A 71590-nucleotide genomic window follows, 5' to 3' on the forward strand; every position below is an offset into this window, starting at 1 on the left:
AGGTTCACATTGCTTGAGTCTGTCTGTGGCCAGAGGCTAATCTGACTGGTCTGCACGTACAATTGTCTTAATGGTCATCAGCCTGACAGGCGGACTGCTAATGGGGGCTGCATCCCTCGTCCAGATACCTGATTGACCTTACATGCACTGCACTACATGCCTGAGGCAATTAAAGGGCCGTATTATTTTTTTTATGTATATGGAAGCATTTATCCGCCTCAGGGGGACACACTATAGTCACATATGGGTTTAGATCAGCATGAGTCATCACCAGAAACATCTTCATTGATCTAATTGCCAAGAGCATAATGAAGTTCAGGAAAGCAACACCATTCCTTTAATTAACTTTAGTGTGCCGATGTGTTTCAGAGAGCTGTGTCAATCCTAAGGGCACATGGAAAAATTTTAGATTTTCAACCACCAGCAGCCCAACAGGGGCCAGAAGATGCTGTGTGACTGAGGTGCCGGCATCTCCATGATATTCATTAACCTTTTGGATCCACTCCAGTAATAACAAATGTCTTCCAGTGATTTAAAAAACACTTTTACGTTGGGCAAAGTGAGGCAGGAAGGAAGGATTCAAACACAGAGGCGGCAGAAGGCAGGTAAAAAAGGCTTAAATGCTTTGCCTCCATTTGGATTGGCTCCAAAAAGTTACTGAGAACACCATCAATCACTGTGGACCATGAAAGCTTTAGCAACAAATAAGGGCTAATAACTTACATTTTATTCAGTGGACAATCAGTGAGCGCAGCCTGTTTTAAGTCGCCTCCAGTCTGACTGTCTGCCCCGCAGAATCACCACCACTCTGGCTTCAGTGCAGAGGAGGATTTGTTTGTTTTATTATCTCCACCTACAACATCTCCTGCACAATAAGTGGTGGGTTGATGGCCTCTCTCTGCACACTAACCTGTACAAAGCATATATTAAGTCCCTGGGGCATTTGTGTAAACTCAATTTCAGATTTTGAGAGGCAGCTAAACAGCATTTACATGTGTTTGCTCTTCTCCAAACCCCATAATGTGTTTCCCAACCAATATGCCACCCAGCCTGCAGCTAAAGTGTCAATCCTGTGTGTTGTAACTCACATAATGTCAGTGCTGAATAATCAAGTTATGTTCCCTTCACAGACAGTAAAACAATCCCGACACTGTCTTTTCTCATTGTTTCTTGCCACTTTCAGTTGATTTATTTGTGAGACATGCTACCACACAAAGCTGTAGGTTATCTGAGAGTTTATCAGACCAACAGAGGAACAGCAGAGACAAACATAATCACATCATTTGCTCATTTAATGACAAAGATCTGAAAAATCGATAGCCGCAAAGAAAAACTAAGGTTTGCAAACTAAAAATAAGTAGTGCAGACAAAACATAAGGCCATACAGACACACTGAAGCTACGATCTCAGGTACAAATCACATTTCTCTGCATTTTCTTAAAAGAAGATTAGAAAATTTCCCCACAAATTGGGCAGAATTATGCCGTGTGTTGTGTTTGTACCTTTCTTTGAATATATATTCATATATACTCAGTGTATATCCCCGTCGTGGGACTAATAAAGGAATATCTTATATAGTTTGTTGCTACGAGCCATCTGGTCCCCGTATAACCAAAGTGAGAGCTGTGCCCACATTCTCGGCACAAAGTCAAGCACGTTCTTAGGTGGTGTTGGTCCTTTGTCACCAATCCTCTTTGTGATGTTCATTAACAGGATCTGAAGACACAGCCAAGGTGAGGAGAAAGTCCAGACCTCAGAATTGCATCTCTGCTTTTTGCAGACGATGTGGTTCTGTTGGCCTCCTCGGACCGTGACCTTCAGCATGTGCTGGGCCGGAGTGTGAAACAGTCGGGATTAGAGTCAGCACCTCTAACTCTGAGGCCATGGTTCTCTGCCGGAAAACGGTGGATTGTTTGGAGCGAGTTGTTGTACCAAGTGGACGAGTATAAGTATCTTGGGGTTTTGTTCACGAGTGAGGGTAAAATGGAATGCAAGATGGACAGATTGATTGGTGCAGCGTCAGCAGTAATACTGCACTGTACTGGTCTGTTGCGGTGAAGAGGGAGCTGAGCTGTACGGTGAAGCTCTTGATTTACCAGTCGATCTATGTTCCATGTAGTCATGAACTCTGGGTGATGACCTAAAGAACGAGATTGCAGATTGAAGCGGCCGAAATGAGTTTCCTCCGTAGGGTGTCTTGGCTCATTGTTAGAGTGAGGAGCTCTGACATCCGGGAGGGGCTCGGCGTAAAGCTGCTGCTCCCTCACATCAAAAGGAGCCAGTTGAGGTGGTTCGGGCATCTGGTCAGGAAGCCTGCTGGGCGCCTCCCTTTGGAGATTTACCGGGCACATCCCACTGGGAGGACACCCCTGGGGCAGACCCAGAACTCTGGAGGGATTACATATCTCATCTCGCCTGGGAACGCCTCGGGATTCCCCAGGAGGAGCTGGAAAGCGTTGCTTGGAAGAAGGACGGCTGGAGTGCCCTGCTTGACCTGTTGCCACTGCAACCTGACCCTGGATTAGCGGAAAATAATGGATGGATAGATGGATCGTTATATTTACATAGTAGAAACTAAAATATATAGTGTAATTACAAGTTTGTCATGCAACATGTTTTAATGTAGTGATGTGTAAATAGATAAGTACTGTTTAATTCAAATACTTTGTACATGTTCAGGGTGGAGAATTTTCCTCAGATAGCTGCTCCCCCTCAGTTCTTTCAATCAAATTGCTAACGTCAAGCATAGCCAGTGCAAAATAGGAAAGCCTCATTATTCTAATATATTTCTAAAAGGGAATTATTCCAAGCCTTGCTGATTCTATCCCTGCTGGTCTGATTGTAAATGAATTCACCAGACAAATATCTCAATCAAGAGCTGATTATTTACTGGTTTCTGACAAGAAATTCATCGGATGTTAATGAACCGATGGCTGATTTACTTTAACAGTGAAAATTGCATTTTATTCAACACTACCTCGACACTGTGCTTTCATCTTAGCTGCCCCACAGGTTATGGACGTCATACAGAAGAATCCTATTTACTGTTTACCTTTTCCCATTGAACCGTGTAATCCCCATAGGCCAGAGCATGCTCTGACGGGAGAACCAGCTCTTCACCGGCTAAGTGGTTTCTCTCTTTCAGGAAGCAGCAAGGGACAAACATTCAGAATCTACCTGGGAAATCTCCTTGCAAAGTAAAATATGTTGTTCCACAGCACAAACAGCAAAAATCGTTTATTTAGATCAATAAACTGTGCTGGCTTTGTCTTTCTGTTGTTTTATTTATGCCATGTCCATCCTGCCCTGCCTTGGGCTCCAATGCGATCACAGTCAACTGCTGTCAGTCATGTTAGCTCATTGGAAGTGATTGAAGCGGACATCCTTGGTGTGCTGGACCAACTACCCTTTCACTTTCACTGGGGGAAATCAAACGGCTGCCACAATGCAGGAGAAGAGACGTTTTTCAAACAGATCAGATAACTACACTTATCAACGAGCAGGCTGGGGTCCCTTCAAAAGACCTTATCTCTCAAGGGACATCAGGAGTGGTTTGACAAAGGTTAATTAGAAGCTTTTTGTCTTAATTGTCTTTTAAAGAGGATGCTTTGATGATTATCACATAATCTTGCAGCCTTTGATGGCAGCCGCTCCTTTTAAAAAATAAAACTAAGCTAATTAAGCACAAGATGTACAGTTAACATTGCAAAAACAAAAACACTCTTATAGAGGAAAAGTACAACTGAAAGACAAGAATTCAAAAATGTAAAGTACCAAAACTACCAGACAGTGTTGTTGAATGATAAATCTGTTGCAAGTTCCATAATGGAAATATAGTTTCCATAATGGAAGTGTTTGAGTAAAGCTTCTGCTGCTTCAGACTAAAAAGAAGCTCTTCATGAGACAAAAAGTCCTCCCCTACAGATTTAAGAGGAAACTCATAAAAATGCTAACGTGTGTTAATCACTTTTTCTTCAAGCTGTAAAGCCAACATATATATATCATCATCATCACACCACTAATATTCACTTTATTTTTGCTCTGCTTTGGTCTCCACCAGCTCCAGAGTGAGATACCTGTCTCATTAGCTGCAAAATGCTCAAAAATGTTAATCAGCTAGCGACTAACTTTGCTTTTTGGTGCTCCAACACGGCAAGGTGAAACAGTACGCTCTGCAGAGTCTGGTTTAACTGTTGAGGCATGTGATCATTTCTATGGGTTTGACTACAAGTGACACCACCTCACCCATTGTTTGTGATGAAATTATCAATGAATGCACCTTTAAAGTAAAATTACTTGTTTAATTCTTATGTCAAAAAAACATTAAGGTGTAATACTTTTTGAAAACCACTAAAGTTCATCATATCATTTGAGTAACATAATACAGGTCCACCACACAGAGAGCAAGCAGGAGGCAACCAGGAAGTGTTTTTGTTGTGCTAACCAGGCGAGAAGCTATCATTGGAATTAATGGCCCAGAAAGTTTGGATTTCTCTTCTAGTGTTCAATAAATCGGTAAAACAAGCTCAATTGGACTAAAGGTAAAGCAGTTAATAGAGACAGCTAACAGATAATCAGATTGTAGAACACAACAATTAGATTTTTTTAATGTGTTTCATATAACAGGAATTGGTTGTCCAGCTCTAATGAAAATTACTTTGGGACACTTTAGCTGTGTGATCACAAACCTAATTAATTACACTTAAGATACAACTTCAGACTAAATCAATTGGTAGACTGTATTTTGAGGCATAAAGGTTCTCCGCCTTATAGCTCACACTCCTCCTCCGCTCTGTCTCCCCTCCTTCGCTTCAGCCAGGCGAATGTGTGTGAAGTCTGGTATTCGCCAATTCATACGTCTCCCAAAAGTCCTTTCTTCACCAGTGCCTACTCTCCCACGCACAACCACGGATCAGATGTATCGGAGCTCAGGCACACTGGGATACATCCACGTCCATGAGCTCACAATACCACTAATGCCACACTTTCAAAATACTAGAAAATACTAGCATGTTATTTCTATAAATACTATTACATTACATTTATAAATATTACACAAGCAGGATTTTACTGTTAGTTGCTGAGGGGGAGCTTGTTTTGTACTATTTTTTGTTCTATTTCTTGTATTTTGTTCTGTTTTTTTATAGGACTGAAATTAATGATTATTTTCATTCTTGATTAATTTACTGATCATTTCCTCCATTAATGAGAAATTACCCAGAATGAATTACCCGCTCTTGCCCAGAGGCCAAAGGAACATCTCCACAAGGCTTGTAAGGTTTTGTAAAGCTGGAAGCATGAAATATTTTTACATGAAAAATGACTTGATTTTCAAGACGGTTGCCAATTAATTTTCTGTCGATGGATTAATGAATTAATTTTTTCAACTGAACTTGTACATTTTGATAAAGTAAATTAAAGCTGTCAAATCAATGTAGTGGAGTTAAAAATACAACCTATAGTAAAGTATATGTAGAAAGTGGAATAAGTAGAAAATACTGAAGTACTTGAGTTTATGATTGCAGTCCACCACTGCCAGCAATGTACATAGATTACAAGGCAGATTTTTTGATTTGATATACATTTTCAGTTTCATCCAGGGTGGTTTAATGTGGTAAATCGGCCAGCAAACAACTGGCAGCCAAAACAGTGGAGTGAAAAAAAACGCTGACCTCGGGGTCAAGGAAATTCCCGTTTTCGGAGCCGACACCAAACTGCCTCTTTTTTGCCTGATCCACCTCCAGACCCGTTGGAAAACAGATATTGATCACTTTTAATGTGGTAAATCGGCCAGCAAACAACTGGCAGCCAAAACAGTGGAGTGAAAAAAACGCTGACCCCGGGGTCAAGGAAATTCCCGTTTTCGGAGCCGACACCAAACTGCCTCTTTTTTGCCTGATCCACCTCCAGACCCGTTGGAAAACAGATATTGATCACTTTTAATGTGGTAAATCGGCCAGCAAACAACTGGCAGCCAAAACAGTGGAGTGAGAAAAAAACGCTGACCCCGGGGTCAAGGAAATTCCCGTTTTCGGAGCCGACACCAAACTGCCTCTTTTTTGCCTGATCCACCTCCAGACCCGTTGGAAAACAGATATTGATCACTTTTAATGTGGTAAATCGGCCAGCAAACAACTGGCAGCCAAAACAGTGGAGGAGGGGAGTGAAAAAAAACGCTGACCCCGGGGTCAAGGAAATTCCCGTTTTCGGAGCCGACACCAAACTGCCTCTTTTTTGCCTGATCCACCTCCAGACCCGTTGGAAAACAGATATTGATCACTTTTAATGTGGTAAATCGGCCAGCAAACAACTGGCAGCCAAAACAGTGGAGTGAAAAAAAACGCTGACCCCGGGGTCAAGGAAATTCCTGTTTTCGGAGCCGACACCAAACTGCCTCTTTTTTGCCTGATCCACCTCCAGACCCGTTGGAAAACAGATATTGATCACTTTTAATGTGGTAAATCGGCCAGCAAACAACTGGCAGCCAAAACAGTGGAGGAGGGGAGTGAAAAAAAACGCTGACCCCGGGGTCAAGGAAATTCCCGTTTTCGGAGCCGACACCAAACTGCCTCTTTTTTGCCTGATCCACCTCCAGACCCGTTGGAAAACAGATATTGATCACTTTTAATGTGGTAAATCGGCCAGCAAACAACTGGCAGCCAAAACAGTGGAGTGAAAAAAAACGCTGACCCCGGGGTCAAGGAAATTCCCGTTTTCGGAGCCGACACCAAACTGCCTCTTTTTTGCCTGATCCACCTCCAGACCCGTTGGAAAACAGATATTGATCACTTTTAATGTGGTAAATCGGCCAGCAAACAACTGGCAGCCAAAACAGTGGAGGAGGGGAGTGAAAAAAAACGCTGACCCCGGGGTCAAGGAAATTCCCGTTTTCGGAGCCGACACCAAACTGCCTCTTTTTTGCCTGATCCACCTCCAGACCCGTTGGAAAACAGATATTGATCACTTTTAATGTGGTAAATCGGCCAGCAAACAACTGGCAGCCAAAACAGTGGAGTGAAAAAAAACGCTGACCCCGGGGTCAAGGAAATTCCCGTTTTCGGAGCCGACACCAAACTGCCTCATTTTTGCCTGATCCACCTCCAGACCCGTTGGAAAACAGATATTGATCACTTTTAATGTGGTAAATCGGCCAGCAAACAACTGGCAGCCAAAACAGTGGAGGAGGGGAGTGAAAAAAAACGCTGACCCCGGGGTCAAGGAAATTCCCATTTTCGGAGCCGACACCAAACTGCCTCATTTTTGCCTGATCCACCTCCAGACCCGTTGGAAAACAGATATTGATCACTTTTAATGTGGTAAATCGGCCAGCAAACAACTGGCAGCCAAAACAGTGGAGGAGGGGAGTGAAAAAAAACGCTGACCCCGGGGTCAAGGAAATTCCCGTTTTCGGAGCCGACACCAAACTGCCTCTTTTTTGCCTGATCCACCTCCAGACCCGTTGGAAAACAGATATTGATCACTTTTAATGTGGTAAATCGGCCAGCAAACAACTGGCAGCCAAAACAGTGGAGTGAAAAAAAACGCTGACCCCGGGGTCAAGGAAATTCCCGTTTTCGGAGCCGACACCAAACTGCCTCTTTTTTGCCTGATCCACCTCCAGACCCGTTGGAAAACAGATATTGATCACTTTTAATGTGGTAAATCGGCCAGCAAACAACTGGCAGCCAAAACAGTGGAGGAGGGGAGTGAAAAAAAACGCTGACCCCGGGGTCAAGGAAATTCCCGTTTTCGGAGCCGACACCAAACTGCCTCTTTTTTGCCTGATCCACCTCCAGACCCGTTGGAAAACAGATATTGATCACTTTTAATGTGGTAAATCGGCCAGCAAACAACTGGCAGCCAAAACAGTGGAGGAGGGGAGTGAAAAAAAACGCTGACCCCGGGGTCAAGGAAATTCCCGTTTTCGGAGCCGACACCAAACTGCCTCATTTTTGCCTGATCCACCTCCAGACCCGTTGGAAAACAGATATTGATCACTTTTAATGTGGTAAATCGGCCAGCAAACAACTGGCAGCCAAAACAGTGGAGGAGGGGAGTGAAAAAAAACGCTGACCCCGGGGTCAAGGAAATTCCCGTTTTCGGAGCCGACACCAAACTGCCTCATTTTTGCCTGATCCACCTCCAGACCCGTTGGAAAACAGATATTGATCACTTTTAATGTGGTAAATCGGCCAGCAAACAACTGGCAGCCAAAACAGTGGAGTGAAAAAAAACGCTGACCCCGGGGTCAAGGAAATTCCCGTTTTCGGAGCCGACACCAAACTGCCTCTTTTTTGCCTGATCCACCTCCAGACCCGTTGGAAAACAGATATTGATCACTTTTAATGTGGTAAATCGGCCAGCAAACAACTGGCAGCCAAAACAGTGGAGTGAAAAAAAACGCTGACCCCGGGGTCAAGGAAATTCCCGTTTTCGGAGCCGACACCAAACTGCCTCATTTTTGCCTGATCCACCTCCAGACCCGTTGGAAAACAGATATTGATCACTTTTAATGTGGTAAATCGGCCAGCAAACAACTGGCAGCCAAAACAGTGGAGGAGGGGAGTGAAAAAAAACGCTGACCCCGGGGTCAAGGAAATTCCCGTTTTCGGAGCCGACACCAAACTGCCTCTTTTTTGCCTGATCCACCTCCAGACCCGTTGGAAAACAGATATTGATCACTTTTAATGTGGTAAATCGGCCAGCAAACAACTGGCAGCCAAAACAGTGGAGTGAGAAAAAAACGCTGACCCCGGGGTCAAGGAAATTCCCGTTTTCGGAGCCGACACCAAACTGCCTCTTTTTTGCCTGATCCACCTCCAGACCCGTTGGAAAACAGATATTGATCACTTTTAATGTGGTAAATCGGCCAGCAAACAACTGGCAGCCAAAACAGTGGAGGAGGGGAGTGAAAAAAAACGCTGACCCTGGGGTCAAGGAAATTCCCGTTTTCGGAGCCGACACCAAACTGCCTCTTTTTTGCCTGATCCACCTCCAGACCCGTTGGAAAACAGATATTGATCACTTTTAATGTGGTAAATCGGCCAGCAAACAACTGGCAGCCAAAACAGTGGAGTGAAAAAAAACGCTGACCCCGGGGTCAAGGAAATTCCTGTTTTCGGAGCAGACACCAAACTGCCTCTTTTTTGCCTGATCCACCTCCAGACCCGTTGGAAAACAGATATTGATCACTTTTAATGTGGTAAATCGGCCAGCAAACAACTGGCAGCCAAAACAGTGGAGGAGGGGAGTGAAAAAAAACGCTGACCCCGGGGTCAAGGAAATTCCCGTTTTCGGAGCCGACACCAAACTGCCTCTTTTTTGCCTGATCCACCTCCAGACCCGTTGGAAAACAGATATTGATCACTTTTAATGTGGTAAATCGGCCAGCAAACAACTGGCAGCCAAAACAGTGGAGGAGGGGAGTGAAAAAAAACGCTGACCCCGGGGTCAAGGAAATTCCCGTTTTCGGAGCCGACACCAAACTGCCTCTTTTTTGCCTGATCCACCTCCAGACCCGTTGGAAAACAGATATTGATCACTTTTAATGTGGTAAATCGGCCAGCAAACAACTGGCAGCCAAAACAGTGGAGTGAAAAAAAACGCTGACCCCGGGGTCAAGGAAATTCCTGTTTTCGGAGCCGACACCAAACTGCCTCTTTTTTGCCTGATCCACCTCCAGACCCGTTGGAAAACAGATATTGATCACTTTTAATGTGGTAAATCGGCCAGCAAACAACTGGCAGCCAAAACAGTGGAGGAGGGGAGTGAAAAAAAACGCTGACCCCGGGGTCAAGGAAATTCCCGTTTTCGGAGCCGACACCAAACTGCCTCTTTTTTGCCTGATCCACCTCCAGACCCGTTGGAAAACAGATATTGATCACTTTTAATGTGGTAAATCGGCCAGCAAACAACTGGCAGCCAAAACAGTGGAGTGAAAAAAAACGCTGACCCCGGGGTCAAGGAAATTCCCGTTTTCGGAGCCGACACCAAACTGCCTCTTTTTTGCCTGATCCACCTCCAGACCCGTTGGAAAACAGATATTGATCACTTTTAATGTGGTAAATCGGCCAGCAAACAACTGGCAGCCAAAACAGTGGAGGAGGGGAGTGAAAAAAAACGCTGACCCCGGGGTCAAGGAAATTCCCGTTTTCGGAGCCCACACCAAACTGCCTCTTTTTTGCCTGATCCACCTCCAGACCCGTTGGAAAACAGATATTGATCACTTTTAATGTGGTAAATCGGCCAGCAAACAACTGGCAGCCAAAACAGTGGAGTGAGAAAAAAACGCTGACCCCGGGGTCAAGGAAATTCCCGTTTTCGGAGCCGACACCAAACTGCCTCTTTTTTGCCTGATCCACCTCCAGACCCGTTGGAAAACAGATATTGATCACTTTTAATGTGGTAAATCGGCCAGCAAACAACTGGCAGCCAAAACAGTGGAGGAGGGGAGTGAAAAAAAACGCTGACCCTGGGGTCAAGGAAATTCCCGTTTTCGGAGCCGACACCAAACTGCCTCTTTTTTGCCTGATCCACCTCCAGACCCGTTGGAAAACAGATATTGATCACTTTTAATGTGGTAAATCGGCCAGCAAACAACTGGCAGCCAAAACAGTGGAGTGAAAAAAAACGCTGACCCCGGGGTCAAGGAAATTCCTGTTTTCGGAGCCGACACCAAACTGCCTCTTTTTTGCCTGATCCACCTCCAGACCCGTTGGAAAACAGATATTGATCACTTTTAATGTGGTAAATCGGCCAGCAAACAACTGGCAGCCAAAACAGTGGAGGAGGGGAGTGAAAAAAAACGCTGACCCCGGGGTCAAGGAAATTCCCGTTTTCGGAGCCGACACCAAACTGCCTCTTTTTTGCCTGATCCACCTCCAGACCCGTTGGAAAACAGATATTGATCACTTTTAATGTGGTAAATCGGCCAGCAAACAACTGGCAGCCAAAACAGTGGAGGAGGGGAGTGAAAAAAACGCTGACCCCGGGGTCAAGGAAATTCCCGTTTTCGGAGCCGACACCAAACTGCCTCTTTTTTGCCTGATCCACCTCCAGACCCGTTGGAAAACAGATATTGATCACTTTTAATGTGGTAAATCGGCCAGCAAACAACTGGCAGCCAAAACAGTGGAGTGAAAAAAAACGCTGACCCCGGGGTCAAGGAAATTCCCGTTTTCGGAGCCGACACCAAACTGCCTCTTTTTTGCCTGATCCACCTCCAGACCCGTTGGAAAACAGATATTGATCACTTTTAATGTGGTAAATCGGCCAGCAAACAACTGGCAGCCAAAACAGTGGAGGAGGGGAGTGAAAAAAACGCTGACCCCGGGGTCAAGGAAATTTCCGTTTTCGGAGCCGACACCAAACTGCCTCTTTTTTGCCTGATCCACCTCCAGACCCGTTGGAAAACAGATATTGATCACTTTTAATGTGGTAAATCGGCCAGCAAACAACTGGCAGCCAAAACAGTGGAGGAGGGGAGTGAAAAAAACGCTGACCCCGGGGTCAAGGAAATTCCCGTTTTCGGAGCCGACACCAAACTGCCTCTTTTTTGCCTGATCCACCTCCAGACCCGTTGGAAAACAGATATTGATCACTTTTAATGTGGTAAATCGGCCAGCAAACAACTGGCAGCCAAAACAGTGGAGTGAAAAAAAACGCTGACCCCGGGGTCAAGGAAATTCCCGTTTTCGGAGCCGACACCAAACTGCCTCTTTTTTGCCTGATCCACCTCCAGACCCGTTGGAAAACAGATATTGATCACTTTTAATGTGGTAAATCGGCCAGCAAACAACTGGCAGCCAAAACAGTGGAGGAGGGGAGTGAAAAAAACGCTGACCCCGGGGTCAAGGAAATTCCCGTTTTCGGAGCCGACACCAAACTGCCTCTTTTTTGCCTGATCCACCTCCAGACCCGTTGGAAAACAGATATTGATCACTTTTAATGTGGTAAATCGGCCAGCAAACAACTGGCAGCCAAAACAGTGGAGTGAAAAAAAACGCTGACCCCGGGGTCAAGGAAATTCCCGTTTTCGGAGCCGACACCAAACTGCCTCTTTTTTGCCTGATCCACCTCCAGACCCGTTGGAAAACAGATATTGATCACTTTTAATGTGGTAAATCGGCCAGCAAACAACTGGCAGCCAAAACAGTGGAGTGAAAAAAAACGCTGACCCCGGGGTCAAGGAAATTCCTGTTTTCGGAGCAGACACCAAACTGCCTCTTTTTTGCCTGATCCACCTCCAGACCCGTTGGAAAACAGATATTGATCACTTTTAATGTGGTAAATCGGCCAGCAAACAACTGGCAGCCAAAACAGTGGAGGAGGGGAGTGAAAAAAACGCTGACCCCGGGGTCAAGGAAATTCCTGTTTTCGGAGCCGACACCAAACTGCCTCTTTTTTGCCTGATCCACCTCCAGACCCGTTGGAAAACAGATATTGATCACTTTTAATGTGGTAAATCGGCCAGCAAACAACTGGCAGCCAAAACAGTGGAGTGAAAAAAAACGCTGACCCCGGGGTCAAGGAAATTCCCGTTTTCGGAGCCGACACCAAACTGCCTCTTTTTTGCCTGATCCACCTCCAGACCCGTTGGAAAACAGATATTGATCACTTTTAATGTGGTAAATCGGCCAGCAAACAACTGGCAGCCAAAACAGTGGAGGAGGGGAGTGAAAAAAACGCTGACCCCGGGGTCAAGGAAATTCCCGTTTTCGGAGCCGACACCAAACTGCCTCTTTTTTGCCTGATCCACCTCCAGACCCGTTGGAAAACAGATATTGATCACTTTTAATGTGGTAAATCGGCCAGCAAACAACTGGCAGCCAAAACAGTGGAGGAGGGGAGTGAAAAAAACGCTGACCCCGGGGTCAAGGAAATTCCCGTTTTCGGAGCCGACACCAAACTGCCTCTTTTTTGCCTGATCCACCTCCAGACCCGTTGGAAAACAGATATTGATCACTTTTAATGTGGTAAATCGGCCAGCAAACAACTGGCAGCCAAAACAGTGGAGTGAAAAAAAACGCTGACCCCGGGGTCAAGGAAATTCCCGTTTTCGGAGCCGACACCAAACTGCCTCTTTTTTGCCTGATCCACCTCCAGACCCGTTGGAAAACAGATATTGATCACTTTTAATGTGGTAAATCGGCCAGCAAACAACTGGCAGCCAAAACAGTGGAGTGAAAAAAAACGCTGACCCCGGGGTCAAGGAAATTCCCGTTTTCGGAGCCGACACCAAACTGCCTCTTTTTTGCCTGATCCACCTCCAGACCCGTTGGAAAACAGATATTGATCACTTTTAATGTGGTAAATCGGCCAGCAAACAACTGGCAGCCAAAACAGTGGAGTGAAAAAAAACGCTGACCCCGGGGTCAAGGAAATTCCCGTTTTCGGAGCCGACACCAAACTGCCTCTTTTTTGCCTGATCCACCTCCAGACCCGTTGGAAAACAGATATTGATCACTTTTAATGTGGTAAATCGGCCAGCAAACAACTGGCAGCCAAAACAGTGGAGTGAAAAAAAACGCTGACCCCGGGGTCAAGGAAATTCCCGTTTTCGGAGCCGACACCAAACTGCCTCTTTTTTGCCTGATCCACCTCCAGACCCGTTGGAAAACAGATATTGATCACTTTTAATGTGGTAAATCGGCCAGCAAACAACTGGCAGCCAAAACAGTGGAGGAGGGGAGTGAAAAAAACGCTGACCCCGGGGTCAAGGAAATTCCCGTTTTCGGAGCCGACACCAAACTGCCTCTTTTTTGCCTGATCCACCTCCAGACCCGTTGGAAAACAGATATTGATCACTTTTAATGTGGTAAATCGGCCAGCAAACAACTGGCAGCCAAAACAGTGGAGGAGGGGAGTGAAAAAAACGCTGACCCCGGGGTCAAGGAAATTCCCGTTTTCGGAGCCGACACCAAACTGCCTCTTTTTTGCCTGATCCACCTCCAGACCCGTTGGAAAACAGATATTGATCACTTTTAATGTGGTAAATCGGCCAGCAAACAACTGGCAGCCAAAACAGTGGAGGAGGGGAGTGAAAAAAAACGCTGACCCCGGGGTCAAGGAAATTCCCGTTTTCGGAGCCGACACCAAACTGCCTCTTTTTTGCCTGATCCACCTCCAGACCCGTTGGAAAACAGATATTGATCACTTTTAATGTGGTAAATCGGCCAGCAAACAACTGGCAGCCAAAACAGTGGAGTGAAAAAAAAACGCTGACCCCGGGGTCAAGGAAATTCCCGTTTTCGGAGCCGACACCAAACTGCCTCTTTTTTGCCTGATCCACCTCCAGACCCGTTGGAAAACAGATATTGATCACTTTTAATGTGGTAAATCGGCCAGCAAACAACTGGCAGCCAAAACAGTGGAGGAGGGGAGTGAAAAAAAACGCTGACCCCGGGGTCAAGGAAATTCCCGTTTTCGGAGCCGACACCAAACTGCCTCTTTTTTGCCTGATCCACCTCCAGACCCGTTGGAAAACAGATATTGATCACTTTTAATGTGGTAAATCGGCCAGCAAACAACTGGCAGCCAAAACAGTGGAGTGAAAAAAAACGCTGACCCCGGGGTCAAGGAAATTCCCGTTTTCGGAGCCGACACCAAACTGCCTCTTTTTTGCCTGATCCACCTCCAGACCCGTTGGAAAACAGATATTGATCACTTTTAATGTGGTAAATCGGCCAGCAAACAACTGGCAGCCAAAACAGTGGAGGAGGGGAGTGAAAAAAAACGCTGACCCCGGGGTCAAGGAAATTCCCGTTTTCGGAGCCGACACCAAACTGCCTCTTTTTTGCCTGATCCACCTCCAGACCCGTTGGAAAACAGATATTGATCACTTTTAATGTGGTAAATCGGCCAGCAAACAACTGGCAGCCAAAACAGTGGAGTGAAAAAAAACGCTGACCCCGGGGTCAAGGAAATTCCCGTTTTCGGAGCCGACACCAAACTGCCTCTTTTTTGCCTGATCCACCTCCAGACCCGTTGGAAAACAGATATTGATCACTTTTAATGTGGTAAATCGGCCAGCAAACAACTGGCAGCCAAAACAGTGGAGGAGGGGAGTGAAAAAAAACGCTGACCCCGGGGTCAAGGAAATTCCCGTTTTCGGAGCCGACACCAAACTGCCTCTTTTTTGCCTGATCCACCTCCAGACCCGTTGGAAAACAGATATTGATCACTTTTAATGTGGTAAATCGGCCAGCAAACAACTGGCAGCCAAAACAGTGGAGTGAAAAAAAACGCTGACCCCGGGGTCAAGGAAATTCCCGTTTTCGGAGCCGACACCAAACTGCCTCTTTTTTGCCTGATCCACCTCCAGACCCGTTGGAAAACAGATATTGATCACTTTTAATGTGGTAAATCGGCCAGCAAACAACTGGCAGCCAAAACAGTGGAGGAGGGGAGTGAAAAAAAACGCTGACCCCGGGGTCAAGGAAATTCCCGTTTTCGGAGCCGACACCAAACTGCCTCTTTTTTGCCTGATCCACCTCCAGACCCGTTGGAAAACAGATATTGATCACTTTTAATGTGGTAAATCGGCCAGCAAACAACTGGCAGCCAAAACAGTGGAGTGAAAAAAAACGCTGACCCCGGGGTCAAGGAAATTCCCGTTTTCGGAGCCGACACCAAACTGCCTCTTTTTTGCCTGATCCACCTCCAGACCCGTTGGAAAACAGATATTGATCACTTTTAATGTGGTAAATCGGCCAGCAAACAACTGGCAGCCAAAACAGTGGAGGAGGGGAGTGAAAAAAAACGCTGACCCCGGGGTCAAGGAAATTCCCGTTTTCGGAGCCGACACCAAACTGCCTCTTTTTTGCCTGATCCACCTCCAGACCCGTTGGAAAACAGATATTGATCACTTTTAATGTGGTAAATCGGCCAGCAAACAACTGGCAGCCAAAACAGTGGAGGAGGGGAGTGAAAAAAAACGCTGACCCCGGGGTCAAGGAAATTCCCGTTTTCAGAGCCGACACCAAACTGCCTCTTTTTTGCCTGATCCACCTCCAGACCCGTTGGAAAACAGATATTGATCACTTTTAATGTGGTAAATCGGCCAGCAAACAACTGGCAGCCAAAACAGTGGAGGAGGGGAGTGAAAAAAAAACGCTGACCCCGGGGTCAAGGAAATTCCCGTTTTCGGAGCCGACACCAAACTGCCTCTTTTTTGCCTGATCCACCTCCAGACCCGTTGGAAAACAGATATTGATCACTTTTAATGTGGTAAATCGGCCAGCAAACAACTGGCAGCCAAAACAGTGGAGTGAAAAAAAACGCTGACCCGGGGTCAAAGAAATTCCCGTTTTCGGAGCCGACACCAAACTGCCTCTTTTTTGCCTGATCCACCTCCAGACCCGTTGGAAAACAGATATTGATCACTTTTAATGTGGTAAATCGGCCAGCAAACAACTGGCAGCCAAAACAGTGGAGTGAAAAAAAACGCTGACCCCGGGGTCAAGGAAATTCCCGTTTTCGGAGCCGACACCAAACTGCCTCTTTTTTGCCTGATCCACCTCCAGACCCGTTGGAAAACAGATATTGATCACTTTTAATGTGGTAAATCGGCCAGCAAACAACTGGCAGCCAAAACAGTGGAGGAGGGGAGTGAAAAAAAACGCTGACCCCGGGGTCAAGGAAATTCCCGTTTTCGGAGCCGACACCAAACTGCCTCTTTTTTGCCTGATCCACCTCCAGACCCGTTGGAAAACAGATATTGATCACTTTTAATGTGGTAAATCGGCCAGCAAACAACTGGCAGCCAAAACAGTGGAGGAGGGGAGTGAAAAAAGACGCTGACCCCGGGGTCAAGGAAATTCCCGTTTTCGGAGCCGACACCAAACTGCCTCTTTTTTGCCTGATCCACCTCCAGACCCGTTGGAAAACAGATATTGATCACTTTTAATGTGGTAAATCGGCCAGCAAACAACTGGCAGCCAAAACAGTGGAGGGAAAAAAAACGCTGACCCCGGGGTCAAGGAAATTCCCGTTTTCGGAGCCGACACCAAACTGCCTCTTTTTTGCCTGATCCACCTCCAGACCCGTTGGAAAACAGATATTGATCACTTTTAATGTGGTAAATCGGCCAGCAAACAACTGGCAGCCAAAACAGTGGAGGAGGGGAGTGAAAAAAAACGCTGACCCCGGGGTCAAGGAAATTCCCGTTTTCAGAGCCGACACCAAACTGCCTCTTTTTTGCCTGATCCACCTCCAGACCCGTTGGAAAACAGATATTGATCACTTTTAATGTGGTAAATCGGCCAGCAAACAACTGGCAGCCAAAACAGTGGAGTGAAAAAAAACGCTGACCCCGGGGTCAAGGAAATTCCTGTTTTCGGAGCCGACACCAAACTGCCTCTTTTTTGCCTGATCCACCTCCAGACCCGTTGGAAAACAGATATTGATCACTTTTAATGTGGTAAATCGGCCAGCAAACAACTGGCAGCCAAAACAGTGGAGGGAAAAAAAACGCTGACCCCGGGGTCAAGGAAATTCCCGTTTTCGGAGCCGACACCAAACTGCCTCTTTTTTGCCTGATCCACCTCCAGACCCGTTGGAAAACAGATATTGATCACTTTTAATGTGGTAAATCGGCCAGCAAACAACTGGCAGCCAAAACAGTGGAGGAGGGGAGTGAAAAAAAACGCTGACCCCGGGGTCAAGGAAATTCCCGTTTTCAGAGCCGACACCAAACTGCCTCTTTTTTGCCTGATCCACCTCCAGACCCGTTGGAAAACAGATATTGATCACTTTTAATGTGGTAAATCGGCCAGCAAACAACTGGCAGCCAAAACAGTGGAGGAGGGGAGTGAAAAAAGACGCTGACCCCGGGGTCAAGGAAATTCCCGTTTTCGGAGCCGACACCAAACTGCCTCTTTTTTGCCTGATCCACCTCCAGACCCGTTGGAAAACAGATATTGATCACTTTTAATGTGGTAAATCGGCCAGCAAACAACTGGCAGCCAAAACAGTGGAGGGAAAAAAAACGCTGACCCCGGGGTCAAGGAAATTCCCGTTTTCGGAGCCGACACCAAACTGCCTCTTTTTTGCCTGATCCACCTCCAGACCCGTTGGAAAACAGATATTGATCACTTTTAATGTGGTAAATCGGCCAGCAAACAACTGGCAGCCAAAACAGTGGAGGAGGGGAGTGAAAAAAAACGCTGACCCCGGGGTCAAGGAAATTCCCGTTTTCAGAGCCGACACCAAACTGCCTCTTTTTTGCCTGATCCACCTCCAGACCCGTTGGAAAACAGATATTGATCACTTTTAATGTGGTAAATCGGCCAGCAAACAACTGGCAGCCAAAACAGTGGAGGAGGGGAGTGAAAAAAAACGCTGACCCCGGGGTCAAGGAAATTCCCGTTTTCGGAGCCGACACCAAACTGCCTCTTTTTTGCCTGATCCACCTCCAGACCCGTTGGAAAACAGATATTGATCACTTTTAATGTGGTAAATCGGCCAGCAAACAACTGGCAGCCAAAACAGTGGAGGAGGGGAGTGAAAAAAAACGCTGACCCCGGGGTCAAGGAAATTCCCGTTTTCGGAGCCGACACCAAACTGCCTCTTTTTTGCCTGATCCACCTCCAGACCCGTTGGAAAACAGATATTGATCACTTTTAAAATCTGTTAGAATGACAGAGGTCTCTTGCCCATTTAATCTTTAATTAATTTTTACATTACATTATATAACATTACCATACGTGAGGCTACAAGGTCGTCATAGAGCAACGGTGACATGGTCTTTTGTACTCAGCTCATACATCTTGACATTACTATCCTGTGTTATTACTTTCAAAGATGTAATCCTAACACGGCAGCAATTATTTTTCTACTTTGATGTAAATCGTCCCAGAAAGCCCTGTTTGCCTTCCTGCCTGCCCATGTTTGACTTGATTGAAAGAGAGATTTCAATGACAAACAGTTCATGCATAGGTAGAGACTGAAGGATGGGATAGATCGTTTTGATGTGACTCACCGCCTGGAAATGATGTGGGACAAAACTCAACCGATCACAGTTGAGAGAGATTCAGCTCATCAAAGCACAGCTCATCAAATGGATTCAACTGACTGACAAAGAAAACGAGAGATCAAAGACACCCTTTTCACAGGTTTAAAATATCAGAGATTGGAATTAGAGAACTATTGGAGATATTTCCATGCTGATAAAAAAAAACTGTTACATAATAGACTAAAAATGGACTTCGCTCAGGCAAGCCAACTTTTCTGGAGTCACAAGCTAGTCTCAAGTCTTGAGTCCACGATTCATGTAACATAAAGAACACCAAAATGTAACCTTTAATAGTAACTTAGTTTAGCTTAGCTTAGCATAAAAACTGAAGCAGGGGGACACAGCTGGCCTGTTTTCGTCCACAGGCAACAAAACCCACCTGCCAGCACCTCTGAAGCAAACAAATGAACACATCTTATGTTGCTTGTTTAATCATTACAAAAAATATAACTAAAATAAAGTCCATTTGTGGTTTAATAGTGGATAATGTGCCACACTGTTTGTTGTTATTAAGAGCAGAGCAGCGCCTTCCTATAGAGCAAGGCTCTTTGTTTCAGTCTTTATGCTAAGCTAAGGTAACAAGCTGCTAGCTGTAGCATAACATTTAGTGGAGAATTATTAGAGTGGCATCGATCTTATCACCTTACTGTATTACTATTATGGCTTATTTGTCATTTTATCTTTGTGCTCCTCTTCACTTTGGTCTCTTGATGTTTTCATATTGTGTTTCACACACGGAGGTGGTCCAAATGGGATTTTAACCACTAAATGATCAAATCCAATATTATTCTGCTCTGCTCCTTTTGCATCATGCTCTTGTGGGATTTTATGACTGAGACTGAGATGAAAAGGCTGTTTAAAGTGACACACTGTCAATATGAATGATAAATGTTGCTTTATTATGCAGCTTTGACTTTTCATTTGTCACCTTTTTCACATTTTTCCAATTTACCTCCATGACTGAACAGTGAATAAACTTCAGAAAATGCAACCAATCACAATCACAACCACCACCTATGCACTTTACACTGTGCAATAATTCACATCCCATTCCACCTCACCCTGTTGTTGTTTTTCTGTAATTATTGTGTATATAATTGTTTCTTTGTGTATATAGGTTTTTCCTCTGTATATATTATATTATTGTTATTTCATTTTCTATTTCTTTAACTGTGTGCTTTTGTCTGTCCTCTTGAGCTGCTGTAACAGCAAACTTTCCCCACTGAGGGATCAATAAACAATATCTAATCTAACCCAGTGGTTTTCGCTCTGGTAAATCTCTTGAGGTTTTTAACCACACACACACAGATTTGATAATGGTTAATAGATTTCCCCTGAGATGATGCATAAACCCAGCATGGAGCCTTATAACTGTGAGAATCTCATTAAATTAGATTATTATCTTCTTATTTTATAGCTCACACTAAACTAAGAGCAGTAAAATCAGTGAATGGATACGATAATCTGCACAGTCCAACATTAACGTCCCCACCGGCTGTGCAGTATTTTTAGACAGTGTGCACTGGCTCCTAAAAGGTTAAGTTAAACCGTTTTGGCAGTCATCAGATCAGATCCGCTCAGCTTCTAAGAGTTTCCCAGGTGTGCTGAATTTATTACATGAAGAAATGGCTCTTCACTCATATTTGTTACTGTGTTAAGAGAATTGCTGACAGTTATGAGGGTACATCAGCAGAGACATTCATTTTTGATGATGAACTTTCCAGATACAATCGCTGCATGTCTGTTCATTTCAAGCTTAATCTAGAATCATGTTAATTGAAATGAAAATACTGAAATGTTGCTGTTTAGTTTGTTTGTATAAGGCCTGAGGTACGGAGCCAAGCATGAATAATATAAAGTGGGCTCATTCTTTCAATGCCCTGTTTCTCTGATTATGTTAAACAGTAGTCCATGTTAAACAAAGCTTTACAGCCATGCTAACGGCTCTGTTAGTCTACTCTGGTGCATTGGTGTTTTCAGCTAAATGACAATAACATGCTGAAAGAGAAAGAGAAATTTAACCATAAAACTGACTTCTCTCCTGGGTAAACCAAAAAAAAAAAAAAAAAATCAGCTTTCCAGTGCACACCAGGATTGACACTATCTCAGTATCCTAATGCGCACTGGAATATCTATTTTTTAGAAATCAAACTATATAAGGCTACTGCTGGATGCTGTATTACTACCACAACACATTTCATCAGCATTTGTTACTTTTTAGTCCCCCATGAAAATATCAGCCATTCCCCAAAAGTCATTAATCACATTCAAATAAATCAGATAAATCATCACTACAACAAGAAATAATAAACTTCGACCACAATAAATTCTCATGCATGTAAATCATGATACCAACTCTGTCCAATATCATGCACGTCACCCATTAAACACCACAGTAAATGCATATGAGGTACATTCACGTTGTCCAGGCAGGGAGGAAACATCTAATTACACAAGGTAATTGTAGGACCGAGGACAGGAACTGTTTAAGGAAAACTGCTTTTAATGCAGGAACATTAAACATTAATGGTGTTACTTTGTTGTTGTTGTTGTTTGGCAATGATAGCAATGCTGTTGGACTTTAAAGTCTGTGTGAACGTTTTGGCAGGGGCATATTTTGATTTCTGGAATCAGGTTGTTTTACTGGCCGTTGAGCTGGTTTTCTCACACAGACCAGGCAAACCTCACACACAGATAAGATAATGATACCATACCATAATAAAATAATTCATGGGCTGTGAAACAAAGCGAAGCTGCCACACATAAAAATAGTATGAATTAGCTATAGGTAATTTGTGCACCGCTATAATTCTTAAACATTTCATAATCAGAGTCTCTACTGCAGGTAGTTATGGGTAGTTGACTTGAACTCAATGAATGTCTTTACAAAGTTTTATGTCAATTCATCCAACAGTAGTTGAGACCGACCGATCAAACTAAAATGAAACCTGGAAAATATTTTTTCAGCAGCACAATAATGGCTATCTTCTCTGTAGAAGATTTAGTCTGGCCTTCATGAAAGACATTTACAAAATATCAGAATGATAGAAGTTTCTGAAATCTTAGAAAGGAATGTAATCGTTCACTTCATGGAAATCACTACAAAAGTGGTGAAATGCTACAAAAGATGCAAAAGCTGTAAAAGCAATGTGATGTACTGTGCTGTTGTTCTTTGTCTGGCATTGCAGGGGAAACTTAATGTGCCTGCTATTTTCAATGGTTGGGCCACAGCAGGGACATATTTTTAAACATGATTGTGGTGTTTCCTTGGACAAAATGTCTCAGCTAGCTTTAGTCACACTGTGCACATTGTAAACACAAGAAGAAGAAGACTTTGAAACATGGACTTTATAGGCATAAATCTTTGCTGCTTTGATATAGAAAATATCCACCTCTTCTGTTTCACAATGAGCTTACTTTTTCTTTATATATCTCCTTTGTTATTCTGCTTCCTGCTAATTAAACATCACATAACTTTACTTGTTGTGTTGTGCAGCAACAAGGTGACCTCTACCATCCATGTCCACAGCTGTGCATTGTGTTTGAAAATAAACATCTTGTCTAATAGCAAAATTGTGTAATTATCTTTCTTCTTTAACACCTTTTATAATAGATAGGCAGGCTCCCACAGGGGTTTCTGTATTGATGCACCTCATAGATATAAATAATGGGTCAAATTGCATTTCTTATTCATTTTACTGCTTTGAATAGAGCTGATTGAAAGGCCAATCATCAAGACAGGATTAGTAACCCTCTTATCCAACTTTCAAAAAGGAAAATAGCATCTACTTCAACACATTCAATTGATGTCCCTCTCCATTTATTTCTTGAGCTGATCTTCAGCTTGGACTCATCTCCAGGCTATTAATTCCCTTTAAATGACTTCACAATACATAAGGCTCAAGCCCTCACTCTCAGTCGGGAGTACTAAAAATGCTGCCAGCATATGAAGTCAGTGTGATTTGTCATTAACCTCTGCAAATAATGTTAACTAAAGGTTAATCTGAAATTCTCAAAGCCAACCTTTGAACCACAAGATGAGCACTTTTTTCCAAATCTGGTATCCACAACACAGAAAACAGGTGACTCTTGTGACCTAAACAACCATAAGTATACATCTAAGGTCTTTCTAAAATCCTAGAATGACTAAATGCTTCTCTATTCACCTGTTTTCTTAAAATTTGCTGTTGCATAAAAAAAAACAGCAATGTTTTTACATTTGGCTGAGGTGGGAAAAGTTGTGGAAGCAAAACAAAATGCAGTAAAGTGTAATGGAAACAGATTTAGTGAATAAATCATGACGCAAATGAAGCGTGTGACTCAAATGTTCACTGAGCAAAAAGACAAAAGAAATAACTGCAGATGCCTCCATGTGGAATGTCCATCCATTCATCCATCCATCATCTGTACTGCTTGTCTTTAGAGGGTCACAGGGTGGCTACAGTCAACTTTGTCTCCATTGTTTGAGGTTTGACAGGCACTCTTTTAATTACATCATTTCAAGGAGCTTTTTTCTTAGCAATGATTTAATGGCACTCAAGAAAAAGCCAGCAGCTGTTTATCTCAAAGCATTCCAACTTGAAATATTCACATAACAGAGGCTGATGGAAACACACATTAATTTTGCATTTTGTTTTACAGATTTGCTGGAAATGTATTAAAAATTTGCTCTAAATTTGAACTGAAACTTGCCTTCTGGTCAACTCACCATAGAGCAATAAGTGCTGCAACTTCTGTTGTGGATGACATCACTTCTTAATAAGCATCATTATGCTGCACTGGTGGCAGATTTGTCAAAGACAAAGAGCTGCTTTCCACTGGCTTTGATGAACGGCTGGGTGTCAGCATCCAATACCTTTTAATAACCAAGTATCAAGTAGTATTGAAATGTCTCTAGTCAGGAAATACCTTTGCTCAATCCTTTTGGTACCCAGATCAAGAAAAAACTATTTGTATGTTTTCGCTTGCAGCCAATCACTGAAAGTATTCTTCATTTTAATGAGACATGTGATCGGACCGGTACCACAGCAGCTACAACCCATAAAGGCTGTGGTGGTGAAGCATGTGACATAGCTGGCAGTTCAGCGTGCTGAGATGCCACCACATTATTCAAAAGTATAGCTGTACTTCTCTGATGAAAATAAATCATGAAGGATTGTCTTCTGGGAATATGAGTATCTTGATAAAGCACCTCATCAAACACAGAAAAGGTATCAAATGAAGTACTCTTTTGGGATCGGTATCACTTTAAAGGTACTGGTATTTGTATTGGCACCATATATTTTTTTTAAATGATAATCAGCCATATTCTGCTTACACCTGGTTCAAATCACATCTTTCTTGGAGTTCAATTGATGAAGGTGTCCCACATTGATCAGTATTAGACCCTGCACCACTTATTTTAGGTATAAATTCTATTTTTCAACTCTGCATTGCAATGTCTGCTTTTATGCTGATGATATCATTTTGTGTGCCTGACCTTCCCCAGGATAAAAGCTGCTTTTGATCATATTCAGGCCTTTTTCATGAATTTAATGCTTGTCCAAAAACACCAAATATATGCATTTCACAAGGCCACAGAGATTTAATGTTCTATTCCAATCCATTCTCTTTATGGAAATCTACAAGTTACAGTACAGCACTTTGAATATCCGAATTGCACTGAACAAACTTAAAATTTTAATTTAATCTTTAAATGAGAACAGAACGTGTTTCACCTTCAAAACAGAAAAAAAATATTATACAATCCACGGAATTATGGATATACCTTGTATGCACATAATACTTGTGCATACAATACCACTGGGTCCTATTAACCACAGTGTTACTTGATTCATTACTCAGCTATCGCACTCACCACTGTCAATTATGTAAGTCACTAAAATATAGTAATTAGCCACACAATGGTTAGCAAAGGCCTTAGATGACATTTAACTCTTAAAGTCCTCGAGCGAATGCATCCAAAAAAGTTAAATCATGCCTCAAGACATAAAGGGCCTATTATAGCAATTAGAATCAAGAATTAAAAGAAATCGTTTATTTACACTGAATATGAATCACCATGACTCAGTGTGGAGGATTAAAAGCTTAACAAACAACTGAAGAATCATGACATTGGACTTCTGGATGCAAAAAAGTACTGAAGCAGATTTTAAACAGATAAGTAACACACAGAATAAAGTTATACAGTAAGCCACATCACTGGCTCATAACATAAAACACTTGCAGCACAACAACTTCTAGTACCTTTAAGAATAGTTAATTTAGCTAGAGATAATGGAGGAAACTCGATTCAAATAACAGCAGAGAGCTAACTCGTCTTTGGGAAGCTTTAGAGCTTTAAATAATTTTGTGCCATTTTAGAGCAAAACTATAAGCTGCAATTCAGATGGATTTGCACATTCAGCACTGAACTAAAGAGGGAATGAAAAATAATACTTTTAAGTAAATTATATGTTTATAAAAGCTGCATTTCTGTCATTGAAGCCATTTGTTGCTGCTGTGATGTAGACGTGTTGGGCTGTCAAAGAGTCAATGATCCGCTGCATGTGTGTGGGCATATATCTACCACCCAGAGGACTCCTGCTCCTTTTGTCATAAACAAACTGCTGAAAATAAAAAGAAAATGCCAATGGTGTTAGCTGTGAATTACCTGCTGTGCTGTGGGCGCTCGTGATGATGCAACTCCCCAGGCGTAAGAGTGAAGGATCACGGAGCGATTGAGAGTAGGAAGAACTGTCTTTGCCTCCAGCATCAAGGAGAAGGACACTCCAGTGTCCTGTGAAGCCAAAGCACATTAACTACATATTAGGTAAGACTGGAATCTGATTTTTTTTACATCAGTTTAACATATAGTTAAAATATTATGCCACAAAAATGAACTATTTTCTTTAATTTTCTGGTTTGGTGATTTGGCTGTAGCAAGCCTTTGATTATAATCTAATTCAGGTAATCTAGTGTTTTTAACTGTTAAACCACATATGATTAATCATGATAAAGTATATTTTTATGCAAACAAACAGACTGTAAAGGTGGAAGAATACATTTCGTTAACAGATATTCTCTTTCTCCTTCATCATGTGCAGATTATCCAAAACTAGAGTAGAGCGTGTACATTTTTAAGCCTTTTTTCAGGTTCAATGGGGATGATTGGTTTGGTAAAATAACCATCCTTCATACAATGAAGATATTACAAAGCATTAACATTAATCCATATGGCTGCTCTTTTGTGGTTTCTACACAACCAGCAAAATGTCAACAGGCAGAACATATTCACTGAGAGGTTTATGGCAGAGCCTTAGGATATGTTGTAGATACAGGTTACCCCAGGCCATGATCCTGCTGCTAGCCGAGCAACTGTGACCAGCTTTGGAGAGGCCGACTTGGTGACAAGGGTCTCTCCCACTTGTTGTTTTGCGAATGGAGATCCAGTTTTTGTATGTTTGAATATATTTCAATGAGTAAAACCAACAGTTTGTGGAGTAGTCCGGCCAAAAAGGTCAAGGAAGGTGGTAGGCAGGCAGACTCAGCAGACTTCTTGAGTTCAAAAGAGGTGAGGTTTTACAGTGCTCCATGAAGTTAAATCTAAATTACAAAACAATACAAAAATTATTTACAAAGAAACATAAGTTCAAAACTAAACTATAGCTACTCAAAAAAAAAAAATATATATATTATACTGTGGCAGCACAGCCCTCAGGTCGCTGTCTCTCTGTCAATCCATCTCTCTCTCCCAGGGATCCAAGTACCTACTCTTTATATAGGGCATTCAATTCCCACCTTGGCTCACTTCAGCTCTACCATTCGATAACATGGTGACGTAGTCTGTACCGTGAATGCAAACAAATCTGCAAATTAAATCTCAACACACACTACAAACCTCTAGACATTTCTTAACCATTTCCCCACAAGCTAAACAAGCGAAAACAACAATTTATGCATTTTAATACCAACGAAACATTTGTCAAAAGGAAAAAAACACCCTCCACTTGGTCCGACCCAATGATGTAACGCTGACATCACCAACACCTTAAATTGGGGAAGTGCTGGGCCGGCCTCCTCTCCAAACACTACACCTGCATGGTGAGCCAGAACAAACAAAGGTAAGTAGGCCTATAAACAAAGGAAGGAACAATTGAACCACATTTTACCTGCAACTTAAGAAAGAATAACTGAACTAAATAACTGTGTTTTACTTTAATCCTTCATGCACTAGATGTAAACTGTAACCTAATGACACAAACAAACCCGGGATAGTATGTTCCTTAATGTTTCACTGGCCTGGTTAAATTAAAGAAAAACACACATAAGGAAAACAGAAAGTAGAATGTACCATGAACATGTCCAGGGACAAGTGGTGAGGAGCAATGAGCGCTCACCCACTTTGTCACACAGTTAATAATATTTAGCTTAGCGAGATGAGAAAACTAGCATTACTTGCTGGGTAAGAGACCTAAAAGAAAGAAATGTTGGATTGAGTCATTAGGATTTCCTAAACTGAGATAAGACAGGATGAAGAGATAGGATTCCCAAAGTTAGTTAGGATGTGCTTCTGTTATATCAAATTGGGAGAAATCCTATCTTAGACTCTTAAAATAGGAGGATTGTATAACACGTCCCCAGTCTGAAAACCTCTGCCTCCATTCTGCTCTCTACCTATATGAAATATAACCAGCCATAATACTGCTGGGGAAATGAAAGTAAAGCAGAACACGTGCAGCTTCTGATAATGTAGGAGGCTATTTAACATGTACTATATCTCTCACCGGTAATGACCAAATAAGATGGATCCCTGACAAACCCTGAGCCCAACTGGCATGAAGTAGGTGAGAGGAGAGATGCCTCTTCCTTTTTTTTACTGCCTCAGTGCAGCAGTAGATCAGCAAGCTTTCACTGTCTCAGTCCAATTATTTTGGAGGAGCATGTTCCATTTCTCCCAACCTTCATTGTACCTCTCAGAGATGTCTAATTAGTTTCCACATTTTCCAAGTCGCTGTCCACAGCAGACAGGTTAATCCTTGGAACAGAATAATGGACATGAAAGAACATTAAATCTTTACAGGCATTCAGACAGATGTTGGAGACAGCCAGCACCCACCTGATGGAAACCACCACGATGTATGGAGCACACAAGATGTTTGAACACCCAGAGACAGAGAGGAGGTGGATGCAGACCTTCAGTTTATCATGACAGCTGGATGACAGATCAGTTTTATAAGTCAGACTCCAATAAATGATTTCAGTTTCCCAGGTGTACAAAGAACAACATATTAAAGAATCAGCGCTGAGACCACTTCCCTTTTTTTTTTTTTTTTTTTACGTGTTTACATGCTTTTAGACTTCCTGTGGACACTGTTGCTGTTCGGCAGCAACTGAGGCGTGAATATGAAGTTACTCTGCCCTCATCACTCCATTACTTGCGCTTTGTGCTTCTCATTACAGCCTCTTCCCCTGGGAGCACTGGAGTTGCATGCACTCTGACTGCAGGGCTATTGTATTGGATTGCATTATGCTAATGGGAGGTGCTGCTGCTACTGTTCAATCCTGAGTGTACAGCGTGGAAGCAAACAGCCCCTGAAGTTAAAAGGTACAAAAGCAGAGGACAGACTATATACAATATATTTCTATTTTTTAGATGTTATTAGATGATCTTTACCACCACATCTTTAAAAATGGATTCATCGAACATGTTGGTGTGTTTTCTGTGCTGGATCAACAGAAAGGATATTTTAAACGTGAGGCCCGAAGAGGTTAAAGTAAAGTAAAAAGCGAAAATCAAAGATCACTCAGAAAAAGTTGAGCATGAATATCTACTTCTTTCACATTTTTTTTCTTGTGACCCTTCAGATTTATGTTCTTCACGTTGGGAACTACTGTTTTAGACAACATTGTGCTTCTATCTGTGTGGCTACAGTTTGCAAAAGATTGTTTCCTGTTTCAACATGACCATGCTCATGCATACAAAGGGAAATCCATAGAAAATGGTTTTAAGAACCTGCGTCGACCTCAGTCCTTGAAACATCAACAGACAATGTCGCCCAACATAAGCGGCTGATCTCATTAATGCTTTTGTGGCTGAATGAGAGAAGCTCCCTGCAGCCATGTTCAGAAATCTGATAGAAAGGCTTCCCAGGAGAGTGGATACTGTTACAGCAGTAGATGAATGTCCATGATTTTGGAATGAGATGCTCGGCAATCACATAAGGATGTCACGTTTGTCTGTCCACACACTTCTGGCCACACGCACATGCAGAAACATACACTATGCATGTAGAAATACAGTACAAGTCTGCACACTGGGATCTGGTAGGTCTAGGAAGCATTACTCACCATGCATGCAGCAAGAGCGCACGTTGTACAGAGTGAAGTGAGGAAACATACATTTTTAATTCAAGTCCTGAATGAAAAATAAAAGTTTAATGCTCTGCTACAAATCCTAGAAAGGTAAAATTCATCATCATGTTTCTACCTCCCTGCTGCAAAGAATCATATGGATGATGTTCCCGTCACAGAATGGTAACCAAGTGTTTAGTCATTCATAGCAAATTAATTTCCCCCAATTTCCTCTAGTATGTCAAATTGGAAATTACCTGCAAAAAAGTGTTCCTATATGTGCATTGAAGATTAAATTGGAAAAATAACCACTCCTGATTGATAATGACTTATGATGACTTAATTATTCTTGTGTCAGTTAAATGCTGAATTTTAATCTGAGCTGTGTTTGACAGAGACCAGATTTAAACTGCAGGTTTTATAACGACAACATCAAACACTGAGATTTACTCCAAATGATAAAGATAATGTTGCTCTGTAACTGCTGGCTGTGAAAATATGCAACTGTTTGCTACCAAGTTTATCGTATCGACGTAAAATCTGTTATGTCAATGTTCACAACTTGTTTCTGCTGCTTCCAAGTGGCAAAAAAATCAGTTATTGATTAACTGATTATTCAATTATCCAACATCATACAATTGTTAACAGATATAAGGGCATTTTGAAGTGTTTATCAGTGCAGGAGCTGAGAACAGTAACTTCCTTCACACTCCACTGATTACCTGGCAACTGCTCAGAGTCAGGAAGTGGTCACCCAGCGCCCATGAAGCAGCAAGCTGTCATCTTATCAGATTTTTGTACGGATTAAACAAAAATACGATATAACATGCTGCTTCGTGAGCTTTGGAGGTGCTGCTAGGTGGATTTTGTTACCTTTTGGGCAGAGCCAGGCTAGCAGTTTCCCCCTGTTTCCAGTCTTTATGCTAAGCTAAGCTAAGCGTCTTCCTTTAGCTCTGTAATAAACAGACACATATGAGAGTTCATCTCTCATCTTATTCTGGGCAAGAAAAGGAACCAAAACATCCAGCTTTTCCTTTAACTGTCTACACGTAGGCACAAATAATTCACTTGCATGTTTTAAACTATTTCCTAACTCCAGGAGATTTTAGCCGCAAACCATGGCCTTCATCAACATGTAGAGTTTGCTCAGCTGTCATGAAGAGTGAAAGAAAAGTCTTCATAAATATACATTACTAATGAATATATAATACACAGGAGAAGTTGTCTGCAAATGTCTTAATTAATTATGCATTAATTGTTATAAATACTAAATAAAGGGTTAAGTTGTTTCTCCTGTGCACATCAATTTCTTACCATAATGACAATGTTTCACTTTACATGGTTAATGACCTGCTTCCACCTAGTCAGACTGATGAAACCGGTTTGGAAACAATCTCTGAATCCAGTCAAATGTGTCAGCAGTGACTGTGATTCATCCAAGGACATGTTTCCAAGTGCCTTCTCCTTCGACAGCCTCTGTGGTGCAGCAGAGCCCTGCGGCGGCCTGCAGGCCCTCTCTGCCTTCCCTCTCACTCGCATGTCTCACCGTCCAGCATGGCCGACCAAGTTATTGAGCTGTGTAAGAAAGGTAATCAGCCTGATTATAAAAAAAGAGAGGAGTCATTACAGCGGAAGCCTCTGTGGCTCTGAGATAAACTCTGGAGAGAGGCTCACAGTGCGTGACTCCACTTTAAATTACAGAGCAAAAAATGAGTGAAAAACGACGACTTTTGAGCCTCAGCTAATTAAAAGATTTTTACCCACTGCCAACGTAGCAATAATGACTCGTTATGGGTCGAGCTTCAGACTGGGAGAATGGCAAAAAGAGCAAGCAGAGTGAACATGAGTGCACATTTCTATTGTGCTGTAAACAGCAGCAGCAGCAGCAGACAGCTGGGTGGCTGATTTAGTGGATGTGTTTTAAAAAGATGGATCTTTTTCGTACAAGGTTGAAAGGTCTGAAATTGATATCTTATTGAATTTATAAATGATACAGTCGAGTTTGATTTGCTTACGGTTTATAGGTGCTCACACCCATGTGAAAAGATTAAAGGGTTCACACGTGTGCTTATATGTTCCCGCTGTAGATCACAGTAACAGTTATCTCACCAGAAAGCAGAGTCCATTAAAGAGGCAATCCCTCCCAAAGATTACTACGGCTAGAAGGTGTATGATTTATCAGGAGGCTTAGAGGGGGAGACACTTTTCTGTGCCTTGAATTTGTTTTATAGCCGTCTCCCATCCACAAAGTGGGAGAGGATGGATATTCCTCCTCTGTTGCAATCACCATTTAGCATATTTCCAGTGTCGTATTTGCAACTTCTGCTGCAGTGGGTAATCTCACTCCACAGTATGTGCAGTGCAATGAACTCTGGGAGCAGGAAGGAGGAAAATGAGATCAATTTGACTGATTTTCCTCCTTTATGTGTGTTTTGGGAGTGTATGAGTGAGAAATTCTGCTTTGGTCAGATTATCCAATGCTGGAGAATTTAGCTAGCTAGCTACAGTCTATAACTACAAACAAACAGCATCTAGAATAAATTGAACCCTTTTAATCAGAGCACAATTACATTAATATAAATACACAGAGATTACACATGATGTGTTATTTCAGTCTGATGTCTTGGACTATTAGTTTCTGCTAACAAACCAATTCAATGAAACAATTCAGGAAAACGTCAAAAATAAAAAAAATCCAGTCCTGCATTCAAAATCCACATACAGAACAAAATATACGTAAAGTATCAAAGGTATCAGTTTAGCAGAAACATGAACAATATCGTCATATATTCCATTATTAGACTGTAGCGTTAGCATCTAGCTGTTGTAGATGGTCGTGGAGTTAGATTTACCCAACTGCTGTATACAGTTTGGTGGTGTGGTGTTTGATTAATCTGATTAATCCGGTAGGAAAGAGGAAAGAGCAAAAGTCTGCTACATGAATCTATTGTCATATTTGTGGACTTTTTTGTATAATTTCATCTCTTTTGGCATCCACCATTTGCAGATTGGTGGTTTGATCACCAGTCAAAGTGTCATTGGGTGAGACACTGAATCTCAACTTGCTCCTGAATCTGTGCTTTGGTGTGAATGTGTGTGAAAGAATCTCCTCCAACTTCGATTCCTCCTGTATGAATGATGTGTGAGTGGGTGAATGTGAATGTGGTGCAAAAGCACGATGAGTTTTGGAAAAGACTAGAAAGGTTCTATTCAAGTTAGAGACCAGTTTAGAGGAGAAATCTCTCAGTGGAAGAACGACTGACAACTCATAGACATCTGAAATGTTACAAGAACAACAGACTTAATCTTCAACATGATGTTGCATTTTATAAACTAAGCATGTTTTTTGTGCAAAATAAAACTCTTGAAAGTAACTGCAGTGGACGAAAAAGCACTTTATTTCCCTCTTAGATGTAGTGGAGTACAATTAGTTATAAAACAGCATAAAATGGAAATACTTGAATTATAAGAAACTTGACTTAAGCAGACAGTTAATTTCCACCACAGCAGCGTTTAGACTTTTGTGCAGAAATATAGAATTGAGGAGAAATATAACAGAATGGTCAAATGGTCAAAATCCATATAGAGGTCTGTATGGGGCCAAGCTGCCACATACAAACAGCCTTCAAGGCCAAACAGAGACCATGCAGGGTTTGTTATATAATCCAGTTTGATCAATCTCTGTTTTCATAACGCACTGAATCAACTTTTAGTTCTCTTGACTTGCTCTCTGCTCGTCTCCATCATCCTTCGGGTGTGCCAGCAAACACAGGCGTGTTTAAATGGACCTCTACCGCCCTCTGGTGGACGCAGGCGGCACTGCGCCTCCTGGGCGCATCAGGAGAGGTGAATCTGCAGATGCGGGAATTAGGTCTTTCCAGATGTTTGATTGAATTATTCAGAGCTTTGGCGCCCACAACTTATTTCCACCCACGCATGTACCCCACTTTTGCATGAATGCTTTTACAAACTGGCAGCTGGTCAGTTAGGAATCAAGAATTCACCCTGCAATATTTATAAATTTCTACATTTTTTTTTGTTTTGCAGTTTTATGAATGATAAGCGAAGCAGCAACGGGATGGATATGATACATTTCCTCATAATTTACTTAACTAGAATCTCAGTATGAGAAGGTTTATTGATAATACACCAGCAGCAGCTCGTGTAACGGGAAATCTAAATATCATCCGTGCATCTCCGCAGTCCTCCGCCAGCCTCAGTCTGTCCTGAAGGAGCCATTGCTGCAACCAGCAGCGCACATTGTGTTCCGGCTGTTAACGCACGGGCGCAGAAAAATCTTTTCACACTTGCAGGAGACGCATGCGCGCAGAGGAAACCAACTGGTTTGTGTCAAGTCGAGGCAGTCGGATGTGATCGAGCCAAAAATCACCTGTATTCTGGCATTCATGGTGACACAGTGAGTACACGTTTATATTTGACTTCTCAACAGTGTTCTGAAATCATCACCTCCCCTCGTGATTGTGTATCTTTTTTTGGGGGGGTGGGTGGGGGAATAAGGCGGATGAATTTCAGGCTCCAGTGAGGCTGGAGCATCTTTATGTGGACAATCCAGCAGCAAGCAGAAATAAGAGGATTCATCTTCAATTCGTGCATATTGTGCTCAGCACTAAGATTGTAACATCGTTGTTCCAACAAATGTAAACATCCGAGGATCTGCTGCCTTTTTTTTTTTTGCCTTGAATGCAAAAATCATCTGACTGTAAATTATCTGCCTCTCAGATCAAATAATTTCATTATGTTTCTATAAATGGCTGCACGCTGTTTGCTCCAGGCTGCTTGTATTGAATCGACCAGTCGTGCGTGCGCGCGCGCGCGTGTGTGTGTGTGTTGCGTGTGTATCTGTGTGTGTGCGTGTATCCTCTAGTGAATGCGACTGATAGATGCGATTGCTGCGGTCCAAGAGTAACGCCTTGTCGCTATCATTACTGCTCATCCCTCATAGACAGAGGAGGAGGAGGAGGATGGTGAGGAGGAGGAGGAGGAGGAGGAGGAGGAGGAGGGAGGTTGTTGCTCATCACAATTTGGTTTTATTACATCCAGCATGATCCAACATTTGCCTTTGGCTTCCCGGGCTGTTTGCACGGCGATACCTGCACCTAAACGCACCAAACGCCTCCCTTCTGCGTCCAAAACTGTCGATTCTTGAGGGCGCAGTGCGCAGAAGTTGACCTCGCGCGTCACGATCGTGCATTCCGCAAGATGTGTTTTGCTTAAATCCAAATGCTATCACTACCATTTAAAGGATCCAAATTGATCATATTGATTGCTTTATCGATCAGGTTTCGTTCACTCCCCTCTTTCGGGCCTCCTTGGATCTGCACCCTTCCTGTCAGATCTTTAATCTCATCTGATTTCTTGGATCTTGAGATGTTTTTTTTTTTTTTGTTTTTGTGCCTAATGCGGTAATAATCTTCCAGTTTAAAAGCCCCAGCCGCCTCTCACTGTGGTCTTCTCCCCGCAGTCCATGGGCTCAGAGCGGGTGGAGATGCGTAAGAGACAGATGCAGGTTCATCAGGAAGCAGCTGCCAGTGTCCTCCAAGCCCGCCACAGAATGGGAAACACCCCCACCAACGCCTCAAACGCCTGCTGCTTCTGCTGGTGCTGCTGCTGTAGCTGCTCCTGGTAATAATGACACTCCACTGCTTCCCACACAGCAGGGCCGGAGACAGAGATATGTGGTCCAAGGCACAAGGAGGAGGTGGTGGTGGTGGTGGGGGGGGGGGGGGGGCATCCATTATCTGTCTCTTCATCTGTTTATTCTCCATTGGCTGTCATTACTAAATCAGCATCTTTACAAAGCACAAGCACGTCTTCATCTGATTTATGTTATGCAGTTGCTGCACCAGATTCCTGAGCCGGCATCGTGGTGTGAAATAAAACAACAGGAGGCGTTTAAGTCCAGAGAGGAGCTGAAACAATCGCTTAGTTAATGGATTAGTCAATATACAGCAACAATTTGATAACTGATTGGTCTGTTGGTCACTTTTTAAAGCAGCTACATGGAATTTTTACTTTCTGTAGATTTTGGCGGCCCCTGTGGACAGAAGCGGTAGTGTTTCTGTGAATGAGGGCAGCACACGAGCGGCTCTAGCGCTGTAGAAAAGTAGAAACACACATAGGGAATGAAGCGCTGGGTTTGGATAAAGAGCAACGGCATCTCCAACCTCCAGTGAGACTAGCCGGGCCGAGCGATGAGAGCCAGGAGAAATCATTACAGCGGATTCAGACCCAGTGGCAGGCAGTTAGAAGTACAGAGGCAGCCAATAATATCCAGTTTTCCCTCTGATGGTCTCATTTCCTGATGTAGGTCTTCAGTAATAAACTGAGACTGTTTCATAATCAGTGAATGACTCCTCATAGAAGGCAAAAAATGGGAATATTTGCTGCTTTTCATTGTAAATTAAACATCTTTCGGGTTTTGGAGTGTTGGTTCGACAAAACAAGACATTTGAACACGTCAGCTTGGACTGTTTGAGATTATCATCGGTGTTTTTCATGATTTGCTCGAATTATTTTTGACCAAACAATTGATCGATTAACTGAGAAAATAATGTTTAGATTAATCAATAAGGAAAGTAGTCATTCGTTGGAGCCCTGTTTCAGGCTGAGTGACAGTAAAGTCAGTGTTACACTCTATTTAATGTAGTGCAGAATATAAATGAACTGTTCTGGCTGCCTAGAATATGACTGGACTGGAAATTTCTCATAATTTGAATTTATTAAACCTTGAAATAAAAAATAAAACACATGCAAACACAGACAGCACAGCGCACACACACACACACACACACACACACACACACACACACACACACACACACACACACCGAACACTGTGCACTGCAAACACACAGACAGCTCACACACACCCCCAGCCCTCAGCTGCCGCACAAGAAAACAATGACCCAGATAATAAATCAATTACATCAGCATAAAGAGCAATTAGAAGCAGACTGTCCTCAGTTTGTTTGTAGCACAAATAAACTGAAGGCTGTAAGTACGCACAAATGAAAGGTATTAACAGGTTGTTTTAAGATGAGAAAATAAAGATGTCCTAAAGACGTAACAGATCTCAGAAAGAGAGAAAGATTATTTCAGTCGGATGGAGATTCACAAGACTTCTTTGAAAATTCAGGGGACAAAGAAAATACTGATGTTTATAATAAATTGATTAGTTGTCTTGAACATGGGACAATTCTCTTTTCTTCCTGTCCGTGACGGCCAACACATTATGCATAATAATGCCAGTGTGTTAGGGTGTAATCTATGTGGTTCAATCATATAATATGAAATGCACTAACTTTGACTTGTCTTTCCAAAAAAAAGTGAACTGTTGCACAATTTTATTTTATTTTATTATTTTGTTCATTCAAATGTTTCTTTAAAGGATCATACTGTTTGCACTTTAGACACTTAGGATTTCTAAGTGCATTTTTCATCTTTTTTTCTCCATGAATAATATAAATTATATTTTGTAATAAGCTAAATGATTAATTTTGGTTTTTTTTTTGTTATCCAGCTTGATTTTCTGCAGGAATGTTGTAGCCTGTGAGTGCAACTTCACACGTTCACTCACGCTTTGGAAAATGTTGGCTCTAAATGAGATGTTATAAGAGAAGTCTGTGCTGGTATTTTTTTTTATTGAATATGAGTAATAGAGTGCAAAACAACACACAGTGTATTTAAAAATTTGAAATTGGCAGAAATTCAGTCTGCACAGCATTTTTCTTAAAGGCCAGTGGAAAAATCATACGTACCTGTGAGATACTGAATATAATGTGACACAGCAGCATCATTTTATATGATGATGATGTCCCTGTTGGCCTGATTTGGGAACAGCAGCTAAGCAGTGGGTCCGACTTCTTTTCTGCCTCCGTCCTCCGACTCATTCAACAACACCACAGCCCACGCCACCATCCCAGACAAACAGACACACGTTGGAGCTGTGAACCCATGCTGGATCTCATTGGATGGAAGCCTCAGGGGTTTTAATCTGTTTTGGACTCATCAACTTGCGCTTCCTCTGAGAACAGCCTGCCTGTTGTGTGCAGAACATGGCCATGTTAATTCACTCCACTGGGGATGAGTAATACGGTTTGTCTCTACATCTATATCAATTCCATCTCTCACCTGAACCAATTAGTCCACAACCAGCTGCTACTGTACATCAGGTGTTGGTACCATTTTAATTATGCGCAGGCGATCCCCGCAGGATGATGTGGACAGTTGACACACATTAGCATTTACGCAGACGTTCCCAGCGTTCCCCATTAGGTCATCCTGGATCGTCTGTAGGTGTTCTGATGTGGAACAAACAACCTCCAGTGCCTCCAGTACGGTGTAATAGGCCTGCAGAGAGACTGAGCGTGATTAAATGTTAATGTAAATGTGTGGATTAAACAAATGAGATATGTTAATCAATGAACTGATGGCGTGCTGACAAAAGATGCCTTCTTTTGTCACCTTTGGACAGAACCAGGCTATCTGCTCCCCTCTGTTTGCAGCCTTTGTGCTAAGCTAAGCTAACAATCAGTTGGCTCCAGCTCCATACAGTGTTGCATCAAGCTTCTCAATGAAGGAAGCAAATGAACATCTTTCCCAAAATGTCCAACTATTCCTTAAAGTGGAGTCTCACCACTACATTTTGCAGTGATATTTTAAACAATATTGTGCTTCAAACGATCCAGCAAGAGATACTCAACAATCACATAAGGGGTTTAAATGCAGGGTATGCGACTTAATTTAGAAACACTGCTCAATAACTCAAATGGTTTGACAAACAAAGAAAAAAAAACTCCAGCGTCTGTGGTGTTCACAGGCCTGTGATAAGCCCGTCCACTCATTTGTCATGTCATGTCTCGTTTAGTGAGCTAACAGTCCACTCTGAGCTGGGTGAGCATCAGCTACGAGCTAAAGGTGGCGGTGTGTTTGTGCCATTTTGCTTGTGTTCATATGATTGTGGCTTTTAACAGAATAGTTTGTTAGTCCTGAGTCGGCGGTTGTGAAAAGAACGAATGAGAGACCCGGCCGTGGAGCTGAGGTAGCCGTGCTTCTTCATCACTATCGTGGACTCCAGGCAGCAAGCGTTCATGTGTTTTGGAGGAGAGCGTGGGTGGGATATTTTCAGCTGGATACATTGAAACTCTAAGCTACTCTTAGCTGCAGACCCTGCCTTTAATGTACGGTTCTCCACATACTTATGGCCATGTAGTGCTTTATGTAGCAGATTCTGGTCTTTGGCAGGCAGGTGTGATTTCACCTTGTAGCCTACTCCGATATTTTTAGAAATGAGGGCTGATATCAAAGGAGTTATTTTAAATGCTCAGCTTCATTATCCTGGTGGCAAATCAAAACAGTGTGATGGGCTATTTATGGCCCTTTCATCAAAGCAAAACCAGTCTGATTATGTGTGTGTGTGTGTGTGTGTGTGTGTGTGTGTGCTTTCTTCCAGTTTGACTGTTAGGAGTGAGGACGAGACAGTACAGAGATCCACTTTTGAGCGCAGGACAGAAGGAACCACTAACTGTGAAGAAAGGTAATGGTTAAACACTGAGACCCCTCCAAGAACACCCTCTTTCATACAGCGTACTGAGAGAATTAAATAACAATAAACCAATGTGTTGTTTTATCTCCAAGCCCTAAGCCCACCCTGGAGGACGCTCGCTCCTGGTCCATGTCGTTTGAAAAGGTGATGAAAAGTGCAGCGGGTCGCAGCTGCTTCAGGCAATTTCTGCGGACGGAGTTCAGCGAGGAGAACATGATGTTCTGGCTCGCCTGCGAGGAGCTCAAAAAGGAGACCAACAAGACTGTGGTGGAGGAGAAAGTCCGCCAAATATACGAAGACTTCATCTCAATCCTTTCCCCTAAAGAGGTGAGACACAAAGGGAAGATTTGCTCACGAGGACTGTGGGACATTAGAGCCACACGCATAGCGTTCAAAGAAAGTGGAACGATTAGTCGATCGACAGAAAATTAATCGACTAATTAAATTAATCGTTTTAGTCATCTATTTAGGGAAAACTTTCTGGTTTCAGTAGTGGTAGTGGTGGTTTTAGTTATGTATATTGCTCAATTAATATCTTTGGGTTTTTGTACTGTTTTTGGGGGCAAAATAACCTAATTTAAAAAGACGCTATCTCAGGCGAGACAGCGTGACCGCCATTTTCCAGCATTGTGTGACATCTCACAGACTATAATTATGCTTAACTGATCACGAAAATCATAATTTAAGGCTGCAATTACTAGTTATTTTCATGATCAATTGATATGTAGATGACTTTCATGACCAATCAGTGAATTGGTTTTGGCCATACAGTATCGGAAAGTTTGAGAACTTCCCAGAGCACAGGGCATCTTCTTCAGACACAAGAAGGTTGATATCACAGAGCCTTGAGCGGATTAGCTTAGCTTAGCATAAAGGCACAGCGAAAAAAACAGCGCGCAACTCCTCGTAAAACCTAAATCTTTTCATCTTCTGCAGGTCAGTTTGGATTCTCGTGTCCGGGACGTGATAAACCGCAACATGCTGGAGCCGACCTCGCACACGTTCGACGACGCTCAGCAGCAGATCTACACGCTGATGCAGAGAGACTCGTATCCCCGCTACATGAACTCAACCGCGTACGCAGATCTGCTGAAGAGCCTGGAGGAACCCCCCCCTGAGCCATAGACTCGCCACTGCCACACTCTTAGCTTTTCCAAATGGCGCATGCGTCCCACCCGAAGGAGTTTTGTGTTCCTGTTGGAGTCGAGCTATTTAGAGAAAGACAGACAGGAAAATGAACACTAATTAAAACCGTTCTTTATCCAGCTGTAACTGCTGTTTATTTACCCATGATTAGCTTACCAAAACACTTGGAGGAAACAAAAACAAATGCTTGATCCAGCATCAGTTACTTGTTCGAAAACATATCTATATTTTTATATATTCCCTAGCGCTTGACATTGCACTTTTCTACCTTGTCTAATGAGGGAAAGCATGTATCTGTGAGCACTGCATTTGTATTTAGGTATATTGTGAGCCTTAATGCATATCCAGTTCTTGTAGAAACTAGGTTTTATTTAACAGTAACTTAAGAAGAAGGAAAGTGCCTTGGAATAAGATCTTCTACACTAGCACCTTTGATCTAACATGAATGGTGCAACAATGACTTCATATGTTGGTGCTTTCAGCTCTTCTCAAAGATAAAAATTTTTACAACTCAATGAGCTGATACCCGGAAATAGATCTTGTCTGTGTGTTTCAATACTGTGATATTAGTCATATTATATTTAATTTCAACAAAACAGGGAAGAAAACTTAATACGTGACCATGACCACTGATATATTTGTGTATTTAAAAAGGAATTTGTGTGAAATAGCTATTTGAATTCTCACAAATAAAGCACAATCATATGTTGCTTTGGCTGTTGTGTGTCGTTAACATTCACAGTTAATTTGAGAGATGCTTCATGTTTGGATTGCATATTGAGCTGTCTGAATGGTACATTTTAATGTATTTTTTGCATTATGTTTTGCTTGAAAATGCTTAAAGGTTTGTGTAACATTCTACAGACTGAGGCTAAAAAAATTATTCTTTCCATTAGAATTAACTGCTGATTATTTTAAGGTTCATTGTTTAGTCCATAAGATGTCACAAATACTGACAAATGTCCATTAGGTGTTACAAAAGCACAGGTTGATGTTTTGAAGTTGGTTGTTTTGTGCAAGAACAAATCCAAAACCAAAATTATTTGAGTTACAAAAATTTAAATAGAAAAAAATAATAATAATCTGCAAATGCTCAAATTTGAGGAGCTGGAAGCAACAAAGTTTTTCCATTTTGCTTGATAAAATGCCTTAATTAGAGAAGTTACTTTATCGAATAATAAACTTGTTTCAAAACTACTACACAGAAGCTACATTAACAGAAAAGAACATTTAACAACAGGCCATTTATTGTGAGATAGTAGGTATTAAACCATAAAGTATAGCCCTAGTTATTCCATTACATACGTTTCCCTCAGGAAATGGCTCGTCTCGATGGCAAACAGCTTTACAATCAAGCAACTACCGTTACTCTACTGTAACACTGAGGACTGTGTGTGGCTCCAGGTCAGGATGCAGCATTGTTACAGTCATGCCTCTGCCGGGCTAACGTGTAGCCCTAGTCCTGTCTGGCTCTATGAGTAGCAGCGTGGGTTTATTGTCAAGTAAGTCAGTGATTCCTCTAGTCCACCAAGTCCGAGTCAAGCCCACAGGACTCTGATGATGGTGTGCGGCTGTGCGGCAAATCCAGAGTTCACTCATCGCTGATGGGAGGAAGCTGCTTCTCTATGAATCGTTTGATATCCACCATTTCCTGCGTGAATGCAAAATGAGACAAGAATGTATAACAAAGCCAGCAGGTAGAGCTCCAGAATCAAATGTGGCTTTTTCCACACTGACCTCCGGACAGGCGCTGTGAGGTAGACCACGATACGTCTTGAAGGTGACGTTGGCTGGATTGACGAGGCTCTTCATCCTCTCTGCTGTCTGGTGGCCAAATATGTAGGGGACCAGGGGGTCGGAATCCCCGTGGCATTGTAGGACATGCATGTCCTTGTTAGCACTGTTGGCAGAGGCCTGAGAATAGAAGAGATTAGGATTATTCTTATTATCTGATTATGACAGATTATGGCCTGGCTATGGGATATCCCTAAACTAATTCAATTAATGGAATAGTTCACGATATAATTAACATTGGGGGCAATTTATGTATGTTTCTGAGCACTCAAAAGATGTGTGGAACTACATTAAATTGCAACCAACAAACCAGATAATAAATTTTAACTTTCAGGTGAACAAGTCCTGTAAACTTCTGTTTGAATATTTACTTCTAAAAACCTAAAAAGCACAGGGGCAGTTTTTTTTCCACCTGAGGGAAGGACTTGCGGAGAGGAAGCCAGCAGCTCAGAGCGATCACTCCAGCTAGCTTATGCTGAGTCGTCAAAGCCGTGTAGAGAGACAAAGCTCCCCCCTGGAAAAAAAAAACAAACCAACATTTTTGAGAAAAAAAAAAAATCCTTGCCTTATCTCTCTTCTGCTTATAATTAACATAGAGATAAAGCTTCAAGAATCAGCACCGTATCAGCAAAGAATGGAGGTCATTTCAGGCTCCTATTGCATGAAAAAAAACAGACCCTAATTTTATTCTCTATGATTTACATATCTGAAGCTAATTTGAGGTTTATCTATTTATAATTAGTCGCTCACATACAGGCTGTCGATCACTGTACGTTCCTGCAGAGCTGAAACTGCACAAAGTGACTCTGATTTGCTGAATCGCAAATCTCTCAAGTTCTCCTATCGGTTTTGACCTTGTGATCTCTATTGAAAGTTCAGGGGGGTTGTGTGTCTGACTGACTATTTCTTGGCCAGTAACTTCCTGGAGTCTGGTTGCCTGGTAACTGCTCAGAGCCAAGACACAGTGTTGCACATAGCCCATCGTAAAATGTCGAACTACCATTTTTACACTTTGGTTTTTGTAGCTACGTGTTAATTTCTGATCTTTAGAGCTGTTAATGGGTGAATGTTGTTACCTTTTGTGCTTAATATCAACTGAAGGTTTGGCCTACATAGAATTATAGCAGTGATTATACTATTAATCTTATGTATGAATCTGTATTTAGCATTTATATTTTAAGAATTAATTGTGTAATGTATTATTCAAGTACATAGTGTACCTAAACAGTGAATCACAGTAAAAACAGTGTACTCATCTGCGCTACATGCCGCACCTACCTGTGAAAATCCACCCAGGATAATTCGGTGGGAAGGTATTCCATTCTTCACTTCTTGGTCTATCAAAGCTTTAACTGTGGAGAAATTAAGGGGAAACACTTCCAATCAAACCTGACTCGGACAGAAACGAGCTCTTTAATGCAACTCAGACAAAAAAGGGCAGCACATTCTTAACATGAATTTAAAGTTATAGAGACATACTGTTCTCTGACGCTCTTTTAATACCACTCTCATCTTCATTTGCATCTGGGCTCAAGCCATAGATATCAAACCTAAACATGAGAGAAAACATGTGAGGCTCGCTGTGTATAGACTGTACCGTCTGTTGAAATACGTGCACATAACTGTGGCACTTACCAAGAAGGCATGGACATTCTCATGTTCAAAGACACAGGCATGGTGGGACTGTAATCATCGGAGAAAAGCAACATCAGAATTTGGCTCAACTGTGCAAAACAAATTAATGTTGCTGCAACTGTAAACAAGTTTAACAGCAAGTTTGGAGATCTGTACGCACGTATACACAATTAGAGTGGAAGACGAGACATTCAAACCTATTTAGGGCCTTCGAGTTAGTTGCTCTCAGACTTTTACAGCACTTGGAGACACTCTGTGTGGTGTTGTAGCTGCTGTGAATACTTACGCGTGTGGACAGATGTATTTCACATGTGGTATCCTGATGCCTGCGAAACCTTCTGCCCAGCCATGCCTGGCAAAGTGCACACAATTAAACAGGTTCAATACAAGTGTATTGATCTCTTTAAGAAAAAAGACAATAATCATTTTCCATCAAGGGAGAGAACAAAAGCTCTCTCCACGTACCCAGTATCACCAAGCCCATGCAGGAATATCACCTGTAAAAAACAAACACACTTAGCTTACAGAGGCAGGTACAGGCTAGCACTTGGCATAATTTGGCTGCAGTTTTTTTTGCCATCTAGCTAGTTAGTTGGGTAGTAAGTAGACTCTAACTTTAACTAGTCAAGAGTTAGTGTTGCCTGGTTAACTTACCGCTGCAGTGGCTTTGCGGGCAGCAGGCACAATGGCAGGTAAAGGCGCTGACATGTTATTGCCGCACATACAGCGCTGAGGCAGCTGGTATGTAGGGACAAGTTAGCTAACAGTTACTGTTAGCTAATAACGATTTCTCCTAATTGCCAATCTGTGTCGCTCGAGTCTGACTGCCAAACTCCGAACAAATGATGGACAAGTGTCGACCGAAGATGGAGGTCACGGTACCACCGATGAATTTCTTTCTGGAAGTTGAATTTGGAGGAAAATAACACACCGCCGGATCACACTACTCACCACCTGCAATGACACGCTTCGTAGTCCCGCCCCCTGCTGCCATCTGATTGGTTATCACCGGAGGGCCTTTACAGATGAGAAGCAGCGATTGGTCTATTGAAATGTCAATAAGCGGTGCTTTGATAGCAGTTAAATCCTCAACAATGGCACCAAAGCACACCTCGATACCTCAGAACTATTGAGATTATTGTAAAGATTACATATCAATACCAGCACTGAATTACAAAATGACTATTTGATATGATGTATAGATGTAAATATCAGATGATGTAACTTGTTATGTCGTGACCTTTGACACAGATTGTTTCAGGATTTTTATTTATTTTGTTAACTGATTATACTTTAGATAAGTAATTATACATGCTTGTAGTCCTTTGTTTTGCTAATATTTAATGGTATTCCCCGAAAATCCATAAAAATCCGGCCTAAAATGCTTCACAGCTTCACAGTTCCTGCACTGCCGTGCTTTTATTTTGAAACGTCGCCAAGCTGATAAGGAGTCCTTCCGCTCACCTCGGTCACGTGACCTCGATGCCCTTGGTTTCGGCTAACTTTGACATGTGAGCAGCAGAAACATGTCTTTCCCCAAGAAACCCGGCGGCAAAGCGTTAGATGCTTTGCAGAATCTGCCGCGGATAACTTTAGCAAACCTGCGGCCTGAACCAGGAGCCAGACAGCTGGTGAGTTTTAATCTATCGTTAGCAGCTAGCTAACATAGCCTGGGTAGTTAGCCTGTCACGTTAGCCGGTGGAAACAAATGCTAACATTATGTGAGTTGTTTTGATAAGATGATACGTTAGCATGGCAGGAGAGATGCTCAAGTGTCTTTCATTGCAGGAAAAACGGAGGGGCAGAGGGCAGCATGGTGGGAACCGAAGCGGTCGAGGGCACAAAGGAGAGCGGCAGCGAGGAACCCGGCCTCGCCTGGGGTTTGAGGGGGGTCAGACTCCCTTTTATCTGGCGATCCCGAAATACGGCTACAATGAAGGGCACAGGTAAAAGTTTACCTTTGAATCTAATCAGCGTTTGGCGAGTAAAATTAAATTTCTGTTGTTACAAGTCACCCAAACAAGTCACAAATTGTCATTAAAGTGCTATCAGAACATAAAACCTATCATTTTCCTCCTGTTATTGTTATTATTACAAAATAGCTTTCCATGTGAGTGAGCTAAAGTATGATTGTTTGTCTCAATCATGCATCTGGTGGTAATATAACAACACTAAAATATTCATACCATGTAAACATACATATGGCGATGCAGAAGACCACTTTCTCCTTAATACCCCTAATTGTTATTTTTCCTCCAAGTAAAATGAAACAGAAGAGCTGAAGACACATTTTCATTCTGGGATGTTTGAGTGTCACTTGGCCAACATTTTAGACAACTGCTCATAAATGACTGGATATCACTTCACAGCATCCAGCTGTAAATGTACTAACAACATTTGTACTCTAGTTGGTCCACAAATAACAGATGATCTGGCAATAACGAATGACTTTAATTGCTTAATGATAAATATTTTGTGCTCTTCCTCAGTTGCCGTCCTCAGTACCAGCCTCTGTCATTGAAGCGGCTGCAGTATCTGATTGATCTGGGGCGAGTCGACCCGACCCAGCCCATAGACCTGACTCAGCTGGTCAACGCCAGAGGAGTGACAATCCAGCCGCTGAAGAGGGACTATGGTGTCCACCTCGTTGATGAGGTAACTGATCGTGGACTTTTTCACCCCTGGCATTGATTATAAGAAAGTCTGAAAGTTGCACTCAGTGTCAGTGGGATAAGCAAGATTTGGTTTGTATTTTCGCTGAATAGGAAAACATTGTTGTCTTTGTTAAGAAAAATTTGTATTTTTGTGAAATGAGACCATATTATTGCCTGGAAGCTTTAATGTTTTAAACCCACTAGTACTCATTTCTCCTGGCCATTATAAGAGTGTTAGTTTCTTTGTGTTTGATGTTATTTGTTAGAGGAGGCTTCAGCATCACATTTACATATTTGATCAGTTTAATGACCATGTTACTGTAGCAAGTGTAGCTAAAAATACGATGTGGTGTATTTTTGCAAACATACAATATTTTCTATATACAGCTAGAGCTGCCTGTTTGCCTTACAGTAAGTAATCCAGGTTGAATAAGTACGAAACAACAAGAACAAGGTGTAAAAGTGTCTTAACCCTTTAACGTCCTCACCAAGAAAAAAGCAATGAAAAAATGTATTCTTTATATATTTTATTTCTTTGGGGCACTAATCACAAAAATCAATGCTTTTTTATGAACAGACCCCACATTTTTTGAAATATTGGCCTCTACCAAACGGTTGAGATGTCGTAAGTAAAACATGTTTTCAATAAGATATAGTGAGTCAAAATGTGCTCTACCATATGGTTGAGCAGAAGGTTAAAGGGTTAATGTGTCTTTTATTTGCTGAATAATTAAACCAGATATTCAGGATTCAGAGCAGATCAGTTCACTCTTATGCTCTTGGATCATCTTGTGCCAGTAGGTGGCGCCACATCACAATGTTGTCATCCTGCCTTAGATCAAGTTGTTGTTTTTGACCCCTGTTTTTTCACTAGAAGTTCACCTTTCATGTGCTTCCTCTCTTTTAGGGTGCTGACATTTTTGCAGCAAAAATCAACATTGAGGTTCAAAAAGCTTCTGAAGGAGCTATAGCTGCTATTGAGAGGAACGGAGGTGTCATCACTGCGGGTTTCTATGATCCTATAAGTCTTGGTAACTAATGAATCATGAGTCCTATACACTCACCCACATTATTTAAATCGTCTTGTGTATTTTAGGTGATAAGCTTAAGTATATATTCTCTGTGTTGCAGATATTCTCACCAAGCCCGTCCCTTTCTTCATGCGTGGGCAGCCTATTCCAAAGCGAATGTTACCAGGGGAGGATATGGTCCCGTATTACACAGATGCTGAAAACCGGGGTTACTTGGCCAACCCGGAGAAAATCCAGCAGGCCCGGCTAGCCCTGGCGCAGAAGTATGGATATATTTTGCCAGACATTTCAAAGGATGAACTGTATCACATGCTCTCCATGAGGAAGGATGTTCGGCAGATCTTCTTTGGCCTCGCTCCAGGCTGGGTCGTTAACATGTCGGAGAAGAAGATTCTGAAACCCACCGATGAGAAACTTCTGAAATATTACAGTTCATAGGTGTGAGGAGAAGTGAAATAAATGTTTATGTACAGTATGTCATGGCAAAAATGGATGCTGAAAATGTCTAAAAATGTCTTGAACGTTTCCATTTTATATTAAAAAGAAAGTGGAAAAACAGCATTCTGTGTTTTTCAAAAAGAAGTTATGTCATTAAACTTTATCTTAAACTACATTCTCAAATGTGATGGTGTAGTTATGTTTGAGGGAACTGATGTTATAAGTCTAACTTGGTATCTTTAGGTCATGATTCACACCACATTCATGAGTATTTCTTTGCTTTTGAGTGGCTGACGTCTGACGGCCTCGTGTCGAAGCACAACTGGCCCGTGCAGCATGATGGAAGGAACGTGAACTGTAACAGGTGAGGGGGAAATAAGGAAAATAAGATAACTCAAAGAATGAAAACAGGAAACAGATGCCTAGTGATGTGTGTTACTTGTGAAATGGGTTGCCTAGGCCCTAGAAGGGGAGTTGAAATTAGTCATAGGCAGCTGTATCCTGGTGTGGACGTTCAAAAGATCCCTCTCCCCCCTCTTGGAATACAATCACAGGCAAACATACATACAACTTTGCCCAGTTATGCTTTAGAGGCATAAAAATACCATGGAGAAATGTTTATGCTTTTATATACAAGGAAGTCACTGTGACTTGTTTCACACTTTCACCAAGATTTTAAAATGAAAGTGCGCTTGTTCTAATGTAGAACCTCGTTAAGATTTGGAGATATTAAAATCAACACTTTATGGCATTTTAGACTGCCTGTTCCAGCATATAGACTTTTGGCTGGATAATGGTCCTGTTGTATTTGAACTCTCCATTACACTCAGTTTATTTTTTGAAGTCAAAATGGCACACTCACTATAAATAACTTGGTATTTTACGCAGATATTGTCTTAAGGGACGCTGCCATAGAATTTCTGCTGGTATAAAAACACTTTATCAAAGGAAGCATATGTTTGTGTGTGTGTGTGTGTGTGTAAGACTACGAGCATTGTGTTTCTATACAAAGTCCCTGCTGCCATGTAACTTACTGGTAGGAAGGTCTCAACTATGCAGGAATAATAAGAAAAGTGATCAGAAAAAATAATGCACCAAACTGTGGTTTAAGTATCATTGATTTTTTTTTTTTTAAGTCTTTTTTGACTTTCTGAAACTGTATTTTAAAGGTGAATTTCTCACAGTATTTGCAAATTTCCTAATTTGTTACCATAAGAGACAAAGGTCACACTTTGATGACTTTGCTTGTGGCTCCCCGAGTGTTTTCCTGAATCTCAAGTATCCAATAAACTACACAAGTAGTGGATACGTACACAGCCGGCCCTGCCAGGAAAACCAGCCCAAATCCTTACAGCATAATACTTTAAATAAATCACGCCACAGGAAAGAAACAGCACAATCATTGTTTATGGCAGAACCACAGTGCTTATCTTCAAAGCAGCAGATCCTTTTGAATTTGTATCAGGTCTCAGACGAGCAAAACGAGAGAAAAAGAGTGAGCTAACAGTTTGTGGAAAGGCCCAAACATCGACTCTGAGAATGCGTGGCTGCAGAAAGTTTGCATTAAAGAACAGATCAAGTATTTTCTCCATCAATTACAATTAAGAAAACAGTCATCCACTTTGGCTAAAAAGATTTGTCAGTCTGTTTTGGGCGAGCGTTTTATCTCAGGTTTCTGCTCCAAATAATCTAATGTCTGAGTCTAACCAGTTCACACTATTTAATTAAACATTCAAGCACTGCTGCTGGAGCTGACCAGGCCAGATTGTTTTGGTTATCTGCCGCTTTGAATGAGCCGTTTAGGACAGACACAGATATCATGGTGTCTCACAGGTCTCAGTCTAGTTCCATTTAATAATTAGGGCTAATTACAGCTAAATGCAGGCCTCTTTCTCCTCTGTCTGCTCTGCAGAGGAGAGACGTGTGGGTTCTAGATCAAGGTCAGACTCATACATGTGCTGTGGGAGAACACAAAGACAATCTGTGTCCAGAAACATGGATGTGATAAATGTCCTGCGGTGGGAATAAACCACCAACAATCCGAAGCTGTCTTGACCATAAAAGAAGAATTGGAAGACTCCTGAGATAAGAGTCTTATCAGTAGAATACAATTCCTAATTTACAAAGAATAGTGCTGTTTTGCAGCATGAGCTGGTCCCAGTCTGCATGATGCAATACAATTAGAGAGCAGCATGACTTTAATTTAAAGGGAGAAAAAGGAGCCAGACAGAAGATTTGATGGATAATTTATTGATTTATTTTAAATTCTGACCTGTATATCACCAGTAGGTGCCGATTATTAGTCATTTATTGACTGAATAATGATGAAAACGGGCTTTTTAAAATGTTGGGGACTGCAACTAATGATTATTCTCATTATCAACGAGATTGTGGATTTCTTTTAAGGTTAATTGACTAATTATTTAATCTATATGCTGTCAGAAAATGATTTTGTGTGCCCATCAAAAGTTCAAAATGCCAGAAGATGGCTGTCTTTCTAAAATCCTTTAGACGTATTTACAGTAAAAAGCCATTAGAGCTTTGACCCTAGAAATGTATCTTAAATGATCTCTCTCACACTTTTAAAGGCATTGTTTGCTCATTATTTATTTATCCCAATTCTTGATTAAAGTATTTGATTTTACCTTCTACTTTTCTGCAGTTGTGATCTCACTTGTATTGAACTAATGTCATGTTCAAAGATGCCTGTTTCAGTGCAAAGACCTAAAGGTGACATCCTCAACTTGCTCATTCTGTCCGACTAACAGTCCAAGTCACAAATATATTAATTTTCCAGTGAAATAAAACAAAGAGAAGCAGTGAATCCTCACGTTGTGACCCTCTGGAAACAGTGACGTTTGGCATTTTTGCCTGTTGAATGTGACAAATGACTCATCGACTGTCATAACTGTGGAGGTGAGATGGATAAAACCGGTGCAATTCCTCAGTTCTCAGGTGTTTCCTGCACATTGCACCACCTGGGCTTGTAGGTCTGAGCTGTGTTTGAAGTCTGGCTCAGCCTGGCCTGTTATCTCTGCTCAGAGGTGGGGGCATCATTGTGTTCCGCTAATGAGGCCACATTAAGCCTGTCTACACCAGGGGGCATGTAATCCTCTCAGCTGGCCTGACGTAGGGCCGGGCAGGGCGCTGTTTACACGGGGTGTGTGGAGGCTAGCACTCAGGACCCCGCGCCTCCGTCGAATCTGCTCAAACACGTGATTAAGATGTAAAGGTGGAGGCATGTGGAGCATGAAGGGGATGGGGGGGGGGCAGACCACTGCATAGAATGGTGTCTGAGTCTTGACAGGGTCTATGTTGGTGCTGGCCTGCTGTGCCCATACAATACAACACAATGCAATACAGATCATGGTCACCTGGCACAACAGCATTATATCCCCTTCACACCTTCCAGCTATGAAACAATGCCGCTCTTTATGAATGAACCACTGTAAGGAAAGTCGGTGGGATGGCGCTGAGGGGACTGAGCAAAGGCTGGAATACAGTGGTTCATTATCAGAGGCCTCCTGCTTTACACTCCTGTGGCTTTTTCCCTCTATTTCATCTTTAGGTGGATGTCTCCGGGTCAGCAAATCCTGCACCAAACACCCACAATGAGAGGCTTGGAGAGCCTGGAGTCAAGTTTTCAGCTCCAATCCACACCTAGAAATTGTGGCTTCACTTAAACAGCAGAGCATCATTTAGGTTTGCAAGCCGCATCAGACCGTGTGCTCGTGCTCCAAATCCGGCCAGCATTCAACCCAAAACATCATCCTAGAGTTGCCAAGAATCCACAAGGGCCCCGTGTAAATCCTAAACGTCTCTGCGGTCCTGCAGGTCCTCGCTGCACAGCTCTACCTGTGCCGGCCTGGCCATCACTGATCCAAAGTGGAGAGGGAGAGGAGTGTCCCATATATGAGTTCTGTCCAATACAATGGCACATTGTGATCAGAAAGCCTCTGAGAACAATCCCTATTCAGAAAGCACAGTGCCCATTCAGCTGCAGCTTGTTTGGCTATGAGACAATGCAATGATACCCTACTGTCACCTTCTAGATTAGGAGCCATTAATAGGGCCAGAATAAAGGACAGATAACACCTTTTTATAATAATACAGCAAAATAATGTCCTGATGGTGATTTGATGCACCAAAAATGTAAAAAATCTACAGTATCCAACCATTTAAATCCAGATACTACCCTCCCCCCTTCATCCCAAACTTTGTCTAATATTTAGCCGACTTATCTCCCAGAGGAGCTCGGTCGAAACTAACGTTATTGTATTCACGCTGCGTCGTTCAAGCTAATTGATTAAATCCATTAGTGCTTTTCACAGCGCGTTGGCGCGTGCGTCCCGTTTAACGTCGCGGATGTGGATTCAGCCTCTAATTCTGACAATGAAGAGAAAGCACCCCCCCACACACACACACCTCCTCCTTCACCAAGCTGACAAACTATGCACAGCCACTGTTTATTTGGAGGAATAATTCTCCTCTGAATGCAGCTTTAAAATCTGAATCTCTCAGGTTTGTATTGATTTTCTGGCGTGTTTCACGTTATCTGCGCCCCAAAGCCTCTTTTATCAGTTTCGACTGACACGAGACTCTTTAAGTCTTGTTGTCAAAGGGAGATGAGGAGCACTGCTCAAAGAAGGCCTTAATCAAGCCTGTTACTGAATTTGATAATGTCACAGTATTGATCCGGCTTTTTGATTAAGATATCAGACTCAATTAGGCCTGATTCGGCCCACTTCTCTTTGCAGGGTTCCAAGTCCAAATGTGTGTGCGTGAATTTCAAGCGTTTTTCTGCAAGTTTCTGGGAGTTCAAATTAAATTCAGGAGGATCCAATTCCCCTGCAGCTCCTTGTGTATTAACCCTCTCTGCTCTGAGCCATAATACACAGTATTTACAAGTCAAAGAGGCCTCATAAGTGGCCCGTCTGCAGGGACAAAGCAGTGCAGGTGCAGTTATTACTGCAGGACACTGGCTCCGTGTATTGCAGATGTAACGCTGCTGCTGTCACCATAATGACATCTATTGTCTGCATAATGTTTGTCGCCGGTGCAGAAGACAGATATTCATTGAAACCACACGGAGGGAGCGGGCACCTGTAATGGCTCCCTGTCATAGTAAAGTGGGATCACACGCATCAAGAGTTTCTGGAGAGATCATTAATGGTGGATACACAGCATTTAAAATCACTTTATTTATTTATTATTTTTATGGCTGATATCCCCATAATAGTCTTATTGGGCTGTAGGTGTTTTGTCTGTAGGTTTTTAAGTAATATATTGTACTGTTGCTTTCTTCTGTACTCAGTAGTGCCTTTATGGTGCATGTTTTATGCTTTGTGTTGCCATAATGATGTCATTATTTCTTATTAGCGAATGTTTTTAGTGCTCTGAAATATTTTCATTTATTTATTTTTTAAGTTTCCTAGAGGTGAAACGTTCCTATAATAAATTTAATTCCCCAACAAGTGTGTCTGTGCACTCAAGAGCAAGTGATAGCCTATTTCACTTTTATTTCTTAAAATATTCGTGGGATATTTGAAAGTTTTTGATATATTTTCTCGGCAAACTGTCACTTTCGAGCTGTGCTATTTTTTTCAGTGACACATAAACAAAAGTGACGAATAGATAAATTACAGGCGGACAGAGAAAAGGTGCAGCCAGCCTGCTATAGTTTCTGTGAGTCTGAATCTCTGCTGCAGTTTTGACTGATTTCAATACACTTTTGTGGTGATTCCTCTTCAGAAGTCAGTCAGTCAATGTTATGGTACATTCCTCTCATTTTAATTCAAGCTGATAAAAGTAAGCTATTTTAGTGGAGTTTTTTTTTTTTGATGCCTTAAAGGTGAGCTCATCACGCCCCTTTGTACACACCTATCGGGCAAATATTTGTGCCCGGTAATCGTGTAATAAACATGCCTTGATCATGTTTGTTTCAGTCCTGTAAAATGTACTTTGATAGAGACAGTGGATGGCCGATAAGAGCTGAGAGCCACAATGTAATTAGTAACCAGCCCTGCCTCCTCAAACTTTGATGTTGTCCTATCAATACCCTGCCTGCCTTTCAGGACCTATTGATTAGATTCCATTTCTCTCCAACAGGCAAAGGTGTAATTTGATTTTCCTAATATGGTTTTTAAGAGAAACCAGATTTTCCTCCAATTAAAGAGCCGTGAGTCAGGGACTGCCAGTTTTTTTTTTTTTAATGCACGAAATAAAGGTTCAGCAACACAGAAAACTCTCGAAATTCAGGCACATTTGTCTGAGGAAATAGGACGAAAATAAAATTAAAAATGCCTGCTTGTGCATGAGAATCTAATAAGACTCAGTCGTGCTTTTCCTTCAATCACTGTACTCCAGTTAATTTATAGTAGGCAGTCTTCGTATTTGATGTTTTAGGGTGTAGTTATGTCACCATAAAGAAGCAAAAAGGTGAAAACATAAACAACTCTTCGTTCTTACTGGATGACTCCAGTTTGGGGTTTGTAGCTTATTTGTCTCAGTCTGGAGATGAAATTATGTCATTTATGTGACCTAAGAGCTTAATTGTAGATTATTACAGACTCATGAGTCTCTTTGCCATCTGAAGTTTCGTGAGATCGTTGATTGGGGGGGTCAGATGGGCCTATCACCGACCCGAGAAAACACCTGGAATTCACACCTTAAATCCACTCCTCCTGGCCTCCTATTGGCGGAGCGCCCACATATATCCGTCACTCTGCATCATCACCAGGAGGATGACAGCTGTCTGCAGCACACCCCAAACACCATCACCATCTGTAGCCATGCGTTTCAGCCACGACCCCGCAGCTTTCCAGCTCTGCGCAAACATGTTCGAAAGCGAGGACTCGGGCTCCGCAGACGGGGAGCAGATGAGTGAGCTGCGCTCCCCGAGTTCAGGGCCCTCCAGCCCGCTGTCCGTGAACTCGGACTCCAGCTGCACCAGCCCCGAGGCCAAGTCTGCCTCGGCGCAGCAGAGAGTCAGGAGGCCCCTGAACGCCTTCATCATCTGGACTAAAGAGGAGCGAAGGCGGCTGGCCCATCTTAACCCAGACCTGGAGAACACGGATCTGAGCAAAATACTGGGTAAGACTTCGATTAACAGCTTAACATGTCATTAGTATAAACTGCTGTTGTTAGAATTAAAGTTTCCTCTATAGATCTTGGAGTTTTCCCTGTTAAAAATATTACAAATGTTTAATGTTTCTAGTTCTCTGGCCAAGAAACTGGGGACACAACTAGTTCATGTGTGTCTAATAACTCTCAACCCCACTGTGTCCCTGCAGGAAAAACGTGGAAGGCCATGTCTCTGGCTGAGAAGCGTCCGTACATGCAGGAGGCGGAGCGCCTGCGGGTCCAGCACACCATCGACTATCCCAACTACAAGTACAGGCCGCGCAGGAGGAAGCAGCTGAAGAAGGGCTCCAAGCCTCAGGGTGCAGATGCCTCCGCGTCTCCCTCCTCGCTCTGCAGCCCAGACTTCAGCGTGCCCTACAACCTCACCTACCTGCTCCAGAGCCAGCAGCCGTCCTACCCGAGCGCGCCCGCTTTCCCAAACTCCCCAGCAAGCTTCACCCCTTTACGCAGCAGCTACCCAAACACTCCAGTGTTTCCAGACGCAGCCGCTGCAGACGCTTTCTCAAATAGGCCTGACATGTACCCACACCCGTCTGCGTACCCCGCGGAGCCTCAGGTGTATTTTGGTCAGCACGGACACATGCAGTACGGTTTCTCCAGCCCCGTAGGTCCACATGTGGATCAGGGGGAGTCCAGGGTGTACGGGGGCCTGCTGGGCCCAGCTGGACCCTCCCTGGAGTTTTACCTGGAGCAGGTTCAGCTGGACATGCTGTACGATCTGGACCGCAGCGAGTTTGAACAGTACCTTGGTCCCAGGCCTGAGTCTGTGGATCCCAGCCACAGAGAGGGACGGTCGCTGTCCTGAAACTATTAACTGTGGTGTATTTATTTAAATTATTTCAGTGTGTCATGAGCTAATGACTGCTGAAATTGTACATTGTGCATTTTGCTTTTGAAAAGTTGTGTTCTGAAGAACTGCGCTGTCTTCCAATGTAATTATAAGGTATTAATAAATAATGAATTCAACTTACAATGTTCATGTCCTTATTGATATATTAACAATGAGAAAAACAGCTAGATTAACAGGATAAAACAATTTTTGTATAACACTTCTCTTTCATAAAACTGAGACAGATTTTAGACACAAAGATCAAAATCAGTGTAGCAAAGGCCAAAAGTAGACTGACTTTTGGCCCCTAGGGTGGATCAAGACTGCAGAAACACACGATCCTACACTTCCCATAATGCAACTCGAGAGCAGCATTTTGCAGGACTCTCAGTCAGACCCTTCATGCATCCTGTATGCTTTGGTTCTGATTTTCAATGAATCCTGAGGCTGCAGAAATGATCAACACATGTTTTTTTCTTCCACACGTTTCTTGAAGTCTCCCTGTTTAGCATTTACAAGCAGTATATGATCATGTAATACATTGCTACACTATGCTACTACACACTATGATGTAAACATATAAGATAAGAGTGTTAACAAACACAACTCGGATCATTGCGGATATAATGAATGACCACATACTAAAACACAGTTGTGTCAAAGACAAATGTCTTTATAAGAGAAGTTATTATTGCTGACAAATACTAATAAACACTTACACTGTCCTGATAACTGTATTATAGAGTGTTTAAACCACTCAGTACATGTTTTAACATATATGACATATTGAAACGTGTTGGAGTTCTTCTTGTGTGTAGTTTATTGGTTATTGTATGGTACCAGGAGTTGGTGTTCATTCATCTTAATGAGAGAAGAGGAAGCTCCAGAGCCACAGAAAACATTACACAGCTGTTTTCACAGGGCGACTCCTCATGACTCCTCAAGTAGACTGATTGTCTAAAATCGGCCCCTCTAAGATGATGGCTGCGAATGATTTTAAATATCTGTTACATTGGACAATGATTGCCATACTACCCACCCTTTGGCAGAAGCCAAACTGTTGACACACTATTTAATCTCCATCCTCACGTCTTTCTTGGCGCACAGAGGGAAGCAGGGTGGGCGCCAGGGGCATAAACTTCCCAACTTCCTGTTTCATTTTAAAACATTTCACAAAGGCTCTAAAAATATTCCCAAAAATCGACATATCTCCAAACTCATTCGACTTTGGCTGCCAAATGTTTACCCATTTAGGAACCTGTTTATTTCCCTGCCCTGTGTCAGAGCCTCGAGGTTGAACTCTCCAACATGTCCATGCTGCACGGACAAACCCCTGAAAATGTTCCACACAGTAAAAATATTTTGGACACTTAACACGAAAAACAATATTTCTCTTTACAGTTAAACGCCTGTGTCTTTTATTTATGAGACATCCATTTAAAATTTGATTTGTCTCTGTTAAGGTGAAATAAAAGGCATGTCTTCATCTCTTAATTGACAAGAGCAATAACTAAAACCCACTTTAAATTATTACATGAATATGAAACACTTTGACAAGATAAAAAAAACAACTAAAATATGCAAAAAGTCCTGCACATTGCTGATTGGTTGTGTTCACTTCATTAAACAAGTGTGTGGGAACTTTAGTTTCATATGTTTATGATCCAACACACCTACAGAAATACCTAAGAAAGTAAGTGATGGTCATATAAAAACAGTCTGATGATATGCAGGTTAATCTTTGCAAAACTACATTCAACGTGCTCATCTGTTTTTTTGTTTGAAAGATTTTTTTTCTCTTTACAAACAAGTATTTCCGGTACGCTTCAATCTGGACACATGTGTTATTGTAATTACATCTGACTTTATTTATAAATAAATGTAACTAACATTACACCCTCATTAATGACTGACCTACATTTGTTTTATAGTACTGCCAACAATTTATAATGACAAAAGTTTGTATTCCATGAAAATATTTAGGTTTTATAAAACATTGTTAACAATATCACCTTAACCATTAATGTAAAATTGGTTGAGCGTGTCTTTTAAAAGTTATTGCAAAGTCATGAGATGTTTTTGAGGGTCTGTGTTTACATCACTGTGATCAGTCAGCCCTCTGAAACTAAAGCGAATGAATAGATATGATCACCATTGAAAACACCATAAACAGGCTACATGCTAAGAGCGATTCATCTGACTTTACTTGATGAAAATCTCATGTTCCAAACTCCAGTGCACCATGGGAATTATTTTGGGCCAAACTCACCCGACTTAACAGACACGGTTCTGTCAGGTTGAGTTAAGTAGATCACATTTTTCAACGACGAATCAGAACTGTGACACCAGGTTTGGAAATGAGTTTGCAGACGGAAACGTTATGAGTCAGTGATGGAAATCAGATCTTGAGGTGTTGGAAGGAAATGATGAGCTCGCTCGGACGAGGGAGCAGAAGAGCTGATTAGGAAAGTGAAGACCTGCTGCAAACCGACGCCACCTGAATGAGCGGAAGAAATCTGACGTCAGTTCAATTCCCATGACAGTCTTACAAAACGCGGCTGCAATGTGAGCTGCAGAAATGTTCTGCAGTGTAAAAAAATAATAAGGACAAATACACTTGACAACATGCACGTATTGCTGGTTTATGTAGCACAGGTCCTTGTTTGCCCTCTTTTAGTGACATGAACTCAAAGCTGTTGGTTCAACTGGTTGTTTTTCTCAAACTTCGGCCCCACAGCAACAATTAATGACCAGTTGCAGGAACTTCCTGAAGGAAAAACAACGGGATGATATCAGTGGTTCAGGTGAAAATATCATCAACAATAAACAGCCATGGAAATGGCAGCTGGACAAATCAGATATCTTTGTTGCATTTATGAAACTCATGATTTCTCAAATATTTACAACACTGTGTTTTAACAGGCTTCTGGTTTATATAAATTATATTAAACAACTGAAAGTGAATGTGGAAGAAAGTGGAATAAAAACTGAATAGAATATATCCGTCTTTAGTTTTGTGATTTCATTTTGCTGAAACCATCCATTTCCTCTTTTAGCAGTCTTTTATCCAGCAATAGAAGTGGCTAGATCTCCTCGAGATGTCATTTGTTATAAACAGCCAGAACCACATATTCTCACCGCATATAAACAGGTTTTTTGTGTGCGTCTATGTCATCTCCATCCAGAGTTATTTTTGTGAACAGTCCAAGAATGGATGCCTGTATCAGAAATCTGCTGGAAAGCTCACAGAGGCGAGTTTGAGCTTATCACCGGTGAAGAATGTGAGGAATCTCAACATGTCTAATTCAGAAGAGAGATTCCTCCTCCATAAAATACTTTCCTCGTTGGAGATTAAATATGTAAATATGACAACTCTGTATGTCTACTATTGACCGGCCAAATAGTTTGAGTTTATATTTAACCTCGCTTACCTGTAACATATTTCAGATTGTGTGAGCCATATATAGGTTCTTCTTGTCTTACCTCCCACATGAAGGTCATCAATAGTTTCCTGTCCTGAGTGCAGTTTGGGTAAATTCATGGCTGCTGTCTGCAGATAATGCTCATCCGAGTATTATCCTGCAGGGACGTCTGCTCTGTCTGGAGCTGGGGAGGAAATTCAAACAGGAAGAGCCCTGACGGGAGATACTCGATAGTTTTTCATCCTAAAGAAATAGTGAAGTGTAAAGAGAATTTTTCATCGTTTAACCTCCTCAACTGGAAAATGTAATGCCATAGAATAAAGCTTCAGGTGCTCACAGACTCATAAGGACAGGAACTTCTGGTTGAATTAAATGCGTCTGTCTGATCACTTCATTATGTCAGTCTGCTCAACCTCTAATCAGGCACTAATTGGGCCTATCAGATTACTATAACCTCATCAGGTCAGCCCTGCACTGGAGTTTCAGCAGCTTTTCACCTGTAAGTCTCACAGGTTTGTATCTTCAGCATTTGTGTTACTTCCAGAGTCCAAAAGGGTTCGATGTGCAGAGTGTAGCTCAATCTTTAAAGGGTCAGTTAACTCAGATTTAGATGTTTTTTTTCTTTACCTCTTGTGGTATCTAGCCATTAAGATAGTTTTGGTTTTATTTGCCCAAATTTGTCGCTGAAATATGTGGTGCTCACATTTAGAATAAGAATTGAATTAACAGCAGCATATCTTTGCAAAAACTCTCTCCCATCTGGATAATCCACATCCACCTCCCTTCCATTTGAACTACTTTCTCAAGAAGAAATAGTCCCTGTCTCCCTGGAGATCTGTGGATAACTCAGACTAACCAGGACACTGTTAGTTGACACATTCTTTTTTAATATTTTAATGTTGTGAGCATCTTGAACAACCTGTGATTCATCTGCGCTGTATTAAAAAAATCCCAATAAAACCAAAATCAATGGTGGAGGAAGTATTTAGATCATTTATTTAAGTAAAAATAAAAAACATTGCACTCTGTAAAAGTTCTCTAGTGCAAGTAAAAGTCTTACATTGAAAATATTTCCATTGCTATTATTAGCTGCACATATTTAAAGAATCAAAAATGAAAGTACCCCATGCAGGAAAACCACCCCTGTGACTGTTATACTGTCATGTATTATATAACTGAATCAAAATCAGTGCATTCGTGTATAAGCAGTGTTTTACGGTTATAGTTGGTCTAGATGGAGCTAACTACTTTATATGCTGCTGACTTGTTTAATTTATGATAATGTAACACAAGTTACAAGATATATTGTTGTATGAACAACTATAGCTGTCAAATAAGCGCAGCTGAGTAAAAAGTATGATAGTCTCCACTAACATGTGGAGGTATAAAGAAGAATTAAATGGAAAGTAGCTGATACTTCAATTCACTTCCATTGTATTATATTGGCAGCAGAATATTCCCTGATATTAATACTTAAAACCACAAACCATCTGTGCGGCTGGATATTAATTTGGGCGAACTAGCCCTTTAACTTCTTTTGCAGTCGGTCCCAGAAGAGAGGAAGACTTCTAGTGTGCAGAAAGTCACAAGTGTTTGTGGTTATTATGATGTCAGCCGAGTTTGCAGCCAAGAGACAGACAGTCGCTGACCGTCAGACAGATGATTGCTGTAACAGGGTCCGACAGACAGGCTGAGGAGAATAGAGCTGCTGGGTGTGTCCCTGCGACCTGCTGGGCCGATACAATACTCAGCAAAGAGACTAACGCCTGTCAACAAACACCAAGGGGATCATTAACACAAACACAATCCTCAGGCTGGCCACAAGTGTTTGTTTGTGTCTGCGTTGTTATATTTCTTTCTACGTGTCTGTGCTGCACATTTATGGCATTTCAACTTGAAATACTTTCATCAGAATGAAATGTGGCGTGCTGTTCAGTCATTCCTGCCAGATTATTATGTGTGGAAATAACGTCACACCTTCTTCCTCAGTGTCTCCTGGTGCTTTATGACTCAGCCTGTGAGTATGTCCATTAGTTTATCTGCAATGTGTGTGTGCGAATGTGTGTGAGTGTGTGTGTGTGATATGAGAGTGGGCATAATTGTTTTTGGATACTAATTAAATGATCATTCCAGATACAGGGCTCAGCTGCATCTATCAGAGCTTTTCCACGACCTAATTGTATTTTGTGCATTTCCTTTTTTGTTTTCATTTCTGACATTTAAACGCACAGTACATCCTCTCTTAGTATCCTGGTCCCGCTCCAGCACTGTGGGGAAATACCACACAGTGGATGTGCTACTCATGAACAGGGATTTTTAAACGTAATCTGCACCCCAAATGCTGATAATAATAATAGTAATGATGATAATAATAGATATAATAAAGATATTTAATGATATGCTCCTTGGCCTTGGAAGTAATGCTTAAGCAGATAAAGGCCTCAACACTCTTTAAATGTCAAATCTTCCTCTTATTACCACAGGGGGTCATTGAGGAGGTGAAATAATCTGCTTATCACTCATATTAACAACATAATGACCTGTATGCAGCTATTTCAGATTTGCATGTAGTGTGAGCTTGTGCGTGTTTGTGGCATTTCCATACAGTGACAACACCAGCAGCACTGTGGTGAAGCTACAGTGGATCCGTCCCCTTTGGGGTCTCCCTCTGCCTCCCTCAGCCTTGTCAGTCAGTGGGCACCTGTTAGTTTGTGTTGACGTGGCGTCTTTAACGCCTCTGCTGATTGACTTAGCGAGGGAAAAGCTTAACAGCTCAGCAGGCCCCTCAGCAGGTAGTGGACTGTGTGCATGCATCTAGCTGGTGGCACCTGAGGGAAACGCATTGTGTGCTAAGCTGCTGCTGTAAAATCCCTTTGGGTAAATGCTCTGATGTGGATAAAATGCATGAATTAAACATCTTGTCTTCACAGTCAGGGTCTCCAGAAGGGGTCACAAGAAATGACTGATATGATGGGAAAACAAATATAGAACGTATTTTTTCTACACAAATCTTTGTTTTGTTTGCCTCTGTTTTTTTGTGAATAACTTGTCTCAACACTATAAATAGAAAACAAACAAGGGAAATAAATGAAGATGAGGCAGCAGGACTGCATGTGTAGTCTGTGTTTGCAAGTGGCACAGCTCCAGTAAAAAGCTACCGACAGTAAATCAAGTCAAAATGACATCATAAAACCAGCTCCAGGTGAGTCAAGCATGTTTGAGATAAAGTAAAGCCAGAGACGAGAGCAAATGAAGTCCATTCCAGGAAGAAAATGTACTTCATGTATTTTGTGTAAATGTACTTTAAAAGTACTTTTCTTTCCAAATACAAAATTGAGCATCTTCATTTCCAGCTAATTAACCGAAATCAACATTTGAGAATAATTGCAAAGTCTAAACATGGTTCTTACTATGTCACTGGTGGTTAAACGTCTCTTTGCAAATATTAAGATTAGCAGGAAAAAGCTGATTAAACACCCAGATGATAAAAACAAATCTAAGTCAAAATACATGCAAGATAAGCCCAACATGTCAGAAAAGTGGTCTTGATTTCAGGCTCTGGCAGGTGACTCAAAGTAAACAGTATTTGGTTTGATTGGCAGGTTATTGTTGAGTCTGTGTGGGTGTTGAGGAAGGTTGGACCTTCTCTCAGGACGTAGCCTCACTTCCCTCGCTCAGAGGCTCTCGGGAGCAGAGCAGTGTGCCTTTTAACTTTTTATTTGTGCTGTGTTTGTTAAGGCCACATTCCCTGAGCCTGGCCTGCAACTTGTGTTATTCTTCCTGTGCTGTTTGCCCCACTCGCAGCTGGAAGGACAGGAAAACCGATCTGGAAAACTACTTCATGTATGTCATCGGTGATTACAGGATGGCAGCGCTCGCCTGTGCTTGGTATTGGCAGCTTCATGCCCAGACTCAGGGGGGCAGGGGCAGGCCTGAATAATGCTGTCCCATGGGGGACTGGGGGGGGGACGATGCTGCGCACCCCTCCACACTCAAGGCCTCACTTCTGCTTCCATGCAAGGAACTCTGGGAGGGCATGCAGCCCTGTCAGCAGCACTCTTCCTGTGGAGAAACTGGAGAGGAAGCTCCACCAAGCCAGAGACCTCCACAACTTTCAATTTCTTTCTTTAATCTTTCCAGTTAGAGTTCATGCAAATGAAAGACACTGCTGCACATCAACAAGTGGTGGAGGATCTTTTACTCAAGTAAAACTTACAATACCTCAATAAATACTCCATTACAAGCATTCAAAATCTTACTGAAAGCCGGAAAGCGAGAGAGGCCATAATAGGCAACCGTGGGATAATAAAAGAACAGAATAACAGATAACACAAGTAGAAATGAGCCAGTGAGTCATAGCAATATAGCAACATTTGCCAACAGTAGCTGCTGGACAAATTAGACAGAGTGAAGTGTTTATTTTCTCGAATGAATTTTAGTGAAAGTAAACAAGTATTACAAGCAAAATGTGCTGAAGTATCCAAAGGAAAAGTTTTAATATTATATATCTATTCTTTTTTGTTATTATTTATGACCTTGAATGCATCCAAGAACAGCATTTTAACATTGAAGCTGACTGATGATCATTATTATATATCATTATTATTGCTGTTGTTGTTGTTAATATACTCAGATATACTGTAGTTGTTTTAAGAAAATAAGACTTTAGAACTAGTAAAAGAAAAAAATAATCTTCAAGTAACTCCAGCTGTCAGGTCGCCATTGTGGAGTAAAAAGTACAAAATTCTTCTCCTCTGAAATGTAGTGTTGAACTACAAAGCATCAGAATATTAAAATAAATGTAAAAAATGAGCTTGAGATCGGCCTAATTTTTGGGTAACAGTAAAACATCCTTGCAGTTCCCCTTTTCATTGCTTCCTCTTTCCTCCGCTGCCACTTTCCCAGGCAGAGGACCTGGAAGAGCAATCTAGGGGGATCAGGAATGACAAGGCAGTCCGGCCTCCCATTGTATGTGAGCGTTTACTCAGCATGGAGGAGCAAGGACAGTGAGACTACAAGAATACAATAGGCCCATATTTATTTACTGCTTAGCAGCAGCCAGGGAGACCCCCTCGTCCCCAATAGCTGATAGCAGCTTTACAGTAATAGACCTCTAATAAAGACCTCAGAGGGCAACTAAAGGCTAGACGCTCTGACTCTGCCCTGGGTTCAATCAAATATTCAGTCTTATCTATGAATTATAAACCATTATAAATAAATCATTAAAGAGAGTGAGGAAAAGTGAATTCAAATTCTTGTTGTATGTTACACCTGATAAAGTTGCTGTTTTGTCAAAGCTGTGAAAAAGGCTCCGATTGTTGATTTGGGAGAATTCATTGCACTATGTGGGGATGCCTGTATTTTCGGAATCTTATATTTGAAATAGAAATTTCTCCAACTGCCCTACGTCCAAAAAAATTAAATATGAACTTCTAAACTCTTAGCTGATGTAATCATGGCCTCATAAAAGAGATGTCACTGGTCTGAAAGCAGCAAAAATGCTGCAGGTGGTCAGAAATCCCTCATCTGTTATCTCAAAGAAGGTGATTGCTTTAAGAGAAGAAGAGCAACCAGAGGACACCTTTGTTAGTTGCAAATACGTTTTATTTAATGGACAAATGTGTATTTATGTGCCTGAGTATGTATTTGTGTGTGTATGTACTCCAGGCAGCAAAGCGCAGCTTTAATCTTGTAACTAATGGTGGGATTATGGAGAGATCTGCCCTCTGTGTATTTAATGTGTGGTCCCGTGGTCCATGTGATAACGTGTCATGTTGCCTGTTATACCTTTATATTGTCAAACCCTTTTGATTACAGACATGATCCTGGTCTTTTCAGAAAGGGAACCTCTTTTGAGTTCACTATCACAGCTAAATGTGTGCACATTTCTCCAGTGAAAACAGCCGTTACAGTATTATTATGATGGGAATGAGCAGTGAGGCTTTCAGGATTGTGTGTAATGCCTTTGAGGTCCAGCGGAGGGCTCCCTCTGTTGTACTGACTGTTCAAACAGGACGAGTTCATAAACCATCTGTAAAACACAGCAAAGCAGAACTTCAGCATAAATATCAATTTACATTTCTTTTGTAATGTCACGCTACATTTCCCTTTAAACTCCACATGCAGAATGAAGAGTACAGCTCCAGTGTATATACAGTATAACCTCCACTATTTTGGGCTAAAGGTCAGACTCCACAGTTTAGATCCAGTTGATCTGTTGTTTTTAAACACAGTCTGACAGAGGCTTGACCATCATTTACACATGTTTGTTTCCATGTTTTAATCTGACTGAAAAATGCCTGGAAATCGACCAAACCTGCGCCGACTATCTGACCTACATGACCGAGCCCCGAGCCTCCGAAAATTAATTTTCCGAGAGGCATTATGAGATCGTGATTTATTGGTTGCCTTGATGCCTTGTGGGTGTAATTGTGAGAGCAGGGCTGAAGTTGAGTGGCTTTGATGCCCCGTCCGTCCCCTCCTCCAATCCCTGAGTTTCAGAGATTAACTCAGACACTGGATTAAAATCTCAAAATAGAGAAATCCTTTTTAGATGAACAGATTGATTAAAAAGGGGAAAAGATGAGTGTGTGGTGGAACTGAGCTGTTGATATGCTCACCTGGGAGATCTCCAGTGGTGAAAGTCCACCTGGAGCTCAAAACTCAGAATGTGAGTTTATGAATTCAAACTCACCAAACCAACTGTTGAGCTCAAGACCAAGAAAATCTCTCCCCCTTGTTTATGTAACACATTTTTAGGCAATTGCATCTGAATAATGCAATTGCATTTTGGGTTATTTTTTATTGATTGTCACCATTTGGGAGTCAGATAAAAAAATATCACATCATATCTGTGCATTAGATAAAAAGCTACACGCAGTGGCTGGCTAGTTTAGCTTAGCATAAAGACTGGAAACAGGTGGAAGCAGCTAGCCAAGTAGGCATGCTGTCCAAAGGTAGCATAACCCACCTATGAGCGCATCGAAAGCTCACCAACTAACATGTTGTGTCTTGTGTTTGATTAATTCAAAAACCTAAATGTAAAAACAACCATGAAAAAAAAAACAAATTGTTGTTTGTTGCTTGTTTTTTGTACAGATTACACAAACAAGATATAAAGTGTTTGGTTTTAGAAGTGTTTTTTGTTACTTTTTGACCAAGCCAGCTCCTGTTTCCTGCCCTTATGCTAAGCTAAGCTTACTGGCTGCTGACTGCTACATATTTACTATAAAAATATGAGAGTGGTATCAATCTTCTCATCTAACCTTCTGCAAGAAAGTGTAAATGCATATTTCCCGAATCTCAAATAATTCCTTCAAGGCCCAAAAAAATGCTAAAAGTGTATTTAGATTAGTTCTTTTAGTATTTGCATGTGACATTTACAGACATGCAGAAAAAGAAATGTGCATGTGATAAGAGAAGACCGGAAAGAAGAAATCAAAATCATCAATGAAACTGCAAGATAACAGCAACAAGAAATAGACACAAGGCAAAATGCTACACCTGGTGCATGCTCAAACATGCACAAAACTGCTCGTCTGCTCATGCACGATTCAGTGTCAGAAACCCTTTGAGCTCCACAACCCGGACTAAAACCACTGTTTGGTGCAGATTTTAGGGAAAGCAGCAGATCTCAGTTTTCTTCTGCTATGCTGCTGCGCCTGGTGTTAACAGACAAAAGCCTGATGCTTGATATCGTCATCATTGTGTAGCCTGTTTGATTGCGGGAAGCAGGTGTATGTTAGTATGGCCTTTCAGACCAAATTTAGTCATCCACTCACTTCCCCCTGGACCCCAGGTTCCCTCTGAGCTTCCCAGCAGAGCTCAGCCTTCCCTCTCGCCTGCACGCATGAAGCTCAGCGCAGAGTTCACATACCTCACGCACTACATACGGCTGCATGTGTTTTTTTTTGTTGCATTTCCTTTTACCTTTTTGTAAATTTCTTATGTATGCTGCTCCCCTCTCCTCTCCTACATCTCTCTTTGCCCTCATCCCTCCGTCTCCACAGCTCCCCTCTCTCCTTCCAGACCTAAGCTCTCTTCCTTCCTGCCCTCTCTCAGCTTCCTGCTCCGGCTCTTATCACTCCAGAAAACGTGACACGTTCTCAGCCCAGTCAAACCAACACTAACCCCTGTAGTCCCCCTTTTCCTTGGCCATCCCTGCCTTAAATGGAAGTATTCTGGCCCCGCTGGGGTCTAGGTGCCTCCAGGGGGGTGAGGGGATATCGCAGAGGCCATGTCACCCACCTGGGCCAAATCTGTTAATGAACTTATTTATTATAAACAATATAGCCTCTACTTCAGAGCCTACAGAGGAACAATAAACCTGAAGTGGCCAGGCGTGTTTTTATTTATGTATTTATTTATCTGAGAGGAAGCCGTGGGCACATTGGGACTTTATCAACTCATTCTCCTCTGAGGGGTTTTCCTCTCAGCTGAGGAAATCGTCTGCTTTGATTTACTCTGTTAATTTGTGCCTTATAATACAGCAGCAGGAGATCACAAAAGGCCAAGGCCGTGAAGTCGGGTTTGTGGTGGAAATGTGCAGAATCATGCTGATGTAACTTCTTTTCTCTTAATTTGATAACCTTAAAGAATCTGATAATTCTGGGAACAAGATTAGCCATCATTACACAGCAACTACCAATGATGGTAATAACAATTTTACCTGTTAAAATCAGCCTCAGCTTTTTCACTATGCCAAATCAGATTTGATAAATGCCTGCACCAGCTCACAGGAGCATCTTGAGTAACATTATGTGCATGGCTTGCAAGCTGTATTTATTGTTGTTCTATGACACTGCTGCCAGATACAGGTCTGCTAAGGCATGATAGAGCCTGTGTTATTGTAAGGCCACAAGGCCATCTGATAAGGCGCCATGTACCACAGCCTGCAGCGATAACACATGTTTTGGATGGTATCGAGCCAAAAGAGCTCAACCTGCCGCTGCACAGAATGCAACAATTACTGCAAAGTTCAAAGTCCACACCAGGGGCATTGATCAGAATATCTGGATGTCATTTTTCAGCTGCGGATAGCGTCCTCTTGGGTCTCCATTGTTTCACACACTGCAGCATGTCAGCGAAGGTAGCAGCCAGTCTGGATGCAGTTAGCGATGATATCAGGGGGGACTTTCCCCAAGTTTCCTGATTCGAGCTGTTCCCATGTTATCATATAGGAATAATCAGAGGAGGGATGCTGATCAGCTGACACTGATGGCCAAATGGTGATTGGAAGAAAAAACAGGAAGCTTTAAATCAATTTTAAATTTGTCATCATGTCATTGAAGCAGTAATTAAGTGTTTTTAACAACCTACATGTTGATAGAATAAAATGATGACTAAATCCAGAAGGTTCGAGCTTCATATGAAGTTTAGCTTAGCATAAAGACTAGAGCCAAAGGGAAACAGCTAGCCTGGCTCTGTCTGTAAAAAATACACCTTCCAATACTTCTTAAGCTATGTTACATACAACAGACATGTGAAAATCACAATTTGTGGTTTTAATTCCATTTAACTCCTTAGAGTCACATGTCATCGGCCCGTTATTCTGACACCCCAACAGTTCAAAGTCCGCACATCCGCAGCCTGGACAGGACCGGCAGTCACTGATCTAACAACTGCAGGTAGAGAGAGTATAATTGGAGCAATGGCCATTTGTTTTCAGGATAACGGACATGTTTCAGACAATCATGGTCTCGTAATAAGTTGGAACAATGGGCAGTCTTCAGCTGTAAAAATTAAATACCACCATCAGACGGTCAGCAAAGCTTACCATAAGGACTGGAAACGGAGGAAACAGCAAAATCTGCTAATCTGACAGCAAACTATCATCTATTTACATTTCCAAGAGGCGCAGAGCCACATAAGCATTTATGTGGAGTTGTGTTTGTGTCCACCTGACAAATGTCCAATGTTCACTCTCCATTTAGCTGAAGGGTTTTGGTTGTGTTCCTGTGAATCTAGTGCAACCCACTGTAAAACCACAAAGCGTCATTTGCTGCGTATACAATTTATTATTCATTGAGCTTTAGAGGTGCTGGTGGGCATATTATTGCTACCTTTGCACAGAGCTCAGCTGTTCCCTCCTGTCTTTATGCTTAGCTAAGTTAACCAGCTACTGGCTGTAGCTTCATATGTATTATGCAGACATGAGGGTGATGTCAATCTTCTCAGTGAAGTCTCAGCAAGAAAGCGACTATTGACTTGATAGCATATTCACTAAAATGTGTTCCTTTAACCTGTGACTGCAGGGCAGGCCTTGGTGCGTTACAACCTTCGGCAGGGAGAGAGTAGATATTGATGATCCAGACCATTGTGTGTAAATGAACTGAAGAGATAATCTCCATCAGGTGAACTCAGACACTGTGAGGTTTAGTCAAACACAGAACTCCTTGAAGTGTGAGATAGGCCAGATATGTGAGATAATGTGTTGATAAAATGCTCTCAGGGTGTACATTTCACTGTGACATTGTAGTCAAAACAGCCAGGTTTCATCTTAATGGTGTATTTTTGGAACACGTTAATATCGGGCCTCACACTGCTCTCAAAAAAGAAATTTGAAAAAAAAGGTGAAAGCTACATTTTCACACCCAAGGTAGATTTTTGTTCCAACATTGTTAACTTGACACCAATCCGTCTTGTGATTTGGTTTATTTGATGGGAAGTTTGTTCTGTCATCCTCAAGAATTTCCACAATTTGACAGAGAATATGTGTGAATCCGATTAAAGGTGGGTCGGTTCTTCCTGTCAGTGCTGCTTGTTTCTACACTGCGTTAGTGTAAAGGGAACAACGTAGGGAGGAAGCACTCACACACACAGTGCATTTCCTCCATAAAACCACAGCTGTGTGAAAACAACATGCGGTGCATTCCTCAGCCATTTCTCTCACTTTAGCACGATAAAGGACGACTCTAAGTCTCTAATGTCATTGTACCCGCGCTGAATAAAGACTGTGTGTTTGTGCTTGTAGAGATGTTGTTGTTAGTTTTGCAGTGATACCATGCTTATATAAAAGTGTTGCATCATTAATAAGTAGCCTAAAAAGATCAGAGGTGATGTGGGAAAACAGTTATAAGGAGCTTTTAACCACAGTCCGTTAAAGAAGAAGTTGCTGCGTCTATGAGGAAGTTCCAGCCATGAGTTTTGGAGTATTTGTTCTGTAATCTCCAGAAATGACCGTGCATTATTTCACTGTGAGAGAAAAACTATAAAAAGTCCCATATAAACCAAGTCATATGATTTTGTTTTTCTGCCGCAGCTCAGGGTCTAGAAGCTGTGATCTCTCCTCTTATCTTCTGTCTCTGCAGCTCCCCCTGCTTACCTCTATTGATCCAGATTCTTGCTAGGTGCGATGCCACTGATCACACACGCTGTTATCGATCGACATTGGTCACCCTGGGCCGACGTGGCGTCCTGCTAGCACCCTCGGGGGTATCTGCGTTTTGTTCTGCTGTGCCGCTTTAGCGCCTCAACAAGGCAAAGGCCACACATGAAAGGATTCAGAGTGTTTGAGCCACTGAGGAATCAATTCACACCCTGATTGTCATATACAAAGGCCTCACTGTCTCTCCCCTCGTTTCCAAAAACCTTGTCTGGACAGTTTGATCAGTAATTAACTCATCAGCTTTCATCAGAAAGGCATCAAACTCTGATTTTAAAGACTGGATATTATTCTGATTTCCACTTACTTGGGAGTGAAAGTGTAATCTCTTCAACATGGATCATCGCGTTGCTGTAAAACAGATTAGATGAATTGAGGGACTTCTTTGGGCGGAGGGGTCAAAGCTGGGTCAAGTTTGCGGAGAGCAGTATTTATGTGGCTGGTGGCTGTCAGGAAAACAATTATGGCGCTTAGACATAATGTATCATTTGTTTTCTCACCAATACTTATGAAGCAGTCACTTACTTTGCCACACAAAGACTTCAGTAAGAGCTGGAAATGAAAAAAATGGCTTTGGTGTTAATCTGTTTGGCTGGTTAAAAGTATTATTGGCACATAAGTGAGGTAGTTATTGTTCAGGAATATAACTTCATCCCTTTGATGGTTAAAAAAAAGTGGTTTATTATATAGCTGCAGTGAATTTTCTAATGTTTTCAAATGTTTGTGAGTATTCGTGTCCATGTTTTGTTCTCTTTTAAAAGAACTAAAAAAGTTATTTCTGTCGCAAACTTATGTGTCAAGGACAAAAAGAAAAGAACGACCCAAAATAGACAAGTCTTATCAGTTTGGGAATGGTCATAGCACCAGTAGGAACAATGCCGTGGCGAGATGGGAGCTGAGGTTGACCCTAATAATGCGACTGGTCTGTCAAGGAACCTGGAGAACAGGAAGCCCACCGTACCTCTGCCTCCATGGATAAAGTCATAAAAATGATAAACATGGGCCTCGATTAGCCTCCGTCAGGACAATGCGCTGGTCACCGGTGGGGAGGATTAGGGTCGGGTCAGTAAAAGTGAAGAGATGAAAGCGCCTGCTCTCCCTTGTGGCTGACCTCCCTGTTCGTTTCACTGAGGAAACCTGGGTTTTCCCTTTCCCCGCTTACTAATGGTGATTCATCAGTCAATCAAGACATTCTATTAATAGATT

General features: G+C 42.1%; 4 protein-coding genes across 5 annotated transcripts; 3 read left to right on the forward strand and 1 right to left on the reverse strand.

Annotated features, from left to right (window-relative positions):
* Positions 1–33735: 33735 nt before the first annotated feature.
* LOC139221286 (regulator of G-protein signaling 20-like) lies at positions 33736–40148 on the forward strand. The gene is made up of 5 exons (XM_070853225.1): positions 33736–33753; positions 34827–34987; positions 38817–38900; positions 39002–39236; positions 39846–40148. Exons 1-5 carry the CDS (start codon positions 33751–33753, stop codon positions 40032–40034), a joined length of 672 nt encoding a protein of 223 aa, XP_070709326.1. The 5' UTR covers positions 33736–33750; the 3' UTR covers positions 40035–40148.
* A 1136-nt stretch (positions 40149–41284) lies between these two features.
* LOC139220963 (acyl-protein thioesterase 1-like) lies at positions 41285–44457 on the reverse strand. 2 transcript variants are annotated; one of them, XM_070852856.1, is made up of 9 exons: positions 44139–44457; positions 43950–43981; positions 43771–43836; positions 43485–43532; positions 43329–43399; positions 43128–43201; positions 42262–42363; positions 41793–41969; positions 41285–41706 (listed from the first exon to the last, which is right to left on the reverse strand). In XM_070852856.1, the coding sequence occupies exons 1-9, from the start codon at positions 44205–44207 to the stop codon at positions 41647–41649; spliced, it is 699 nt and encodes a 232-aa protein (XP_070708957.1). In that variant the 5' UTR covers positions 44208–44457; the 3' UTR covers positions 41285–41646. The 2 variants fall into 2 exon arrangements, with proteins under 2 accessions (XP_070708957.1, XP_070708958.1); XM_070852857.1 differs by having other exon boundaries at positions 44436–44453.
* Positions 44458–44948: 491 nt separating this feature from the next.
* mrpl15 (mitochondrial ribosomal protein L15) lies at positions 44949–47714 on the forward strand. Its single transcript, XM_070853055.1, has 5 exons — positions 44949–45115; positions 45273–45430; positions 45974–46139; positions 47046–47169; positions 47270–47714. The coding sequence occupies exons 1-5, from the start codon at positions 45011–45013 to the stop codon at positions 47605–47607; spliced, it is 891 nt and encodes a 296-aa protein (XP_070709156.1). The 5' UTR covers positions 44949–45010; the 3' UTR covers positions 47608–47714.
* Positions 47715–54398: 6684 nt separating this feature from the next.
* Positions 54399–55555, forward strand: sox32 (SRY-box transcription factor 32). Its single transcript, XM_070853288.1, has 2 exons — positions 54399–54699; positions 54900–55555. Exons 1-2 carry the CDS (start codon positions 54399–54401, stop codon positions 55553–55555), a joined length of 957 nt encoding a protein of 318 aa, XP_070709389.1.
* Positions 55556–71590: the final 16035 nt, after the last annotated feature.

The sequence above is a fragment of the Pempheris klunzingeri genome, chromosome 21, assembly GCF_042242105.1.
Source record: "Pempheris klunzingeri isolate RE-2024b chromosome 21, fPemKlu1.hap1, whole genome shotgun sequence".
NCBI lineage: Eukaryota > Metazoa > Chordata > Actinopteri > Acropomatiformes > Pempheridae > Pempheris > Pempheris klunzingeri.

Coding starts and splice junctions, on each gene's coding strand:
- LOC139221286 (XM_070853225.1), top strand. Junction 34,988..38,816: donor TGCTGCTGTAGCTGCTCCTG/GTAATAATGACA, acceptor GCTTTCTTCCAG/TTTGACTGTTAGGAGTGAGG. Junction 39,237..39,845: donor CAATCCTTTCCCCTAAAGAG/GTGAGACACAAA, acceptor CATCTTCTGCAG/GTCAGTTTGGATTCTCGTGT.
- LOC139220963 (XM_070852856.1), bottom strand. CDS start 44,207: ATGTGCGGCAATAACATGTCAGCGCCTTTACCTGCCATTGTGCCTGCT. Junction 43,982..44,138: donor CCCGCAAAGCCACTGCAGCG/GTAAGTTAACCA, acceptor TGTTTTTTACAG/GTGATATTCCTGCATGGGCT. Junction 43,837..43,949: donor CATGGGCTTGGTGATACTGG/GTACGTGGAGAG, acceptor GCACTTTGCCAG/GCATGGCTGGGCAGAAGGTT.
- mrpl15 (XM_070853055.1), top strand. CDS start 45,011: ATGTCTTTCCCCAAGAAACCCGGCGGCAAAGCGTTAGATGCTTTGCAG. Junction 45,116..45,272: donor AACCAGGAGCCAGACAGCTG/GTGAGTTTTAAT, acceptor CTTTCATTGCAG/GAAAAACGGAGGGGCAGAGG. Junction 45,431..45,973: donor GGCTACAATGAAGGGCACAG/GTAAAAGTTTAC, acceptor GCTCTTCCTCAG/TTGCCGTCCTCAGTACCAGC.
- sox32 (XM_070853288.1), top strand. CDS start 54,399: ATGCGTTTCAGCCACGACCCCGCAGCTTTCCAGCTCTGCGCAAACATG. Junction 54,700..54,899: donor GGATCTGAGCAAAATACTGG/GTAAGACTTCGA, acceptor GTGTCCCTGCAG/GAAAAACGTGGAAGGCCATG.